The 72,089-nt window shown below is 41.3% G+C and overlaps 2 pseudogenes; one reads left to right on the top strand and one right to left on the bottom strand.

The window, feature by feature from the left end:
- Positions 1 to 30,045: 30,045 nt before the first annotated feature.
- LOC104653843 lies at positions 30,046 to 32,684 on the bottom strand (annotated as a pseudogene).
- Positions 32,685 to 46,511: 13,827 nt separating this feature from the next.
- Positions 46,512 to 56,624, top strand: LOC104653852 (annotated as a pseudogene).
- Positions 56,625 to 72,089: the final 15,465 nt, after the last annotated feature.

The following is a 72,089-nucleotide window of genomic DNA, read 5'->3' on the forward strand; positions in this document are numbered from 1 at the left end:
CTGCTTAATCTGTAGCTAGCAAACCTCTTACTCTTACTCTGTAAACAACCTTTCCCCGTGCCCAGACACGCCTTGTACTTCTTCTGTAAACACTTCCCCCCTTAGCAAAGTACAGCCTCTCCCTTCCCGCCTAATTAGCCATATTCAATTTCAAACAGTAGCCAATAGGTTAGCTTAGACTGCGGTCAGACTCCAGGTAATGGGGAAAGGACACAGAAACAGGAATAGGAATTGCCTTAGGGATAAAAACCCCTACCCTAACCCGCTAGATGTGTGTGCTCTTGCGATGGGCAGGAAGCAGGCAGCACACTTCTGCAGAAGTAAATGTGTCCTGCTGAGAAGTTGTCTGTCTAAGTACTGGTTTTCTTTGTGGCACCAAGCACTTGTTTCTAACATCAGTGAGGGCAAAGTAGTACTAGTGGATGAGGGTAAGAGCTGAGTGAGGAGCCACTGAAGAAAGGGACTCTTTTCACAGAAACAGTATCTTCCCCACTCTATCTCCACTGGATGTCAATCAACACATGCCACTGGTCATTTAGTAAAAACAAGCAAGCACACAGAAACTGCAGTATGCTTGTGCACCTACACCAGATACTTTCTGTACACTAAAGAAATGGGGGCCCGATGTGGTGGCTCACGCCTGCAACCCCAGCACTTTGGGAGGCCGAGGCGGGCAGATCACCAGAGGTCAGGAGTTTGAGACCAACCTGGCCAACATGGCGAAGCCCTGTCTCTACTAAAAATACAAAAATCAGTGGCCGGGCGCGGTGGCTCAAGCCTGTAATCCCAGCACTTTGGGAGGCCGAGACGGGCAGATCACGAGGTCAGGAGATTGAGACCATCCTGGCTAACCCGGTGAAACCCCGTCTCTACTAAAAATACAAAAACTAGCCGGGCGAGGTGGCGGGCGCCTGTAGTCCCAGCTACTCGGGAGGCTGAGGCAGGAGAATGGTGTAAACCCGGGAGGCGGAGCTTGCAGTGAGCTGAGATCTGGCCACTGCACTCCAGTCCGGGCAACAGAGCGAGACTCCACCTCAAAAAAAAAAAAAAAAAAAACGAAAAACAAAAATCAGCCGGGTGTGGTGGTGCAAACCTGTAATCCTAGCTACTCTAGAGGCTGAGGCAGGAGAATCTCTTGAACCCAGGAGGTGGAAATTGCAGTGAGCCAAGATGGTGCCACTGTACTCCAGCCTGGGCAACAGAGCCAGACTCCTCTGAAAAAAAAAAAAAAAATTAGAAGAATGGAAGAAAGAAAGAGAAATGGGGAAGGAGAAAATAAAGGATAGAGAGAAGGGAGAAGGATACTCTACCAGTCTCTACCAGTCAAGTTGTGATGGAACCATATGGTGATTTTCACATGAGAATGTCTGCTTGGTCTGTGGGAACAGAGTTATAAGGTAAAGTAGCATGTGTGTTCTTAGTAGACACCTTTTCTGCTGCTGGAACACATACATTCTATCTTTGTCCCCCATTTCTGGCTGTGCAGGTGTGTCTGTTTTACCGATTGCTGCCCATAAAACTGGAATCTGGTCTGTCTCATGAACAAACCCTGCCATTCGATGTAGGCTTCCACTCACTCACTAAGTGGTATGTGCCTCCTTCCTTTCTGCTGCAGTCCAGCACCATCCTACCTGCTACCTTCAAGTACACAGGATCATTGTCCTCAGTCTTGATTCAAACCTTTCCTTGGCCACAGTGGAGCCTGAAAGCTTTGGCTTCGCAAAATTTCCTGTGAGGCTCCCTGTAAGGGGCTCTTAAGCAGGCACGGGCTTCGGGAAGGATTAAACATTTTTCATGAACCTAAACCTCTCTTCTGTTGTCTTCCGTCAAACACACACACGGACGCTAGAAAAACTTGATTCTTTGTTTTCATTTTAAACAAGAAGTTGACTTAAAAAACAAGATGCTGGAATTGGAGGAAAAACTGATCAGGATTAAGTTCTGTTTCTTTACTTCCTTACTTTCCTTCCCTTCCTCCCTCCTTAGAGGTCCTAAGTCTGTGCCAGACTAGCAAACTAGCAAGCTAGCGGATGTGGCAGAGCTTTAGTAGTGTTTTTATTACCATTCCTACAACAGCAGCAGCAACAACAACTACTGCTTCTAATAGTGGTAATAACTATAATAATGATGAATAACAACAGTAATTGTAATTGTTGATGCTTAGTTTATATATTTATAATTGATAATGTTCTATAATTTACTTTTAGTGACTTTTATGGCATGTTACTTTTGGCATAAACCTCTGGACCCCTCCACATTCCACCTTAAGGATGAATTTCACATATGGCCTTATGGCTGCCCACCTGCTAGTGTGGACCCTCTCTCCACTCCACCCCTAGACCTAAAATCTGGTTGACTTTCTGAGAACACATAGTAGCCATGGCACTCATATAATCCATTTGATAACTTTCTGGAGTGGCCACATCCGCTGCCCGCCAGTGGTAGCCCACCACACCTCGTGTTGGTTGACCTGGACTGGGCAAAGAGGAGCATCTCTAGGGAGACTCAGGTCTGACCCTCTCTCCCCCATCATATGGGAGGGATCTAAGCATGGACAGTGGAAGCCTTCCAGCCCCACTCATACTCACTATTACCTGGCCTGTGGCAACCCCTGAAACAGGGGTGGAGGGGCAGCTCCAACCACTTCCAAAATCCATCCCAGCTAGTAAGCAAGCCCCAGGAAAGTGGAGTAGAGGCAGGATGACCCCTGTCCCTTAGCCTTGGGGTGCACTGGCCACCTCCAAAAGCCCACAGGGTAGGTGGGGCCTCCAGCCCTCTCTACTGGCACAGGTAAAAACAGCTGAAAAGACCAGCTATCACATCAATACTGCAGGGTTCACAGCAGGACAGTGATGAACACTGCTCCCTACAGGGTGGAGAAAAAAAGAAAGGATGAACCTTGGCCGGGTGCGGTGGCTTATGCCTGTAATCTCAGCACTTTGGGGGGGCCCAGGAGGGTGGATCACTTGAGGTCAGGAGTTTGAGACCAGCCTGGCCAACATGGTGAAACCCTATTTCTACTAAAAATGAAAAAAATTAGCCAGGCAAGGTGGTGCGTGCCTGTAATCCCAGCTACTTGGGAGGCTGAGGCAGGAGAACCGCTTGAACCGGGGAGGTGGAGGTTGCAGTGAGCCGAAATCACACCATTGTACTCCAGTCTGGGCGATAAGAGCGAAACTCTGTCCCCTCCCCCTGCAAAAGAAAGTATGAACCTTAGGAGCACCCTTGCATGCTGTGGGACTAACGCTCGTGACAATGATTTCAATAAATATATCAGAGTGAGGGAGCTGCTCTACTATGTAGGAAACCTCTACCCAGGAACAGTTTGTCTCTGAAGGATTAACACCAGGCTCTGCAAGAATGTGCGTTATCTGATGGAGTGCCAACAGGACCACACTTTTTTTTTTTTTTGTAGCAGTTCTGATGAGCAAACATGTATCATGTACATGGTTCCTTGGGTCTAGTGGGTAGACTTAGATTTCACAGTACAGCCAAAAGTTATAACTGTTTTTTCTCCATGGTCAGTAACTGCCCTGCAAGTGTGGAGAAAAATAGGTCTATTCTGCCATAGGTGGGGCAGGAGCTGGTAGTTTGAACCATGAAGTGCTCTTGTGAATCATGTGGCCTTGGGGTAGCTGGTAGAAGCCTAGGACATAAAGAGCCTTTTTCTCTTGGTTTGGGGTGTCAGGAGATGGGGTCTCAGTGCTTCAGTCATTTCAGGGTATGTGAGCCTCTAGGGCTCAGGGCTGGGATGTCAGTGACTAACCACGCAATACCAAGTACCCAGCATCTAAGGGGTATAGATTGTGTGTTGAGAGGAGAGTTGTAGCAAGTGTTTGGAAATAGCTATGCTCCTGCTGTTGTTGAAGTGACAGAGAAGTGGCTGTCTGTTTCTAGGTCAGGGACGAATGTCTAAAGCCCTGGGGACCCAGTATCATTGGAGGACTTCCATTCAAGTTCTATGTGCTCTTGCAATTGCTAAACTTCAGAAAATAGAGGAGATAAAACTTTTTGTAGCTGGTCTGGCCTTAGAGGTCCACAACCTCTCATCAATGATCCAAATTGCCCCATACTGCACCCTCATCTATTACCATATACAAAAATCAACTCAAGATGGATCAAAGACTCAAATCTAAGACCAGAAATCATAAAAATTCTGGAATATAACATCAGAAAAGCTCTTTTGGAAATTGGTTTAGGCAAATAATTTATGACTGAGACCCCAAAAGCAAATACAACAAAAACAAAAATGAGTAAATGGAACCTAATTAAACTAAAAACTTTCTGAATAGCAAAAAAAAAAAAAAAAAAAAAAAAAAAAAAAAAAAAAAAAAAAAAACAGCAGTCAACAGACAACAAACAAAAAATTTGCAAACTATACATCTGACAAAGAAGTAATATCCAGAATCTATAAGGAGCCCCCAAATATTAGCAAGAAAAAAAACAAATAATCTCATCAAAAAGTGGATGAATAGACAATTCTAAAAAGAAGATATACAAACAGCCAACAAACATATAAAAAACAGCTAAGCATTACTAATTATCAGGGAAATGCAAATTAAAACCACAATGAGATATCACTTTAGTCATGCAAGAATGGCCATAATTTAAAATTAAAAATAAATAAAAATAAATGTTGGCATGGATGTGATGAAAAGGGAACACTTTTACACTACTGGTGGGAATGTAAACTGGTACAACCACTATGAAAAATGGTATGAAACTTTCTTAAAGATCTAAAAATAGAACTACCATTTGATCCAGCAATCCTCCTATGGGCACCTACCCAAAAGAAAATAAGTCATTATATGAAAAAGACACATGTACACAAAGTATGAAAAACTTTATTAGTAAACAGTATTAGTAAAAAAAGTGTTTTGGCAGGAACTAAAAAAATGTTCAATTATTTATTAACTGAATGTCTATTTAATCTTGTTAATATACTGCATACATGACAAGCTGAACATCAAAACCAGATAGTTCAAAAAATTTGATAAAATAATATAATAATTTTAGCATTTTCTTGTCTCACTTCAAGGAGATATTGAACCCATTCTCACTGATTCATGCTCCTTACTTTAAACATGATGATTACATGCCAGAAAAAAACTAGATTTTCTGGATTATTGCTTTTGTATTTCTTCAGTGAAGCATTTTGAGGGAATCAGTACTGGGCCTGGACAGGAAGAAATCATGGGTCCCATGAATAAAGGTAAACAAATAAAATGGATTTAATTTTTTTCTGTATTTTTGGACATTTATCTCAACTATCTGGGCTAAACAACTCACTGTTTTCTTTTATATACCGAAAATAGGCATTTTGTATAGCAAAAGGTCAGTTTCCCTGGAGGGAGCCTTGGGAAAAGAGAAACAGAGGGAGGAAGGACCCTGCGGGCTGAAAGATGAGGGCAGTAATCTGGTCTTCTCTGAAAACGGTGCCCCAAAACATAGCACCTTTAAACAACCAATAATTAATATCTCACAATGTGTTGGAACCGGAATAGGGCACAGCTTGGTTGAGTGTCTCTGACTCAGGTTCTTTCAGGAGGCTGAAGCTGAACTGAGGGAGAATTTGTTTTCAAGCTATTGTGGCTATTGGCAGAATTCAGTGTAGACTGAGAGCCTGAGTTTTCCTTTGTCTATTGGCCTTGTCACTCCTTCAGTTCTCTGTCATGTGGACCCATACACAGAGCAACTCATAACATCAACATTGGAGCTTGCTTCTGCAATGTGAAGAATACAACAGAGAGACCCAGAGAGAGACAGAGACAGGAACAGAGATTGAGGGAGCAAACACAAGACAGAGTGAGTGGAAGGGAAATTACACCGTTTTTGTATATAATCCTGGGAGTCGTGATAGACTGATGGTCTATTTTCTCCCAAATTTATATCTTAAAGTTGTAACCTTTAATATAATGATATTAGGAGGTAGAAGATAATTAGACCCTGAGGATGAAGTCCTCATGAATAAGTTTACTGGCTTTATAAAAGGAATATCAGAGGGATTTCTCTTGTTCTCTCTACCAGGTGAGGATACAACCTGAAGTTTGCAGTCAGCAATTCGGAAGAGTTCTCACCAAAGGCTGACCATACTGGCATCCTGATATTCAACTTCCAGACTCTGCAACTATAAGAAATAAAATTTCACTGCTTATCAGCCATGCAGTCTATGGTTCTTTGCTATGGCAGCCTGAAGTCTGAGGTATTACCCTACCATTTTTGTTATATTCTGTTGGTCAGAAGTGAGTCACTAACCTCTTCATGCTGGGAGCTTTTATGCAACTGCTCACTTTATATATCAAGGTGAGGCACATGGGTCTGATTCTAAATATAATAAGAAAACACTGGAAGGCTTAATGTAAGAAAATGACAATATTTGAATTTCATTTAATTTCGACATCTCATGGCACAAAATTAAAAATAAGGCACACAGAGAAAATTACTCTCCCAAGATCACACTGCTAGACCCCAGGCCTGTTTCAATTATATATAGTGCCACCTCCCACCCCTTACGGTAATTTTTGCATCTTTAAGTTTGCACATTATCTACTTGTGATGCCATACCTTGGGTTTTATAAGTTTTACCTCATATACACCTGATGAACTTCCCATGAAGAAGATTCTAGCATTGTTACCACTGTGCATGTTCAGTGACAGAGAAGGTCCTGAAACACACTGACTTGTCTAAGGTCACAGAAATAGTAAGACAAGATATTCTGACCTATATCTGTCTCAAACCTGGGTCATAGACCACATCCAGCTCTTCTCAGGAAGCTGAGAAAGGGGCTAGGGGCTATGTTCTCATGATTGTGAACAGGTAAGGACTTTACATGGGAAAGGAGGGTTAGCAGTCAGGAGCCCAGCAGGGCCTGTGGGTCGGTCTTGTTAAAGGAAGGAGCCCAGGTGATGGAATCTTGAAGTGACCTCACTTTCTTAGTTACAGACGCCAAGAGAATTTAGAACTCCAGTAAACTGGGACCCTCATTTTAGAGATAGCCCTGTGTTTAGTTAGAAGATTCTGAAGACATCAAGATGTTTTCCTGCTGTGTCTTGGATTTCTGAGGCTGTAACCTCAGGAAGGCTTGAACTGAGAGCATTTCCTTATGATGTAGACATTGGCTCATTTCTCACCCTTGGCTCTTGTGGAAGGGGGCACCCATAGGTAACAGAAGGCCACGCAGGGCAGGCCCATCCAGGCCAGGCCTCACCTTTGATACCATCTGGGCAGCCCTACACCTCTCCTTGTCACCATGTCTTGTGGGAAAGAAAGAGATAATGGGTCCTTTTCTGACAGGAGCAGGTTTCCAGCTGTTGAGACGCTAACATGTCTGCCAAATTTATACCCCAGGTTATGGCTGGCAGGATAGAAAGTTGAGTGCTGGGGACCACCTTTATCTGTTCAGATGTTTATACAAAAATTTCAAGCTTTCATCTGATTTTCTCCCTGGCAGGAGGTCATGGCAAATGTTGCTTTGCGCTTGATCTAAGGGGCAGAATTTTTAATGGGGGTGTCCCCTGTGGTGAAACCCAGGCATGCCATTGACACCTCTTGGCCAGGCTTGCAGGCACTCTCTTTGCAGAGCTCCACGAGGAGCTGTTTGATGAGTTCAGCTACTTTGTCTCATTGGATAAAGAGCAGATACACCATGCCAACAACCATGGGCAGGGTTGGTCTGGGATGGAAGTGGGCACAGTGGGGTCTCCAAAGAGACCCAAAAGACTAGGGAAGGCCCAAGATCCAGACCCAAATATGAGGACTCCCTGGAAAACGTTTTAGAGCTTCCTCAATTAAGTGTCCCACAATCCCTTCCCAAAGGAATCTGGCATTCATTAGTCCATAATAGCAACTTAGGTGCACAGTCACCAGTCAGATACTTGTAGAAATATCAAAGAAAACACTTGTGTGCTGTTTTTACTTTACACTAGGCCATGAGTATCTTTGCAGGTTGCTACTATGTTTATTGCTTTAACTACCCACCCCAGATATCTCCTGCAACAGGCAGCTTCAATGTCCTCCCTGCCAGAACTTTTCTAAGATTTAAAAATTTACACTCTTACTAGAGAATGGTTTTATCCAAATAGTGGGGGTTACACAGAAAGGGTCATTAGTCATCTCACAGAACTCATCCCTATAGCCCCGTCAGGGTAGGCCCTCACATGTCTTCATAATATTTCATAAGGGAGAGCCTTTTTCTCAGTAATTCAGCCTTTTAGTGCTGATGGATCCTGACATAATAAATTCTATTTCCATTTCACTCATGCTTCAGGGAACATCTTACATGTGTCCTAATAGGCTATGACAGTTTGCTATAGCTTCTGTAATAACACAGGCTGAAGTGCTCTAACAACAAAAATTGAGTTCCTCACAGTTCTGGAGGCTAGAAATCCAATCTGAAAATGGTGGCTGGGTGTTTTCTCTGAGGTCCCTGCTTGGCTTGCAGATGATCATCTTCTATCTCTGTGTGCACAAGATCTTCTCTTGTGCTTTTCTGTGCCCTGACTGCCTCTTCCAATGAGGGCCCCAGTTATGTTGAATTAGGATGCGTCCCAATGAATTCACTTAACCTTAATTACCTTTGCAGAGACTTTATGTTCAAGTATAGTCAATTCTGAGGCACCAGGTGTTAAAACATGAACATATAAATTTTGGGAAGGGGAACACAATTTAGCTCATGACATGTACTAATCCCTGGTAGATGACAGTCTCCCAAGAAAGAAATGACTCAGTTTAAGAACAGGCATATGTAAAGTGTGAATAGCTAAAGCCAGATTGTGTTCCAGAAGGGCTGTGACAGGTACACTACCAACAGGAGTTTCTGAATGTATCTGCCATTTTGGATCCAGACTTCCCTGGATGTTAACCTTCTTTGAATTATTTGACAAACTGGTATCAATGTGGCAAAGAAAATTATGTTTCGGGGGCGTGCCCAAGATGGCCGAATAGGAAGAGCTCCAGCCTCCAGCCTCCAGCTCCCAGCGTGAGTGACACAGAAGACGGGTGATTTCTGCATTTTCAACTGAAGTACCAGGTTCATCTCACTGGGGAGTGCCGGACAATCAGTGCTGGTTAGCTGGTGGAGCCCAACCAGCGAGAGCTGAAGCAGGGCAAGGCATCGCCTCACCTGGGAAATGCAAGGGGGAAGGGAATCCCTTTTCCTAGCCAAGAGAAACTGAGACACACAACACCTGGAAAATCGGGTAACTCCCACCCTAATTCTGCACTTTACCAAGGGTCTTAGCAAACGGCACACCAGGAGATTACATCCTACACCTGGCTGGGAGGGTCCTATGCCCACGGAGCCTCCCTCATTGCTAGCACAGCAGTCTGAGATCTAACTGCAAGGCAGCAGCGAGGCTGGGGGTGGAGTGCCAGCCATTGCTGAGGCTTAAGTGGGTGAACAAAGCCATTGGGAAGCTCGAATTGGGTGGAGCCCACTGCAGCTCAAGGAGGCTGGCCGGCCTCTGTAGACTCCTCCTCTGGGGACAGGGCATAGCTAAACAAAAACCAGCAGAAACCTCGGCAGAGGTAAATGCCCCTGTCTGATAGCTTTGAAGAAGGCAGTGGATCTCCCAGCACGGAGGTTGAGATCTGAGAATGGACAGACTGCCTGCTCAAGTGGGTCCTTGACCCCTGAGTAGCCTAACTGGGAAACATCCCCCACAACTCACACCTCATATGGTGGGGTACACCCCTGAGACGAAGCTTCCAGAGCAAGAATCAGACAGCAACACTCGCTGTTCAGCAAAATTCTATCTTCTGCAGCCTCCGCTGCTGATACCCAGGCAAACAGGGTCTGGAGTAGACCTCAAGCAAACTCCAACAGATGTACAGCTGAGGGTCCTGACTGTTAGAAGGAAAACTATCAAACAGAAAGGACACCTACACCAAAACCCCATCAGTACGTCACCATCATCAAAGACCAGAGACAGATAAAACCACAAAGCTGGGGAAAAAGCAGGGCAGAAAAGCTGGAAATTCAAAAAATCAGAGCACATCTCTCCCTCCAATGGAACGCAGCTCATTGCCGGCAATGGAACAAAGCTGGATGCAGAATGACTTTGACGAGTTGAGAGAAGAAGGCTTCAGTCAATCAAACTTCTCAGAACTAGAGGACGAACTACGTAACCAGCGCAAAGAAACTAAAAACCTTGAAAAAGCAATGGATGAATGGATAACTAGAATAATCAATGCAGAGAAGACCTTAAAAGAACTGATAGAGATGAAAACCATAACATGAGAAATACGTGACAAATGCACAAGCTTCAGTAACTGACTTGATCAACTGGAAGAAAGAGTATCAGCGATTGAAGATCAAATGAATGAAATGAAGCGAGAAGAGAAGCGTGGAGGAAAAAGAGTGAAAAGAAATGAACAAAACCTCCAAGAAGTATGGGATTATGTGAAAAGACCAAAGCTACGTCTGATTGGTGTGCCTGAAAGTGATGGGGAAAACTGAAACAAGTTGGAAAATACTCTGCAGGATATCATCCAGGAGAACTTCCTCAACCTAGTAAGGCAGGCCAACATCCAAATTCAGGATACACAAAGAACGCCACAAAGATACTCCTCGAGAAGAGCAACTCCAAGACACATAATTGTCAGATTCACCAAAGTTGAAATGAGGGAAAAAAACATTAAGGGCAGCCAGAGAGAAAGGTCGGGTTACCCACAAAGGGAAGCCCATCAGACTAACAGCAGATCTCTCGGCAGAAACTCTCCAAGCCAGAAGAGAGTGGGGGCCAATATTCAACATTCTTAAAGAAAAGAATTTTCAACCCAGAATTTCATATCCAGCCAAACTAAGTGTCATAAGTGAAGGAGAAATAAAATCCTTTACAGACAAACAAATGCTTAGAGATTTTGTCACCACGAGGCTTGCCCTACAAGAGATCCTGAAGGAAGCACTGAACATGGAAAGGAACAACAGGTACCAGCCATTGCAAAAACATGACAAAATGTAAAGTCCATTGATGCTAGGAAGAAACTGCATCAACTAGCGAGCAAAATAACCAGCTAATATCACAATGACAGGATTAAGTTCACACATAACAATATTAACCTTAAATGTAAATGGACTAAGTGGTCCAATTAAAAGACACAGACTGGCAAATTAGATAGAGTTACGACCCATCAGTCTGCTGTATTCAGGAGACCCATCTCACATGCAGAGACACACATAGGCTCAAAGTAAAGGGATGGAGGAAGATCTACCAAGCAAATGGAAAACAAAAAAAAGCAGGGGTTGCAATCCTAGTCTCCGATTAAACAGACTTTAAACCATCAAAGGTCAAAAGAGACAAAGAAGGCCATTACATAATGGTAAAGGGATCAATTCATCTGGAAGAGTTAACTATCCTGGATATATATGCACCCAATACAGCAGCACCCAGATTCATAAAGCATGTCCTTAGAGACTTACAAAGAGACTTAGACTCCCATACAATAATAATGGGAGACTTCAACACCCCACTGTCCACATTAAACAGATCAACGAGACAGAAAGTTAACAAGGATATCCAGGAATTGAACTCAACTCTGCACCAAGCGGACCTAATAGACACCTACAGAACTCTCCAACCCAAATCAAAAGAATAGACATTCTTCTCAGCACCACATCGCACTTATTCCAAAATTGACCACATAGTTGAAAGTAAAGCACTCCTCAGCAAATGTAAAAGAACAGAAATTATAACAAACTGTCTCTCAGACCACAGTGTAATTAAACTAGAACTCAGGACTAAGAAGCTCAATCAAAATCACTCAACTGCATGGAAACTGAACCACCTGTTCCTGAATGACTACTGAGTACATAACGAAATGAAGGCAGAAATAAAGATGTTCTTTGAAATCAATGAGAACAAAGATACAACATACCAGAATCTCTGGGACACATTTAAAGCAGTGTGTAGAGGGAAATTTATAGCACTCAATGCCCACAAGAGAAAGCAGGAAAGATCTAAAATTGACACCCTAACATCACAATTAAAAGAACTAGAGAAGCAAGAGCAAACACATTCAAAAGCCAGCAGAAGGCAAGAAATGACTAAGATCAGAGCAGAACTGAAGGAGATAGAGACACAAAAAAACCCTCCAAAAAATCAGTGAATCCAGGAGCTGGTTTTTTGAAAAGATCAACAAAATTGATAGACCACTAGCAAGACTAATAAAGAAGAAAAGAGAGAAGAATCAAATAGATGCAATAAAAAATGATAAAGGGGATATCACCACCGACCCCACAGAAATACAAACTACCATCAGAGAATACTATAAACAACTCTACGCAAATAAACTAGAAAACCCACAAGAAATGGATAATTTCTTGGACACTTACACTCTCCCAAGACTAAACCAGGAAGAAGTTGAATCCCTGAATAGACCAATAGCAGCCTCTGAAATTGAGGCAATAATTAATAGCCAGCAACCAAAAAAAGTCCAGGACCACACGAATTCATAGCCGAATTCTACCAGAGGTACAAGGAGGAGCTGGTACCATTGCCTTCTGAAACTATTCCAATCAATAGAAAAAGAGGGAATCCTCCCTAACTCATTTTATGAGGCCAACATCATCCTGATACCAAAGCCTGACAGATACAACAAAAAAAGAGAATTTTAGACCAATATCCCTGATGAACATCGATCCAAAAATCCTCAAGATACTGGCAAATGGAATCCAGCAGCACATCAAAAAGCTTATCCACCATGATCAAGTGGGCTTCATCCCTGGGATGCAAGGCTGGTTCAACATATGCAAATCAATAAACATAATCCAATATATAAACAGAACCAAAGACAAAAACCACATGATTATCTCAATAGATGCAGAAAAGGTCTCTCACAAAATTCAACAGCCCTTCATGTTAAAAACTCTCAATAAATTCAGTATTGATGGAACGTATCTCAAAATAATAAGACCTATTTATGACAAACCCACAGCCAATATCATACTGAATGGGCAAAAACTGTAAGCATTCCCTTTGAAAACTGGCACAAGACAGGGATGCCTTCTCTCACCACTCCTATTCAACATAGTGTTGGAAGTTCTGGCTAGGGCAATCAGGCAAGGGAGAGAAATAGAGAGTAGTCAGTTAGGGAAAGAAGAAGTCAAATTGTCCCTGTTTGCAGATGACATGATTGCATATTTAGAAAACCCCATTGTCTCAGCCCCAAATCTCCTTAAGCTGATAAGCAACTTCAGCAAAGTCTCAGGATACAAAATCAATGTACAAAAATCACAAGCATTATTATACACCAGTAACAGACAAACAGAGAGCCAACCCATGAATGAACTCCCATTCACAATAGCTTCAAAGAGAATAAAATATCTAGGAATCCAACTTACAAGGGATGTAAAGGACCTCTTCAAGCAGAACTACAAACCACTGCTCAGTGAAATCAAAGAAGACACAAACAAATGGAAGCACATACCATGCTCATGGATAGGAAGAATCAATATTGTGAAAATGGCCATATGGTCCAAGGTAATTTATAGATTCAATGCCATCCCCATTAAGCTACCAATGACTTTCTTCACAGAATTGGAAAAAACTGCTTTGAAGTTCATATGGAACCAAAAAAGACCCCGCATTGCCAAGACAATCCTAAGCCAAGAGAAAAAAACTGGAGGCATCATGCTACCTGACTTCAAACTATACTACAAAGCTACTGTAACCAAAACAGCATGGTACTGATACCAAAATAGAGATAGAGACCAATGGAACAGAACAGAGCCCTCAGAAATAATACCACACATTTACAGCCATCTGATCTTTGACAAACCTGACAAAAACAAGAAATGGGGAAAAGATTCCCTGTTTAATAAATGGTGCTGGGAAAATTGGCTAGCCATAAGCAGAAAGCTGAAACTGGATCCTTTCCTTACTCCTTATACGAAAATTAATTCAAGATGGATTAGAGACTTAAATGTTAGACCTAAAACCATAAAAACCCTAGAAGAAAACCTAGGCATTCAGGACATAGGCATGGGCAAGGACTTCATGTCTAAAACACCAAAAGCAATGGCAACAAAAGCCAAAATTGACAAATGGTTTCTAATTAAACTAAAGAGCAACTGCACAGCAAGGGAAACTACCATCAGAGTGAACAGGCAACCTACACAATGGGAGAAAATTTTTGCAATCTACTCATATGACAAAGGGCTAATATCCAGAACCTATAAAGAATTCAATCAAATTTACAAGAAAAAAACAAACAACCCCATCAAAAAGTGAGCAAAGGATATGAACAGACACTTCTCAAAAGGAGACATTCATACAGCCAACAAATGAAAAAATGCTCATCATCACTGGTCATCAGAGAAATGCAAATCAAAACCACAATGAGATACCATCTCACACCAGTTAGAATGGCGATCATTAAAAAATCAGGAAACAACAGGTCCTGGAGAGGATGTGGAGAAATAGGAACACTTTTACACTGTTGGTGGGACTGTAAACTAGTTCAGCCATCGTGGAAAACAGCGTGGCGATTCCTCAAGGATCTAGAACTAGAAATACCATTTGACCCAGCCATCCCATTACTGTGGATATACCCAAAGGATTATAAATCATGCTGCTATAAAGGCACATGCACACGTATGTTTATTGCGGCACTATTCACCATAGCAGAGACTTGGAATCAACCCAAATGTCTATCAGTGACAGACTGGATTAAGAAAATGTGGCACATATACACCGTGGAATACTATGTAGCCATAAAAAAGGATGAGTTCGTGTCCTTTGTAGGGACATGGATGCAGCTGGAAACCATCATTCTCAGCAAACTACTGCAAGAACAGAAAACCAAATATCGCATGTTCTCACTCATAGGTGGGAATTGAATAATGACATCACTTGGACACAAGAAGGGGATCATCACACACCAGGTCCTATTGTGGGGAGGGAGTAGGGGCGAGGGATAGCATTAGGAGATATACCTAGTGTAAATGACAAGTTAATGGGTGCAGTACACCAACATGGCACATGTATACATATGTAACAAACCTGCACGTTGTGCACATGTACCCTAAAACTTAAAGTACAATAAAGAAAAAAATAAAGAAAGAAAATTATGTTTCTATTTCCACTTTTCCAACTGGTATGTTTGAGTTACCTTTCTGTTGTTTTATGCTTATTTGGGTTTTCTGTTCACTGAGTTATGTCCTCAGATCCTTGGCCCTCTGACGGGCTTTCTCCCACCCTGGAGTTTCCTAGCATGGACACTTTTGCCAGGTGTGAGGTTGCTGCAGCTGTTTCTCTCCCTTTGAGGTTAGAAAACCCAGTTATGTTGCTTTAAGTCAAAAGAGTTGTGCTAGGGTTTCTTGCCCTATACCCTGTCTTTAAAACGAGAAAATGCAGCTTCCCCATACCCTTTCCCTCTATGTCATGAACAGACCAAGCACCAGGTAGCTTAGAGGAAATGTCATGCAACCCTCACCGTGGAAGATTCTCATTCTGACCCGTGTGTTTTGGAACAGCCATTTGACATCACAAAGCCTGTGTTTTCTCATTTCTACATTGAGAATGATTTTTGGGAACTCTCTGGGATAGTGCTCTTCATAAAGCTTATTAACACAACAGGTGAGTGCTGTTGTTCTACAGCTGATACAGTATGATGAAGATGCCTTGAAGTTATTAATGGACTAATTATTCTTTACCTCCACATCAAATTCATCATTGGAAGCCTAAAAAATTCTTCACCATGAACATGTATGTCCTCCCCATGCACAGGTCTCCAAAGGATGGGGACCTCCTGATCTGAGCCACACATTCCAGTCCTCTGGTGTTTCATGGTCTCATCACTGACTGTGTGTTCCTTCTTTCCCCCACCCACACACACATGCCCACGTACAAATATGAGTCTATCCTGAACCTAGAGATTTGAATGAAGCCAACCCCCCAGCCAGGGACAAGGGAGAAGCTGATGCAGTCCCTGGCAGCAGCCTTCAGGGGTCAAACTATCTTCTTCTTTACCATTTTCCTGAACTTATACCAGGACTTCACCACCACTCCATTGTTCCCAGACCAGATGTTCAGTAGGCAAGCTTCTGTTTTTTCCAAGGCACACGGGTGACTCTGCCAGCTACGGTGTTTCAGAATAACAATGCATCTATATTAGCCTCAGTTTCCATCTCTGAAGAGAATTGTACCACGAACCTCATACAGTTTTTGTGAGGAATGAATGACATAAAACATGAAAAGTGGATCCCTAGTGCCTGGCTCGGTGGAAAGGCTGTTGGGCATGCTCTGGTTGTTCATATTTACATATTTTTTCTGTTCTTTCACCCAAGAAGCTTTTTCTCATGTCTCAGTGACTCATGTCCTTCTATAATTGGAAAAACATATAGAAGACATACCTGTTCTTACATTTGTAAAGGACAGTTTAGCTTCATTTTAGCTGGACTTTGTCCTTGACCCAGAGAGAATGGATATCCCTGGGTGCTGAGAAAAGTACAGTCAGATATATCTAAAGAGGTGGGAGTTAGGGCTAATGTATTCATCACGTATATATTAAGCACTTTTTCAGACACTTGGCATAATTCAATGAAGAAAGCAGATGACAGTTCCTCGGCCTCAATTTATTTTATGGAGTCAGACACTGACAGTAGACTTCATAAGCAGGTCATTTTGACAGAATGTGAGACGTGATGCCCTTATACCCTCCTGTAGGTAGGTATGGATACATGTCTCAGCTTCTGATCAGAAAGAAACACTGCAGGACCAAGTATAACCATTTAAATATTTGAATAAATTTGTTTCAAAGTAACATCCCTTCATGATAAAAACTCTCAACAAATTAGGTATAGAATAAATTCACCTGAACCAATTAAAGGCCATGTATTACAAATAAACAGCTAATAATATATTAAATGACACAAAGTTGCAAGCTTTTTCTATAAGACCTGGAACAAACAAGAATACTCACTTTCATCGATCTTATTCAATACAATACTCTATATCCAAGCCAGAGAAATTAGAGAACAAAATCAAAGGCATACAGATTAGAAAGGAATTTAACTTCTCACTGTTTGCAGACCACATAATTTTATATATGAAACCTTTAGAACTCTACTGAAAAACTGCTAGATCTAATGTAGAAATGTAGTAAACTTGTGAGAGATAAAATCAACATATAAAAGTCAATAGGGTTTTTACACACTAACAAGAAACTACGTAAAAGTATTTGAAAAAGAAATCAAGAAAAACAATTCTATCTATAATACATATAAATGTCCCGACCTGCAGGACAGTCGAACGGGCCCTGGAAGGGGGAGTGGGAATGGAGGAGACAAGAAAACACAAGAAATGGAGACAAGACAAATAGCCTGATCAAGTCTCGTTTATTGAGTGTAGGGTCATGCCTTATATAGGCTGGCAGGGGAAGAGGTTGGGCCAGGGCGGTGACGGGGGGCCGGGTCTTCTCAAATTACAATCGCGCATGCGCCATGGGTTTGTACTTTTCCCGGGCACGGGATCGCGCCTGCGCCCTGGGCTGCATATCTTCCTGGGTGGGAAAATGTTTGCGCGCGCGCGGGAAAGGTTGGCGCGCGCGGGAACAGTTTTGGCGCGCGCGGGAGAAACTTAGGCGCGCGCGAGAAAAGCTTTGGGTGCGCGCGGGAAGGGTTTGTAAATAAAGAACCCGGGAATGTGCCCTCTTGTCTCCGCTTTGCGGAGATCAAGCAACAGAGGTCGGCTAATTCCGGGCCTCATGGCTCCGGACAGTTCCCCCTTTTTTATATATAATTATGGCTAGAAGATTGTCCCTCGGGAACTGCGCCTGTCTTAGGTTGGAGTAATGCATCTCGTCACTGGTACCCATCATGGGATTAGGCAGTAGCTTATGACGGCCCTCCTGTCTTAGGTTAGTGAGAGATGATACTCTCTTACCCGTCATTGGCTGTCCAGTTCAGCGCATAGGGAAGGTGGTCATAATGGGTGTGAGTATGAACCACCGTGATCTTCTTGTTCTAGGCGATGATAATGGACCTGTATAGGCTTCGCTTGGATAGCCTCGACCTGTTGCTTAATGAATGTCATGAGCTTATTGAAAACCAAAGGTCCTACAGAGAGTAAAAGCAATAGGCAAAGCAGGGGGCCCAGGAATGGCATAAGATAGGGAAGGAGTCCATGGAACCCAGTCCAAAATGGGTTATCGGTTATTTCTTTTCGTCGTTTTTCTAGGTCTTCTTGTAGACGCCTGATTTTGTCCCTGACAATCCCGGATTTGTTGGCATAGAAACAGCACTTCTCCTGTAAAGTCAAGAAGATGCCTCCCTGTTCTGCAGTTAGTAAATCTAGGCCTCTTCTATTTTGGAGCACTACTTCTGCCAGAGAATCTACCTGATCTTGTAAATCTTGCATAGTACTTGAAATGGCCTGCATATCTGAGATCAGTTGGCGAGACAATTTGGTGTATTGAGTAACAGAAACCCCTAGGCCTGTAGCCCCAGTTGCTACGGCAGTAGTTATGCCTAATCCTGCAAGTAAGGGGATAAATTGTATTGCCCTTTTGTTTCTTCCTAAAAAGTGATCTATAGCTGGGATAGGTACAGGTTCATCTCCAGGGATAATGTCTATGTCTGGCAAAAGTGTGGCTAAGACACAGCGTCCTGTCCAGTTAGTAGGTAAATAGGTATAAGCCCTATTATTGCCACATATAAAAACTGAGCTGTTTGGGGCACACAACGGCTGGGAAATATTTACTATGGTGGAACAATTATTGAATTGATTGAATCCTACATCAAAGTCGTAAGTGTTATTAAGGGGAGGGGAGTAGATGCAAGAGGAACTAGGAAATTCTAAAGGCTGTACTTTAAGGGGAGGAATTATGGTGCAAGGGGTATTGGATGTATAATTTAAGTTATTACTGGGTATGGCAAGAGGAACGGGATCTCCTGATTGCAGACACAGCCAGCAGTCATTAGCCAGACTAGAGTTGGAATTGTTAAGCAAGTTATGAGTAGCCGTGAGGAGGGCAAAGTTCTGGGCATCAATTTTCTCTTTCCCTCGGGCTTTGGGCAAGGCCAAGGGGTGGTAGTGAATTTCTGGGTACAGGGACCTTTGCAACTCTTCAAGTTTTTTGTATACCCTAATTTCTCGGACCTTGTCTTGTGGTCCTCCTCCGTCAGAGATATGAAGAGGGGGGTGAATATTCCAGCAGACAGGCTGTCCTACAATGCCAGTACAGCCAGCTGATATAAGGTTATTGGTACTTCCTACAACTGTAGGGACACTACTGGCCCCTATAGTGGGGGTTCTAGATCTTGTTAAGATAGCAGTATAGTATGTTTTACCACCAGAGGTACATTCTAAATAAGTAGTGTAGCAGGAACTATGCATAGCAGTCTCAAATGTGTCACAAGGGCAGGTTGTGGTATCCCCTCCACTAAATATCCTTGGGGTTGACACACACCTCCACTTAAGAGAGTCACTAGACAGGTATGCTGTGTAAGCGGAGCAGGACACAGCTGAGATGTATGTATTTGGAAGGGAGGTCACATATCCCCCCAAACAATCACAGGGCTTACCGTATCGTTGTCGTATATATTTACGGGCCTCATGGGGATTACCAAAGCCGGCATATACCTGGAGTGCTTGGCAAATCAGCACCATGGTCCAGAGGGGCTTGTAGTTGAAGTTCATCTCTGCAATAGAGGAAAAGAGCACTCTCAGGGAGAAAATCACTCCCTGGATTGGTTATTGTTAGGTACCTGTCTTACCAGTTGCTCTGGTAGCCATTTGGCTGCATCATGAGTTTGAGAAAAACACAAACTGAGCCTCTTCCCCAGATTAACACTGGGTCTGGACCATGCCATGTGTTGTCTAAGGGGTCTTTCCATTTAACCGTGGCAAATTGTTTTTTGGACTCGGAATGCCAAAATCGATCGGCTGCTGATCTGTTCAGGTTATCCAAATTTAAAAAATTTAAAATAAAAAGTGTGTGATTAAGGATATTTCTAGGGGTGCCCTTAGTAGGGTACCATTCTCCCTTTTTTATTTTGTCAATGGTGGTTTTTAAGGATAGGTGTGCTCTTTCAACTATTCCTTGTCCTTGAGGGTTATAGGGAATTCCAGTAATGTGTTTTATTTGTAATTTAAGACAAAAGTCTTGGAAGGCTTTGGATGTATAGCCAGGACCACTGTCTGTTTTTAGTTGTTTAGGCTTTCCAACTATGGAAAAACAGTGTAGTAAATGAGCTATGACATGTTTGGTAGCTTCACCTGTTTGTAGGGTGGCCAGTATAAATCCACTAAATGTATCTATACATACATGGATGTTTTTTTTTTTTTTTTTTTTTTATACTTTAAGTTCTAGGGTACATGTGCATAACGTGCAGGTTTGTTACATATGTATACTTATGCCATGTTGGTGTGCTGCACCCATCAACTCGTCAGCACCCATCAATTCATCATTTATATCTTGTATAACTCCCCAATGCAAGCCCTCCCCCCTCCCCATGATAGGCCCCAGTGCGTGATGTTCCCCTTCCCGAGTCCAAGTGATCTCATTGTTCAGTTCCCACCTATGAGTGAGAACATGCGGTGTTTGGTTTTCTGTTCTTGTGATAGTTTGGATGTATTTTAAGTTACCGAATTCTGAATAATGAGTGACATCCATTTGCCAAATCATGTTGGGAACTAGTCCTCTTGGGTTAATTCCTAAGTGAGGGACTGGCAGGTATGTTATACAGGTCTGACATTGTTTAACTATTTGTCTTGCTTGTTCTCTAGTTATTTTAAACATCAGTCTCAAAGTTTGAGCATTAAGATGGTGTAAGGCATGAATAGCCTGTGCTTGGGCTAGGTTTGTATTTGTAGCTATGGCTACCGTCTTGGTTGCCATATCAGCCAGTTGGTTGCCCTGGGATAGAGGTCCTGGTAATCCTGAATGAGCTCTAATATGTCCAAGAAAGAAGGGTGTTGTTCTATTATGTATTAATCATTGGCATTGTAAAAATAACTTGGCTGTGTCCGACACATGTTTGATTTGTGCTACGGTCTCAAGTAAAGGTATTGAGTGAGCTAAATATGCACTGTCAGTATAAATATTAAGAGCCTGATTAGGGAAGGCTAACAGCACTGCGATTAGGGCCTGCAATTCTACTAGCTGAGCTGAAGTATGGCTGGTTTTGAATTTAACAGTGGTGTCTGCAAAGGTATATGCAGCAGTTCCTGTGGATGACCCATCAGTGAATACTAATAAGGCATTGTCTAAAGGTGTTTTACTAGTGACATGAGGGAAGACAAAAGCATGTAGCTTACAAAATTGAATAAGCTTGTTTGGCGGGTAATGGTTTTCTAAGTTACCAGCATAAGAGGCGCAAGCAATCGGCCACGTTTCAGTGTTTTGCATTAGCCAATGGATTTGTGGCTTAGAATAAGGTTGTATGATCGTAGAGGGTTCAATTCCAAAATATTTTTTGCTATTGTCTCTCCCTAGAATAATTAAATCTGCTATGGCATCATAGGGGAGTAATACCTTTTTGGGTGATGAAGGCAAGTGGACCCACTTAATAGGTTATTTTGCCAGAATAAACCAGTAGGTGTCAGTGTTGTATTAAAGATTAAAAAGATTAATGACTGTGAATAGTCTATGTTAGTAACAAATTGCTCAGCAATGGCCGCCTCTACTTTATTAAGTGATAAAAGAGCTTCTTTTGATAACGACCTAAGGGACTTAGGGTTGGGGTCACCTCTCAGGGTGTCGAATAAGGGTTTTAAGTCTCCTGTGGTGAGTTTTAAGTAGGGCCGAAGCCAATTTATGTCTCCAAGGAGCTTTTGGAAATCATTGAGGGTTTGTAACTTATCTTTACGGATAACGGCCTTTTGATTTGTAATTTTAGGTCCATTTATTTGAAAACCTAAATATGTATAAGGGTCTTGTAGTTGTATTTTTTCTGGAGCTATTTGTAAACCCGCTGTGGTTAGTTCTTGCTTGAGTTGAGCAAAACACTGTAAAACTTGTTCTCCCATTTTTCCCGCTATAAGAATGTCATCCATATAGTGTATAATATACATTTGTTTACATGTCTCTCTAACTGAGTGTATGGCTGTAGCCACATATTTTTGACACAAGGTGGGACTGTTGGCCATACCTTGAGGTAACACTTTCCATTGGTATCGTTTCATTGGTTCTTTGAAATTTACAGATGGTAAGCTAAAGGCGAATCGTTTTTGGTCAGTAGGATGAAGGGGAATTGTAAAAAAGCAATCCTTAAGGTCTATAATAATTTGAAAATATCCTTGAGGGATTGCTACCGGAGAAGGTAGCCCTGGCTGTAAGGCGCCCATAAGGACCATAGTAGCATTTACTGCTCTTAAATCTTGTAAGAGTCTCCACTTTCCAGATTTCTTTTTTATGACAAATATGGGGGTGTTCCAAGGAGAGTTGCTTTCTGTAATGTGTCCTGCCTCCAATTGTTCCTGCACTAACTGTTGGGCAGCGGCAAGCTTCTCATTGGTTAGTGGCCATTGATCAACCCAAACGGGTTCATCTGACTTCCAAGTGATTGGATCAGCAAATTTTTGGGGTGCAGGCATGTCAATGGCCATAGTTAAAAATTTCCAAGCCCCCTTTTATCCAATTTTCCTATGACTGGGATTAGGCTGTAAAATGCCATCTTCTCTTTTTCCTAACCCTTTTCCAGGGCGGTAGCCCTGAGCCAACATTTGTACAGTGACTATATCATTTGGGCTATGCATCATGACCCTCATTTGGGAGAGAAGATCTCTACCCCAAAGGTTAACAGGCAAATCAGGGATAACAAATGGCTTAATGAGACCGGAATTACTTTCTTGATCTCTCCGGGTGAGGTATTTGGAACTTTGTCTAGGGTTATTACTTTGCCCGATTCCTCGTAAATTTGTTAAGGTCTCTGAAGTGGGCCAACTGGAGGGCCAATCTTGTTGTTTAATAATTGTTACATCGGCCCCTGTGTCTATCAGTCCTGTAAATAACTTTCCATCTAGCCACAAGGTGAGAGAGGGTTTTTGATTAGTAATGGGCTGTACCCAGTAGATGTCTGAGGATCCGAATCCTCCCTTTCCCCTTAGGGGCGGCTGGACTTTATTAGCTGTTTTTAGCGATGGTAACAGGAGTAACTGTGCTATTCTATCCCCTTGAGGAATGATAATGATGTTGTCAATAGCCTTGGCCATGATTTTGATTTCTCCTATATAATCACTATCAACTATTCCTGGAAAGACCTGTAGGCCTTTCATGGTGATGCTGCTTTTCCCCAGGATTAATCCAAACAGGTTTGAGGGTAGGGGCCCATATATACCTGTACTTAGGGCCTGGGGTCCCATTCCAGGGGTTAATACTGTCTGGGAGGTGGAACAGAGGTCCAATCCTGCGCTTCCTGGGGTTGCTCTACTAAGCTGTGAAACGGATTGTTGTTGGTTGGTACAAAACTGACCGCCCCATAAGCTTGTTTCGGGGCCTGGGGTCGGCCCCTCAATCCATTTCCCTGCTGAGGTGTTAGGGGATTTCCTTGATTGTCAATTTTAGATTTACATTCGTTGGACCAATGTTTTCCTCTTTTACACCTAGGGCAGAGGCCTGGAGCTTTTGCCTCTAAGGTCTTAGCTAGCTCTCCCTTACAATCCCTAGTGAAGTGTCCCATTTTTCCACACTTGAAGCACCCCTTGCTATTCTTATTTTTACTGGCGAGGAAGTCTTTTACGGTTTGTCCACTAAAGGCAGCAGCCATAGCCAAACCCTGTTGATATGAGGGCCCTATGTCTGAACAGAGGCGGATGTAACCTGTTAAGTCTGTTTTCTTTCTATAAGGTCTGATTGCTGCCTGACAAGCTGGGTTAGCATTTTTGTAAGCTAGCTGTTTTACATAATCCACCCCTGCCTCGGCATTTCCAAATATTCTGCTGGCCGTCGTTAAAAGTCTATGTACAAAGTCTGCAAAGGGCTCATCAGGTCCTTGTTTGACCCCCGTGAGCGAGGCTCCTGGATCCCCCTTAACAGGAAGTTTTCTCCAGGCTTTGGTAGCCGCTGCTTGGATTTGAGAAAACAGTCCAGGATCGTACTGCATCTGAGCATCGGTTTCTGTGTAATTACCCGAGCCAGTTAGCATATCAAAATCCCAACCATTTCTGGCTTGTTGGTTTCTCTTGGCCGTATCTCTACAATTCTCATAAAATTCTGACTTCCAAATCAGATGGTCGCCTCCGGAAAGAACTGCTCTAACTAAGGTATTCCAATCTATGGGAGTGAGCCAATTTTCGGCCACAGATTCGACTATGGCCAGGGTATACGGGGCAGTAGCTCCGTATTGCGAGACAGCAGTTTTTAGTTCTTTTATTACAGTAAATTCAAACCCATTGTGGTGTCTCCAGGCTCGGCCCTGCGCATCTGTAGTTTCCGTTACTGGAAAAACATCTCGAGGAGAGGAATCCTCCCTATCCCTACTACCAAGCGACCTTCCTTTTGGGACATGCTGTCCGGGTCTCTGAGGGTGAGAGGGTTTCTCTATTCCTTTAGGGTATTGAACACTCTCACTTCCTGTCCTTAATTTCTGCAATCTAGTGATTAAAGACTGATGTAGTTCTTCGAGCTTTATTTGCTCTTCAAGTTGTGCAATTTTTTCCTCTAAGCTCCTCTTTTGGGTCTATTACTGCCATAACTGCAGGGGCAGAAGCCTTATTATAGGGAGGGGGATAAGTAAGAGTTTGTGGCCAGTCAGAATTATGATATTTTGCTGCCCCTTCCTCTAAATTATCCCAGTTTACTTCTGAAGGGTTAAGGTTATTTTTACTTTTGCTTTCATTAGTTGTGGGTAAAACTGGGTATTTTTTAGCCTTTTCCTTATTTGATGTTTCTATATTTGTTATTGAGGGGACCTCAGCCTCTTCCTTGTCACTTTGTAGCGATATAAGTTCTATTTCTTTATTAGGTATGGATTTTTCGAGGTCGGTTTGGGAGCTGCCTCTTAATATTTCCTCAGTCTGAGTAACCACCACCATTACCTCAGGATCTTTTTCTTTTTCCTTTTTATCTATTATATCTCTGATTAGATTCCAATAAGAAAAAGCTGTCACCGGAACCTTTTCTGGTCCAAAAGTACTATAGTAATCTTGAAAACAGTCTCCCACTCTACGCCACCTCTTTACGTCAATGGTCCCCTCTTGTGGAAACCAAGGGCAGGTTTCTTTACAAAATCAAAAAATTTAAACAAATCATTACTTTTAACCTTTACTCCTTGTGTTTTTAAAGCCTCTTTTAATTGCCTTACATAAATTTGATGCTGGCTTAATTCTTGTCCCATAATCAGACACTATTACTCACCTCCGGCTCCAATGCAGCAGGCTCCCGCGACGTCCGGAGGAATTTCTTCCACTTTCACTTTTGGCCGACTTTAGTGCCTTCTTCCTCACTTTTTCCCCCGTGTCCAGGTCCCTGTTCAGGCGCCAAGTGTCCCGACCTGCAGGACAGTCGAACGGGCCCTGGAAGGGGGAGTGGGAATGGAGGAGACAAGAAAACACAAGAAATGGAGACAAGACAAATAGCCTGATCAAGTCTCGTTTATTGAGTGTAGGGTCATGCCTTATATAGGCTGGCAGGGGAAGAGGTTGGGCCAGGGCGGTGACGGGGGCCGGGTCTTCTCAAATTACAATCGCGCATGCGCCATGGGTTTGTACTTTTCCCGGGCACGGGATCGCGCCTGCGCCCTGGGCTGCATATCTTCCTGGGTGGGAAAATGTTTGCGCGCGCGCGGGAAAGGTTGGTGCGCGCGGGAAAGGTTGGTGCGCGCGGGAACAGTTTTGGCACGCGCGGGAAAAGCTTTGGGTGCGCGCGGGAAGGGTTTGTAAATAAAGAACCCGGGAATGTGCCCTCTTGTCTCCGCTTTGCGGAGATCAAGCAACAGAGGTCGGCTAATTCCGGGCCTCATGGCTCCGGACATATAAAAAGTATATGCAGAAATAAATTGAATCAAAAAGGTAAAATCTGTATGTTAAAAGCTAAAAAAAGCTTTAAAAATTGAGGTCAAAAATTAAATAAAAACAAATGGAAAGATGTCCCTTATTCATGAATTTCTAGAATCAATATTGTTTCAATGTCTATATTACACAAGATAATCTACAGATTTAATATAATTCTTATCAAGATACCAGTGACATACTTTACAGACATAAGATAAAAATTCTATAATTTATATGATGCAAAAAAGGCCTTGAAGAGTCAGGGCAATATCAGCTAAAAAAGAAAAATGTGCAAACATTACATTACTTGACAACAAAACATGGTACAAAGCTATAGTAACCAAAACAGCATGGTATGGGCATAAAAGCAGACACATAGGTTAATGGAGCAAAATAAAAAACTCAGAAATTCATGCATTTACAGCTAATTGATTTTAGATAAAGGTAACAAAAATACACAATAAAGAATGACAGTCTCTTCAATAAATAATGTTGGGAAAACCGGGTATTCACACAGAGAACAATAAAATAACACCTTCATTTTACACCATATATAAAAATTAACTCATAATTTATTAAAAACTTACATGTAAGACCTGACACTCTGAAACTGCCATTAAAAAAAAAAAAAAAAAACCATAGGGTAGAAGTCCCATGACATTGATCTGAGCAATGAGATTTTGAATTTAACCTCAAAATTCCAGGAAGCAAACCTAAAAATAAACAAATAAGATTACTTCTAGGTAACTAGGTCAGGCATGATAGCTCACACCTGTAATCTCAGCACTTTGGGAGGAGGAGGCAGGTGGATCACCTGAGTTCAGAAGTTTGAAACCAGCCTGGCCAACATGGCAAAACCCTGTCTCTACTAAAAAAAATACAAAAATTAACCAGGCATGGTGGTGCATGCCTGTAATCCCAACTATTGGGGAGGCTAAGGCAGGAGAGTTGCTTGAACCTGGGAGGCAGAGGTTGCAGTGAGCCAAGATCGCACCACTGCACTCCAGTCTGGACAACAGAGTGAGACTCCATCTCAAAAAATAAATAAATAAGTAAATAGAGAGATAAAGACACACAAATATAAAAAATACTGAAGAATAATTAGCATAGGTAGTTGTAGAGAAATACTAAAAGTATGACAGAAAAGAAATGTATTTAAAAATATCCACTTCTGAGTTGTTTGTAGATGTAGACACCTGACAAAGAGTTGCTCCTACATTACACAAACAAAAAAGCTAGAAAAACTGCAAATGAATGAATGGCTTGCTCTGAACCATTTGGAGACCTGAAGTCACAGGGAAGACAACAAATCCAACAACAGGGGATGCAGAAGCCTGCAGGTAATGGAGGCCCCAGGCTTTTATGTGCACCTGAAAGACCATGTACACTGGTAAAATTAAACCAAAACTTTTGAAGTAGTACCTGGTGGCTGTCTGTAGGTGGGTGAAGGAGAAGGTGAAACCCTGGAGTCTACAGACATAAGGTTTACACCTGTATTAGAGTATTTCTAGCAACCCTACAAGGCCTGTCAGGGAGGACGGGGTAGAATCCTGAGAATGCTTCCCCAACAGTGCTGATGGGGAGGGACCACTATCCCACCCACTGCTACAATTCTGGAGACATAGCTTTCCTGTCTCTCCCATAGAATACAAGGCCCAATGTGCAGAGTAAGAGCATCTAAACATGAGCCAGAGGGAACCATGAAAAAACTCACAGCAGCTGATGGTGGAGAAACAAGGCCGACATCCACATCTCTGCACAGATGCATCTCCCATAAAGAAACTGAAGCCTAGCCAGGAGCAGGGCTTGTGCTTATAATTCTAGCACTCTGAGAGGCCGAGGCAGGCAGATTAATTGAGCCCAGGGGTTCAAGACCAGCAACATGGTGAAACCTTGTCTCTACAAAAAATACAAAAAATAACTGGGCATGGTGGCACATGTCTGTAGTTGCAGCTACTTGGGGGGCTGAGGCGTCAGGATCGCTTAAGCCCAGAAGGTGGAGACTGCAGTAAGCAGAGATTGCGCCGCTGCACTCCAGCCTGGGCGACAAAGTGAGACCCTGTCTCAAAACAACAAAAACAACAAATAAACTAAACTGTTAATTTACAGGGCACTGTTGCAGACCTACTTCCACTGGGATCTAAAAACATGGACTAGGAGCCTCTCTACTACAGGGGGAGAAACAGAAATGCACCCTTGTCCCTGCATTGCATCTACAGGAGGGGCAGGAACATCTTTAAATGTCAGTCACCACACACCCCAGTTGACAGTGCTGTCTGAGGCTTCCTCAGAACATCAGAGATATCCTCACTCCTTCACCTCCTGTCACCAAGTTAAAAAACATGGAGTTGGCCGGGCACAGTGGCTCATACCTGTAATCCCAGCACTTTGGTAGGCCTAGGCAGGTGAATCACCTGAGGTCAGGAGTTCAAGACCAGCCTGGCCAATGTGGTGAAACTCTATCTCTACCAAAAATACAAAAATTAGCCGGGTGTGGTGACACCTGACTGTAATCCCAGCTACTCAGGAGGCTGAGGCAGGAGAATCGCTTGAACCTGGGAGGTGGAGGTTGCAGTGAGCCGAGATTATGCCATTGCACTCCAGCCTGGATAACAAGAGCAAGACTCCATCTCAAAAAAAAAAAAAAAAAAAAAAAAGAAAAAGAAAAAATAAGCAGTAAAAATCAGAGTAAAATACAGCTGTGCACAAGACCATCTCTGATAAAAGGCACCAAGGGAAGGCATAGCAAACCTGGGAGATATCAGCAAAGTATCCTGAAAAGGATTTCAATTCCTTGGTGCTCAGAAGGTTATTGCTGCTATAACAAATTTCAATCCCAACCTACTTCTCATCTACATGACCACAGATGCCTACACTAAGGCCTATCTGAGGGAAAACTGCTCATCAATAACCTAAAAACTATTTATACTGTTTCATACAACATATACTACTGCTTTTAACAAAAATTACAAGCCAAGCCATACTATTTTGTTTTAATGTGAGATCTTTAATTGTGTGAGAAGCAAATAAAAAACTGTGAAGGACAGAAGAAAATAAGCCATCAGGTAAAGGGGTCAGAAGAAATTAGGCATCACAAAACCTAGGCATATTGGAAATATGTCTAAATTTGTAAGCAAATGGGGAAAAGGGGGTAACAAAATAATCAGAAAATTATAAACTAAACAAGGAAATTTGTAAAAGAGTCAAATAGAAATGGAATAATTTCAATATATATTAATATACAATGTACGAGTTAAATATTAAATTAGACTGAGTTGATGACAAGAGGATTAATGAACTGGATTAGTGAATTGGACTATTGAAAAGAATGAATGTAGCCAAATACAGTAAGAGAAACAAAATAGTAGCAATCTGAATGTAATTATACATGTATAAGTACAGAATGAGAAGGAACAAAGCAAAATTATTTTACTTAAGTCCATACAAATAATAAATCACACTAATAAAATAATTATTTTCAAATTTTGAAAATTAAAAATCAGACATAAACTCATAAATGCAGAAGTGTGCTGTGTCTAAAAGAAAGCAATAAATAAGGATATTTAACAAAATAACAGGCAAACTGCATAACACCAAATAGAATGAAGACAATTAAAAGCCATGAGAAGGAGAGAGAACCTACAAGGTGAGAGTAAAATCTCCACAGCCTCTGCAGACCCAGAAAACTGAGAAATAAATATTAAGAGTTCCGAAAAAAAGTTATTGTTCAACCTATAATTGGATACATAGCTAGCATATTTTTAATAAATAAGGGTAAACTAAATTACCTTAAAAAGTAAAAAAGAGAGAGAGAGAAAGAAAGGGAGAGAGATTGTATTTACCAACAGGAACTTCTTGAGTGTACACTTCAAGAAGATAGAAAAGTTGTCTTATAGAAAAATTAGGGAATCAAAATTAAAGATAAAGAACCTGTAGACACAGGAGACTGTAGGGGTGGACATTGGATTCAAGAAACCACTAAGTCTTTGGCAGCATAGGTTTCAAAAGAATTTAGATAGATTAAAAGTGTCATTAAATTATATATCAAATCATCTACTTCTTGTATAATTTAACTAATGTCAAAATAATCTATTTTTCAGACTATTTTTATAATTAATTTATTAAAAATTTATATTTATATTGCACATTATGCAAAATTTTGATTATTCTTTCATCAGAACTAGTAAGTGTGAAAGGGCTGACAGTGGAATAGAAACTGCCTGCAAGCCTCTGGACACTCACAATGACTGAGTCATAAGCCAATAATAGAGATGAGGAGGATGAGATAATCAGGTCCACCCACTATGTGACCACAAAGCAACTCACCAGCAGCAGGATGGTCTGGGTGGCCCTTTTCTCTGGGGAGGTTCTTGGAGAGAGGTTGGTTCTATGAAGGTATTGGGATGGTCTCTGATGCCTGGACAAGAGAATTACCATGTATGCACTTGAGAGCAGCATGATTGCTACAAAGAAGACATTCATAAACAGTGGCAGCATGAAAGACAGGCTCTTGATAATGTAGCTTATGGAAGAAAGTGAGCTGTATTTACTGATACTTAGCATATCCATGTTGGACCCATTAGAAGAAACCACAGTGGAGGAGAGCAGGTTACTACTGAGAGACAAACTGAGAACCCATAGGAAGAAGGAGTGAAAGATGTAACCTGTGAACTTCTGTTCACTCCTTGCAGACCAGGAGGTGCCAGGGCTGATGGCGACGGCATGGCTCATGCTCAGGAGGCAGGTGGTGCAGATGGAGAGGCTCCCCATCACCCTGTGCATGTAGAAGAATGCCTTCCACTTGAAGTCTGTCTGAAAATACAGTGACTCAAACAGGTCTGGAGATGCCAAGAAGATCACAATGAGGAGCAACACTAAGTGGACAAGGGCCAGGTAACAGGTGATGAGGTCAGTGGGCTTACGCCTCTGATCCTGAAGGAGGGAGAAGATTCGGAAGAATGGGAGGAAGTTGTTGGCTGTGAATCCAACACCAGCTTGAAAAAGAAGGGCAATTGTTAGTCGTACCTTAACTAGAACATGGTCATCTTAATGAAGAAGAGGAATTATATTTTATGTATCTGAAAAAAAGCAATAGACCTCTTATCATCAATGTGAGTTATTGTATAGTCAAAACTATTAGCAACCTTATCATTTTAATTTTACCCATTTATCTTGATTAACCCTGACTATCTCATATAAAATTTTTAAATGCAGCCTGAGTATTATATTTTACAACAAATAATTCATATATATATCAAATATCAACACATCTACAATCACACCTATGTACGGTGCACATTATCTATACTCATATAGTACCTGTGGCTCACTCCTCAAAAAGCATTTCTTTCTGTATTTTTTGTTTAATTTTAACCACCCACAATAACATGCATATAAAATAAATCATGGATGCTTTTACCACTGAAATGAGGTAAACTTTATGCTAATGGAAAAAGAATCACCAAAAATTTTTTTGAAAAAAGTTGCATTGAATTGATCCAATATCCCATCACTCTAATGCTTTTCTTATTGCCTCCCTCTTTCATATTTAAGTACCCTTCTAATTACATAGGGCTTCTGCTAATGATGAAATAATCTATCATGAAGTCAGATGCTTATTAACCTTGACACCATCTGTACTTAATTTTCCTTTGTCTTATTAGCTAAGATATTCACAGGATCTGGGGTTTAGGATGTGAACATTGCTGTACTAACTGTATCTTTTCAAAATGGTCCTGGTTTTCTTGAAGCTTAGTTTTAACATGGTACTCCTTATCTAAACCCTCATCATCTCAGAAAGGAATTACTAAAACCCTGCTTTCAATTTTCAAGAGAACGAACAAAACATTTCTCAAGTTTATGGCATCCATAATTTCACATTAAAATGCTTATGTGAAGATCTTTTACTTGAGCCTTCACTTAATACAGGAATACCCTCCCATGCCTTCAAAAACACTTTGCTCTTCAATAATAAAGGCAATTTTCTTCATATGTTAATTGAAAGATCTCTGTATCAAAGTAATTTTCTGAAATTTTACTGAATAATTTAAAAATTGTTCTCATGTTATTTGCTCTGGATGCTGGCATTATTATTTTATTAAATCAATTCAGTACTGGCATAGAACAATTCAGCTGTTTAATACTGAAACAAAATCTATAGGCACTCTGTTTTTCTTCTGAGATGTAAAAGTGTTCAATTGTTTTCAAAGTCACTTAAAACTACACTAGTCCCTAAGTGTAAATATGTAAGGCAATGCAGATTATGTGATAGTTTGTGTTTTTGGCTCAAACTCAGAAAATAATGGCTGAGGTAGGCATTGCTCTAAGACCACTTAGAAAACTGCAGCAAATAATTTTTACTTTTTATCCAAGCACTTAATCTATTAAAGGGACGTATTTATTTCGACTTACAGATCCAACCAATTGATAGTTCTCAACAATATACATTTGCACACTCAGCTCAGTTGGAATCTGTTGCCATATTGCACTCAGGAGAAACACCAGAAGAATATCGACAGAAAGTCTTAATGATCTTCACATTATAAGGTTTGCAATCCAGTACAAGTAAAGCAAAATTTGGGTATGAATCACTAACATATATGGAATTATTTAATAACTATGTACCAGAATCTTTTTATTATTATTCTTCAGGAATTGTAGGTTATCTAACAAAGAGAGAGAATAAATGTAATAGAAAAAGTACCATAACTAATAATTTTAATATTTTCTCTTTTTACCCCAAAGACATCCATCTTACCATTTTTCATTCATGCCCCCACTCTGTAAATGACTCTCACACTCTTATGTGACCTTCACTCAATGGGACTCTAGGTCATTGGTGCTGAGCCTGGACACTGAGGAGGGCTACAGTTCTTGTGGATTGAGATCAACAGATAAAGTACAAGAGTATTAAATATGAATTTCACATAAGTAAAAATAGTGAGTATATATATATGTGATATATAATAATAGTTATGCATAGAAATGCTACATGCAAATGTTTAACTATTTTATAGTTATATTAAAAAGTTATTTGTTTTCTTTCTGAATATTAAACTTAACTGTATGCTCTGTATTTTTTTTGCTGACTCTGGCAATTCCAACATAAAATAATCATGAGACCTGAAAACATGGTGTACCACTGAGAGAAATTAAATAGAAGAAAACAATCCATGAGGTCATATAGGTTGATCTGAGTGTAAGAATTGGGTCCTATTTGCTACAGCACACACTTAGAAATCCAAATGCAAATCTCAGCACTCACTATGAGATCTGGCAACTAGCTTGCCTTTGGGTTGAGGGTGAAGCCCCTGAGCACTCTCAGAAGACAGGTAATACAGATAAAGTTCATCTTCATTATTCTCACTTTCATCTCAGGATATTCTTAATACTGTAAGCCCCAAAGGATATGCACAATCATGGATGTTAGGGAAAACATCCATCCTTTCAATGGACCAGTAACCAAAGGTTGATTATGAAGTCAATGGGCTTGATCAGACATCAGAAAAAAAGATTGTCATGAGAGAAAGAGTTATTCACAAACTTGTCACTATTTTGCATTACAGAATATGCTATTTTGGACAAGATAAAGTTTTATTAAATCGATTTTTTCATTATTATAATAATATTTACTATTTAGAATTATATTTTTTATATGTTTTAATAGTTTTTTTACATTCTTCCTGACATACATTTTTGCATAAAAATCCATATCAGAAAATAAATAACACCTTGTTTTATTTTTACCAGTTTAATAATCAAAAACATCATATTCTCATCAATTTCACCATATTCTATGAACAGTGTCCTAAAACATATTACTAGCCATCAACTATGATTATAAAGAATGAAGAAATTATGAGAATTGTACATGACTTAGTTGGTAGGGCAGTAGGTCTTTTTATTCACTGGCAATAGCTGGTAAACTGACAAACACAGCTGGCAACATCAGAAAAGGGAGTCACCTTGTCCAGCTAAAACAATTTTATAAAATCATTTGTGTAACGTACAAATGACAAAAGAATAATTTTGGCAAGTTCCAGATACCACTGAGAAATGAAACTGGAATGCATCTACTATTCCAATGTAATTTAACTTAGCAAGAGTGCAGATGGTAGCACAGGGCGCACTAAGTGCAGATATTCATGATCTCAAGACATTTTATTTTCACCTCGTCTGAGAAAAAAACATGGGAAAAGAAAGTGTCACTGCAGAGGTAGGAAACAAAAACAAACAAACAAAAAAAAAAACCACCCTGGCAGGGCATGATCACTAATTCTGAACTTTAACGTTTTGGAAATCATAAAATTATGTGTGCCAGTGCATTTGTTTCTGATTACCAAACTCTAAAATTTTGAGCAAAATATAGGACTTTTTATCCTAAATGCTTTCAAGGTATTTTACCATCATATCCCTGTGTATCAGAGTAACAGAAAAATTATACTCATATTAACTGTGTCAAATATTGTATTAAGAAGGAAATAGAGGGCATGCCTTTCTGCTCAGGTACCCTAATCAGGAACAATTAGGATCGATTAAGACTCATCTTTTCAGACATCTTCCCTCTTCTACATGAGTACAGCGCTTCTAACATGAACACATTTAAGAAAAACTTAAAATTCTCTTATGGTACAGATATAGAAAAGTTTGCTACTGATCAAATTTCTTAAGGCTTTCATGCCTTTGTGAGTAAAAAATGGACAGTTTCTGTCATTGTCGTTTTATTTCTTCTGTTTGCAACAGTGTCTTGGTTTCATTCTCTTTCATTTTAAAGATACATAGACACTAAAAGGCATTAATCTTATTAAATACAGAAAAGGTTAACTTGTGAATTTCAACAATTGAGTTAAAAATTACTTGTCACTTTTTGTGACCATATGTCTAATAGGGTTAACTGCAATTTAAACTTTTCAGAAGAATAAAAAGAGATACTAAATTCAGAAGATTTTCTAGTAAGAGAATGCTAAGTTATTCACTTCCCAAATTATTATTCTCTCCTAACGAAACAATCTTATACAAGTGAATACACACATCTTATATGTTTTAGATCATTTAGAAAATCTAAATATCAAACTGAATTTAAAGAAATATTTGAAATTGTACTGGATATTACCAGCCTCTATTCATGTAAGTTGGTCACTCACACTATTGAGTTTTAATTTATAACAAAAAAATGATGGTGCCAGATAGTTTGTGTTATCAAGAAAAAAATCCTTCTAGTAGCAATTACTGTAATCCAATAAAACATAATGTTTTTTATGGTCATCTGCTAAATTATTGGTATTGTGAAATGTTGAAAATATTTTATGTTATGACATCATTATTTAAATAGTGCTAAAGTATTAAAATATATTGAAGTATCTCTAAACTTTAAAAAAGATATATGATTAAATTATTCTAAATTAGTTCCACTTGTTGTGTGTTGAAAGATAGAATTCTTCATAAGTACATAAAACACTTTGTCATGCTAATTTATTGTAATCAAAAATAGTCTAGTAAAGTTTCAATTCAAATATGATACTATAAAATCACAAATTTCATTACATGAGTATGTAAATTTGTGTGTTCATAATATTAATAACATTTATATTTTACCTGGAAATTCTTACTAATTCAGTGAGAAGTAAAAATAAAATTATGAGAGAATCACAGACACAATGAAGAAAATCCTACCTCTTCCCACCATTCACCTGAGTCTTGAGCACTCACTAGTAGTGAAGGAGAAAGCAGAGTCTTGGAGTGATTCTGTGCATGTGGATTGTGGTCGCTGAGACACGGTTCTAAGAAAGAAATGCTGCCAGTTCGTTTCCCTTCAGGCCCATAACTGTGTTCTCTCAGCAGCTGCAATTGAAACGTTCTGAGCAAGGACCTATCCTAATTGAGAAAAACACTGTGATTAGCCAGATTGAGGTTGAAGCTGAGCTTCAATTATCTGTGTACCTTCTGGTCTCTGAGTAAGAGGAAAGACAGCAAATCACAAAGGGGACATTTACTTACTGGAAGTGGGGAAGTGGAAGAAATTGGAGAGGCTGTGTGGTCAGAGGTGGAGCAGTGGAAGATATGGAAAGAGTCGGCCTTCTGCATTTGTAGAAATCACAGGGAGTTATTGAGACAGTACAGACTAGGACATTGCCTTTGAAAGAATTTTATTTGGCTCTGCAAGGCACACGGAAGTTGCTGGCATCATGAGACAAAAGTTAGGTTATTTTAAGAAAAGTTAAGAAAAATACAAAAACACAACAAAACAAAGATGTCTACTAAAATGATGTTGGCCTACAAGAAGAATAACTCCATTGTTTAAAATGTTTTTATATACATAGGTCAAGTTAGATATAAATATTATGATCTTCTAAATATTTTCCTTTAACTCTTGACTTATAAATTCTATTGTCAAAAGTACCAGCAAAATAATTACAGAGATTTAGAAAACACTGGTTATGTTTTATTTATTGCAATTTCTGTTGTATCATTAACTAAAACTAGAAATATCCTAAATTCCCAACAAAAAAAGACAGATTAATTGTGGCAGAGTTACAAAATAGAAAACTCTTCAGCCAGAAAAAGCATTCTGAAGAATGTTTATTAATGTAGAAAAGAAATTCAGAATATGTAAAATGAAAAAAGCGAACAAAAACAGTGATATAGTATTTTGTCATATTTGAATAAAAATTACATTCACATGTATGTAGAAAAAGAAAGGTGATATGCTGAGATGTTAACTGTAATTTTTTTGAGTTATAGAAATAGACTATAGTAAGCATATTAAAATATAGATGTTAAAATATATTCCATATTTTTATTTGCATTTTCCAACCTTTTCTGTGCATGTATTGCTTTGTAATAAGAAATTACCATAAAATCTATTTTAATTCAACATTAAGAACTTTGTTTGAAAATAAGGAAACATTGCACCTATTAAGATAATAATCATTTCCTTTCGAATTGTAAATAAAAATTTGGTGGTTTCATCCTTGGCATTCCAAGGGAAAGGACCATCCATAATGCACGAGTTTGTTTCCCTGATCCTCAATAGAACGGGAACCACTAAAAATGAGTAACTTTCTTAGTTCCCGCCAAAGATGTACCTTCTTTTTTTTTTTTTTTCCTTTTTCCTTTTTTTTTTTCTTTTTTTTAGATGGAGTCTCACTCTGTTGCCCAGGCAGGAGTGCAGTGGTGCGATCTCAGCTCACTGTAACCTCTGCCTCCCAGGTTTAAGTGATTCTCTTATCTCACCCTCCTGAGTAACTGGGATTACAGGCGCCCATCACCACACCTGGCTAATTTTTATGTTTTTAGTAGAGACAGGGCTTCACAATGTTGGCCAGGCTGGTCTCGAACTCCCGACCACAGGTCATCCGCCCTCCTTGGCCTCCCAAAGTGCTGAGATAGCAGGCAGAGCCACTGTGCCTGGCCAGCACTCCTAAACAGTGCTTTCGACTTGGCATTAGCACTTCCTCTGAGGCTGGAGGGGATGTCTTCCATGGATAACCACCAGGTACATCCATTCTTCCTCACTGATCCAGCCTTGCCTTCCTTCCTCTGCCTCTTCCCACGGACTGACTTCATTCCTCTCTGGCTTAATTTGGGGCATACATGCTTGTGCCCATTGCTCTGATGCGTAGGCTTGGGTAAGGCTGATACCAAAAAATATTTAACCTCCACAATTATGCATCATTCTCGCCATAACTATCTCCAAATTCAAGGGCCAGACATGCATTTTTGAAACATCTCAGCAGCTCTCTCCTGCCACTTTTTGTGCTTCTTAAGAGTCAACACGGCTTTTCTTTTGTGAAGTGGAAGTGGAGAGTCCAGCCCTTGTTATGGCAATGAAATTTCCAGGAAGGAATAAATCATAGGAATTTAAGGTTGTGGGGTGACATTGTCCTGGGGTGCAACTTCAGCGCAAGAGGCACATGTGATAGCCTGCACTCTTCACAAATATTCATGCTGGGAAAGATAAAGAAGAAAGAAGTAACATCCCAGATCAAAGAAGACCAGGGTGGCAGAACCACCCAATGTCATGTGTGAGCCTGGGATGGATCCTTTGCCAGGAGAAAAATAAATATGGCATAGAGAGAAATATCACATAAAGAGAAACATAGCATAGAGAGAAATATAGCATAAAGAAAAATATAACATAGAGATATAGCATAAAAAGAAATGTAGCATCAAGAAAAGTATAGCATAGAGAGGAATGCAGCATAAAGAGAAATTCAGCATGTTGGAACCTCTGGCAACATTTCAAATGTGGTAGGCTGCCATGTGATTAAGGCATTAAACCAAATTTTGTGAATTCGAAAGTTGTAGTACAGTTATCGTAAGATATTGATTTTCTTTTGAGAAAATAACATTGAAGTATTGGTTGGGGAGAGACAGAGAGAGGGAGACAGAAAGGAATAGAGAGAGCGTGAGAGAGAGAAAGAGTGAGACACAGAGAGAGAAAGAAGGACACACACACAGATTGGAAGAGTAAATATGGCAAAATGTATAATGTTGGTGAATCTAATAAAGGTCCTTTGTATATTTTGTAACTATCCTTGTAACTATTCCATAAGTTTGGAATTACTTCAAAACAAATTATCGTTTGTTTTGTTTGAAAGAAGCATGTGTCACTTCATAAAGCACTGACACCTGCTGTAAACAGCATGAATTGCTGATGAGGCAGATCAGATTCTTATTTGTTGTGCAGTCAATCAAAGAACCAGGCATACCTGCATGGTTGGAGATGGAGGACAGATGGACTGATATATTCCAGCTACAGGCAGGAGGTGTCTCCTAAGAACAGAACCTGCCACTTTACTATGCTCCCAGATTAAATTAGACACTTCTCCACATATATTAGAGGCATGTATGTGTATATATGATTCTTCTCATCATGCATTAAAGAAATGATTTTACTTTTACTTTGCCATCCCCTGAATTATTTTTCTCTTTTCTCTAGAGTAATATATTTCAAATGTGTCCTGTAAATTGCCTTTCTGAAATAATAGTTGTTGCGATGTTAAACAATATTGTGGTTATGACAAAGACATTTTCAAATTAAGATTTTATGACACTGACTGATGCACTGCCTTCTGCACTGAGGAAGCAACTCAGATTCTGATTTTAATACCTGAATACCTACCATTGTGAGGGACAAGATGGCCTTAACACAGTGCAGTGACTACTGAGAGTTTGGAGCTACTGAAAAGTTGTTGCATGATTTACTTGGCTTTTAGTTTCAGAGCATGGAAAATTATTTTGGAAGTTTGTTTTGATTTTAGAAAAGATTTTAATGACTTTTCCCTAGAACAAGTTTCTTTAGATCTAAGACAAATTGACTTTACTTAGAAACATATGGCTATAACAAATGCTATGGGAAAATGGTGTAAAAAATGGTTGATCATTTACAGAAGTTACATGGTTCATGTCTGTGCACCCAAGACATAATGTGACCAGTATGCATCATATTTAAAATCTGTCTTTATGTGGCACCTCTCTTAGAACATGACATTTCTATTTATTGTCTCATGTTGTTACCATGTGTGAGTCAATTCGGCAGTTTCTGTTACCTGGTGCTTTCAATTTAAATGAACAACTGTAATAACAGCTTTTCTTTTCTTTTCTTTTTATTTTATTTTATTTTTTTGTGAGACGAAGTCTCACTCCATTGCCCAGGCTGGAGTGCAATGGTACAATCTCGGCTCACTACAACCTCCGCCTCCCAGATTCAACCAATTCTCCTGCCTCAGCCTCCTAAGTAGCTGAGATTACAGGCATGCATCACCATGCCTGGCTAATTTTTGTATTTTTAGTAGAGACAAGGTTTCGCCATGTTGGTCAGGCTTGTCTTGAATGCCTGACGTTAGGTGATCCACCCGCCTCAGCCTCCCAAATTACTGGGATTATAGGCATGAGCCACCTGGCCCGACAATAATAGCTATTTTTTTAATAGAGCCCATAATGTACTCAGCCCTGTGCATGATGTTTGAGATTCTTTATGTACAGCTTTTGAGGTATAAGATGTCCAAGGTCATAGAGTTTGTCAATGGAAGGACAACTTTTAAAACCCAGGTTTGTTTTTTTTTTTCTGGTTTCCCTCTAGTACCCTGCCTTGCTCAGTGATTCAACAGGAATACTGTAACTTTCAGTTTACAATGCAGCCTTTAGTCTACACAAGCACATTTTGGGCAATGGCATATTTGTGTTGATACCATAAGTCTTTGAGTATTTCCCTTGCTTTGTATATTCTTCTGCAACATAAAGCTGAACCTGGAACTTAATTTTAATCTTGGAGTACCAAGAAAAAAACATAAAACTGTTACAAATCTACTTGCATGTAATTGACTATTAGAGAAAATCAAAATGTCCACTTATTACACAGATTTTAAAATCTGTCTTTATTAGTTCATTTTCATACTGCTATAAAGAACTGTCAGAGACTGGGTAATTTATAAAGAGGTTTAATTGACTCACAGTTCAGCATGGTTGGGAAGGCCTCAGGAAACTTATGGTCATGGCAGAAGATGAAGGGGAATCAAGGCACCTTCTTTACAAGGCAGCAGAAAGGAGAAGTGCTGAATGAAGTGGGGACAGCCTTTTATAAAATCATCAGATCTCGTGAGAAGTAACTCACTATCACAAGAACAGCATGAGGGAAACCGCCCACATGGTTCAATTACCTCCACATGTCTCTCCCTTGGCATGTGGGGATTGTGGGGATTATAGGGATTAGAATTCAAGATGAGATTTGGGTAGGGACACAGAGCCAACCATATCACCATCCATAATATTAAAATCACTAATACTAAATTGTGTTCTTATCACACACTGTATGAGTTGTCAGATTTTGGAATATCTTGCTAGACGTTTTCTCAGTTTTTAACCTATATGCACATTTTGTTGAATACCATCTAACCAGGTGCTTTGTGCATGGCATATGTAGCTTAATATCATATTTTCTTATTTTTAAGAAATAATCTTAAATGCTAAGCAAGGTTAAAAAAGAATAAACACATTTCAAGTTGAATTAGGAATACGAGTATACCTTTATTTACAAGTGTTACCATGCTTTAATTGAGGCAAATTATGACATGCCAAAAAGAACAAACAAAAAAAGTATAAACAGGAAAATTCATCAAAGAACTGACTGTGCATTTGGACTAAATCAAGCTTAGCTAGTGGGAACAGGGGCTAATGACTCTTCACTCTCTACTCAGGCCCCTTTCCTCAATTCTGTTCCATTATTACAGATTGTATACTGCTAGTTATTCTAAGTACATGTGATGCTTGCCTTGAATGGATTGAGTTCCTGACAGCAGACAGTTAAGAGCACACTACCATCACTCTACTAGAACCGTTTGAAGTGGTAAATTCTCAGTGTTGGCTTTACATAGAAAGGGCATCAAAGACTCTGAAGACCGTGTCATTTCTAACACATAAATGTGGTTTTTTTCTAAAGAGGTCCCTCCCCATTATTCCTTTCTCATGGCTTCAAACATTAGTTATACCATCCCCAATTCTAACATCTCCCCTGTATGTGAAACTCCTATATCCCACTGACTATGTAACATCTCTTTCCGAATATCTAACAGCTTCTCAGACTTCTGGTCTCCCTCACTTTGATCTTGCAAGCATGCTTCACCCACCGTATTTCTCTATAGCAAACAGGTTTGTCCTTTTCTTCCTCAGACCAAAATCCTTGAAGTCAACCTTGACTCTTTTCATCCTACAGCTTACCCATCAGAATATCCCATGAGTTCCACATTCAAGATATGTGCATACAACAGCCATGTATCACCATCTTTCTCTGCTTTTATTAGAGCAGTAGCTTTCTTGCTGGTATTTCTATAACATTTTCCCCTTGTCCCTGTTGCCTAGAGTGTATTCTCAACACAGCCAGCATAATCCTTTAAAGACATAAGACAGATCATATCACTCCTTGGTTCCAAACACCTCAAATGATTCCATTTCACTTTGTGTAAAAGCCCAAATCCTTACATTCATTCATAAGACAATACAAGATCTAGTCCCCAACTCCACACACTTCACCTCTGTCTTCTGTCTCCCCTTCATTCACAACGCTGAAGCTATGGCCCTTCATGGGGTACCTTGAATTTGCTGAGCACATAATGCCTCAGGGCCTGTGCAGGTTCTGACTTCCCTTTCTGGAACACTCTTCCTCAACTTATCTGCATAGCTGGCTCTCAGTTTTTCCAGGTCTCTCCTCCAATGTCATGGTATTAATGAGGTCTTTGCTGGGCACCATATATAGAATACTAGAATGGCCACTCCTACCCTGGCACTCATTGTCCTCTTCATCCGCTCTATTTTACTTCAGAGCATTTACTAGCATCACATGTACGTTGACTTGTTTGTTCCTGTCTTCTTCCCAAACACACCAGAATATAAAGTCCCTGAGGGCAAGACTTTGTTTTGCTCACTACTGTATTCCCAGAACCTAGAAGAGAGCCTGTGCATAGCTGGCACTCAGTACATACTTAATGATGAATAAATGAACCACTGAAGATTGAAGGTCCCTATCCTTTTGTGACTGCTTGAAAGTATAATTAGCATCTGAAGGGGTGGCCTGCCCCTCCACACCTGTGGGTGTTTCTTGTTAGGTGGAACATGAGACTTGAGAAAAGAAACGAGACACAGAGACAAAGTATAGAGAAAGAAAAAGTGGGCCCATGGGACTGGCGCTTAGCTTACAGAGGACCCGCTCCGGCACCGGTCTCTGAGTTCCCTCGGTATTTATTGATCGTTATCTTTTCGGAAAAGGGGAAGTGGCAGGACAACAGGATCATAGTAGGGAGAAGGTCAGCAGAAAGACACATGAATAAAGATCTCTGTGACATGAATAAGTTTAAGGAAAAGTGCTGTGCCTTGATATGCATATGTAAACATCTCCATAAACCTTTTTAGTGCATAAAGAGCAGCATTGCAGCTAGCACGTCCCACCTTCAAGCCTAAGGCGGTTTTCTCCTATCTCAGTAAATAGAACATACAATCGGGTTTTACACGGAGACGGAGACGTTGAATTGCCCAGGGAGGGGCAGGAGACAGATGCTTTTCTCTATCTCAACTGCCCAGAGGCCTTCTTTCCTCTTACACTAATCCTCCTCAGCACAGACCTTTCACAGGTGTCAGGCTGGGGGATGGTCAAGTCTTTCCCTTCCCACAAGGCCATATTTCAGACTATCGCATAGGGAGAAACCTTGGACAATACCTAGCTTTCCTAGGCGGAGGTCCCTGCAACCTTCCGCAGTGTATGTGTCCCTGGGTACTTGAGATTAAGAGAATGGTGATGACTTTTAACCAGCAAGCTGCTTTCAGGCACTTGTTTAACAAAGCACATCCTGCACAGTCCCAAATCCATTAAACTTTGAGTCACCACAGCACATGTCTCTTGCAAGGACAGGGTTGGGGGCAGGGTTACAGATTAACAGCATCTCAAATACAGAACAAAATGGAGTCTCTTATGTCTACTTCTTTCTATATAAACACAGTAACAGTCTGATCTTTCTTTTCCCTGTGGCATCCTTGGAACTATTAATAACACTCAAATTATATTAAAACCCAATAAAAGACACAAATGTTTTCTATCAGAAAACAGCACTCAGTAAAGACTCATTCATCAATGTCATGCTTCACTCCTCCATACATATACTTTATTAATTGAAAACCCTGGCCGAACGCGGTGGCTCACACCTGTAATCCCAGCACTTTGGGAGGCTGAGGTGGGTGGATCACGAGGTCAGGAGTTTGAGACCAGTCTGACCAACATGGTGAAACCCCATCTGTACTAAACATACAAAAATTAGCCAGGCATGGTGGTGCGTGCCTGTAATCCCAGCTACACAGGAGGCTGAGGCAGGAGAATCGTTTGAACCCAACAGGAGGAGGTTACAGTGAACTGAGTTCACACCATTGCACTCCAGTCTGGGCGACAGAGCAAGACTCCATATCAAAAAAAAAAAAAAAAAAAAAAGTAAGGACAAATTTAAACCCTGTAAATTCAGAATTTGCAAAGTTGCATATATTTTAAAATATATAAATTAAATATACATATTTAAAATTTGTTATTTCCATATGTTTAAATTTTTATATTGTCTCATATATATCAAGTAGATAAGTTAGGGATGGCTTGAAAAAAATAAAGTTATGAGGACTCTAAATCATTCCTCCTTTAGATCACAAAGCTTGGTAAGAGTCAGCTTTTTACAGCCTAAGTCCCAGCCACTGTGGAAGCCTCTTTTGAGGAAGGAGAACTCCAGCGAAGGATCGGCCACCTCTCATTGCTGTTACACACTAGTGTCCCAAAAATAACGTATCTCTAACTGATCACACAAGTTTAATAACCAACACATATTTGATAGATTTAATTATATATTTATTTTCATTCTCATTCCCAGAAATGGCAGTCTTAATTCCGACAGTGTCAGTGTTAAAAATCAGCACTTGTTCTTGTGTCTGAAACTGACAAGTTTCATTTCACCCATGACAGCCTACTGTTGTCACATAGAAAATATGATTTGAACTTGGATCATTGATGTGAAAAGCAAATGTCACTGCTTGGAGGGGCCAAGTATATAACATCCAGTTAGGCAGAAATCACTGTAATAATGTCTCCTTTTTATTAGAGTAGTGAGTGTTGTCAGGAAATAATATTACCACCCCTCATCTTCAAAGGCCCCCAACACTGATACGTACATCACTGAACACATCCTTCCCAATGGTATTGTAGCATTTACCTGCAGTTTGACTGAATTGTATGAAAACTATGGTTTGCAGGGACTTATTTAAAGTTATATCGTTAGCCAGAATGTATGTATAACAGAAACATATTTATAAAATTGTGTAATAATTCATAGTACAGCTTGAAACATTTGGTGTCAGGTTAAAATCAGTTAGTTTTAGACTGAGTATAACTGGAAGACATGTAAAGTGCATGTTGGTGTACACATGCCGGCATTCATAGGGACAAATGGTATAGGAAATGGGTGTATGGGAGCTTTTAAAAATCAAAAGGAGACAAAACTAAATTCGCACTGTTAGGAGAACTTACAAATAGGAAATGTTCATAATTACACGGAGAGTTTCGGAGAAGAAAAATTTGTTTACAAACTAAAAGCCCTTTCATATCTTTTTCAAAACAGGTCAGCATTTGATTTGCTGGGTGAGGGAGCTCCATTTGTGAAATCCTAAGCCTAAGCAGGACTGCTGAGTTTCTGGTCAGAGCAAGCATGGGGACACACTGGCATCTCTGCAGGTGATGAAGTGCTCCAGGCCTTGAACTGAACGAGTAGGACTGGGTGTTCCTGCTGGGCTTACCAGTTGACCCAGGCTTGCCATGGTATCCAGGATCCATAGAACACATCACCTGCTCCCGCCCACACCTGGACCTGCCTTCTCTGCAATGGACTGGAAGACAGGGGCTGGTCTCCACACAGTTCAGCCATGGAGCATCTTGTCTAGCATTTGCTGCCAGATCCCAAGGCATCTCAAACAGAAAAATGCCGGGTATAAAGAAAGGGACACAGCAAAAACTCTCAACTTTAAAAATTTAATTTAAAAATATCAGTTAAAGAGGAAAACAGTTCAAAAAGTGCTTTTTAACCAGTTTATTTTAATTCAAAAAAAATGGAAATATATATTAATTTCCAAGTTTTAGCTGTAGAGCTAAAACTCTTGCTTTTGAGTCTAGTTCTACAGGCAACAGAGACTTTTTTTTTGGGGGGGGGCAAAAAACAACTCTTAACGATCATCCTAAAACTTCAAGGTTTTGGTTACTACAGAATAAGGCAAGAACTTAAGACCCATGAAAGCTATCTTTGTGCATGATCCTTCTACTCCAAAAACAAAACAAAACAAAACAAAAAAAACCCCCACACTATTTACAGTTGTCTTGCTTATAGCTAATTTGGCCGTGATTTTCATTTTTTGCTATTGTTCTATAGTCACACTAACTCCTTTAAAATATTTCATTCATTTTTAGAATATTTCATTATACTACATAATTATAATGACAAACGACAGTACCATAAATAAGTTTGGCATAAAAACAGCTGGCTCAGGAGGAATGCACAGCACACCTGTTGGAAAATTCAACCTTGCAAGATGAGACACCAGGAGAGAAGCCCCAGTGGTGAGTGCTGTCCCACCAGGTGCCTCAGGCAGGGGCACAAGCCACCTGAGCCTGCAAGGTGATTAAGTGGAGCTTGCATTTTTAAAAAAATCTTCCACTACTCTGTATTTATCTATTCTAAATGATTTATAATTCAGCACAAACTTGCTCACTGGGAAACTAGCTATGGTTATACGAGGCAAGAAAGGTAGAGTCTAATAGCAAGAAAGAAGTCTTCCAACATTTTGAAGACTGATCCAGAGACTAGTTGACGAAGACTCACCAGACTTCATCTCTGGAGGGAACATAACAGGCATAATCTTATTCCCTGTGATGCCATGAATGAGGAGAAGGACTGGAGCCCCCAGAGACCTCCTGTCTCTCCCAGCCCAGAACCCCTTTCTCTGAAAGGACTGGTGAAATAGTTTTATTCTACACAAATGAATATCTCTCTGGGGAAATGATATGAGACATGCTTCAACTAATGTCCAGTGCCCCTGCCACCCACAGATGCTACCAGAAGGTAATGTGCATGTGCAGTGTACTCAGTGGGGGAAAGCCTCTTTAGGAAGGGCTGTGTCTACAACTCAAGTGAGAGTGTGTCCTACCAGAGCTATTCAGAGGCCACTGCTAGACAGAACAGTATGGGGCACCCAGGTAAACAGGAAGGAAAGGAGAAAAGCAAATGTGAGTTTACTCAACACGGAACATACTCTCTCAGAAGCATAGGCACAAAGTTATACCACTACTTTCCTAGAAATGCTTTCTAGCATGCTGGTGTTCATTTTATAAATGACACATGCTTTTTCTCATTTTTCTCTCAGTACATCACTTATATGCAGCATTTCTTATCTCTGTGAGAGTAAAAAGATGCTCTTTGATGGAGAGAAATCTGCATTTGAACCATTGATTATGCAATAGTGCATAATCACTCTCCTAATCCCAAAAATAACGTGGTCTAATGAGACCACGAGATGGGAGAGTGGGTTTCTTATGAAGCCCTTTCCTGTCCTTTCTTCCTTACTGGTGCAGCTGTCTTTCTATTACAAAAGTTTTAAGCAACAGAGACTCACTTTGCAAGCCAACCAGTAACTGTTAGGGCATGGGCATGTGACCCAATCACGGCCAATGAGATACACAGGAAAGTGTCTGCCAGGGCATTTTTAGGATAAACTCTTCTTCTGGATAAATCTTCACTCCACTGTTGCTGCATTGGACATTGTCATTGGGAATCCAGTATCAAAGTTCTCAGGCACCAGGTATACGCTAAGAAAATCCTTATAAAATTGGCCCCAGAAGCTTGACATTGTTGAGCCATTAAAACAACACTGGACTCCTTGATGTTGAAAAAAACAAACTTCTATTATCTTGGACACTGCAGGTCAAATATTCTGTTACTTGTGGCAAGAAAATCCTAATTCCATAAGCAAAAATAAAGAAGAAATGGAGCACAAATGCTTTCCTAAAACTTAGGAGTTCTAGGAACCACAGACTTTCAGAAAATACACACTTAGCAATATAGGCCTATACATGGAAGTACAGAAGCCGTATAACACACCTCACACCATTTTCCCCAAGAAAATGTTTGGAGCAATTGTAATATGTAGAATTGATCCTAAAAATGCAATTTATAAGGAAATACTAAAATGCAGTCTAGCTCTTTTCAATGGCTGCAGTGAAGGGGCATAATCTCGGCTCACTGTAGACTCAACCTCCCTGGCTCAAGTGATTCTCCCAGCTCAGCCTCCTGAGTAGCTGGAACTACAGGCATGGACCACCACACCTGACTAATTTTTATATTTTTAGTAGAGATGGGGTTTCACCATGTTGCCCAGGCTGGTCTCAAACTCCTAGGCTCAAGCGATCCACCAGCCTCGGCCTCAAAAAGTGCTGAAATTATAGGTGTGAGCCACTATGCCTGGCCAAATCATTTTAATATACTGTACTACTTAATGAAATCTAAATGTTCAGAAGTCCAGCCTAAACATTTACAAAAATGTTGCAACTGCACTCTCATGCTAATAATGTAAATCATATTCACTGCAGATTTGATTAACGCCCGGAAGATGAGGGTTGTAATCCCGCAGGTGTCCGTCTGCTTTCCTGACTTTCCTTAGTGGCCTCTCTCTCAACATCTCTGAGAGCAGCCGGTCTTGGCATTTCACAGAAAGTCATTCAATCTCTCTCTAAAATTCTTTCAAAATTGGCCAGGCGCGGTGGCTCAAGCCTGTAATCCCAGCACTCTGGGAGGCCGAGACGGGCGGATCACAAGGTCAGGAGATCGAGACCATCCTGGCTAACACGGTGAAACCCCGTCTCTACTAAAAAAATATAAAAAACTAGCCAGGCGAGGTGGCGGGCGCTTGTAGTCCCAGCTACTCGGGAGGCTGAGGCAGGAGAATGGCGTAAACCCGGGAGGCGGAGCTTGCAGTGAGCTGAGATAAGGCCACTGCACTCCAGCCTGGGCGACAGAGCAAGACTCCGTCTCAAAAAAAAAAAAAAAAAAAAAAAAAGAAAAGAAACAAAAATTTTCACAAAGTTATCCAACTCATCTTTTAATGTTTTCCTTGAAGAAGACGAAAATGCCACCATCAGTCATGGTGGCTTACACTTATAATCCCAGCGTTTTGAGAGGCCAAGGCTGAAGGATCACTTGAGGCCAGGAGTTCAAGACCAGGTTGGGCAATGTAGAGGGACCATCTTTCTAGTATAATATTATTAAATTTTTTAAATGCAACTATTTCACATATTTAGACACCTTTGTCACTATTGCTCAGTGGAAAGGCCTGTCTTGGTTTAGCAGAATTCCACAGGATGCCCTTTTATTTGATAAAGTGGGAAATACTGGGATCTGGTAGCTCATTCATCTAACTGCTAAAATAATACCACTCATGCGACACTTGGATTATTAACTTTTCAAAGAATTTGAAAGCCAAAAAAATCCATTTAACACTAAAGTTGAAAGTAATTTAAACTGTTTCACATTAAGAAAGCCTGTCAAGGCAGGGTGCAATGGCTCACGCCTATAATTCCAGCACTTTGGGAGACCTAGATGGGTGGATTACCTGAGGTCAGGAGTTTGAGACCTGCCTGGCCAACATGGTGAAACCCTGTCTATGTTAAAAATACAAAAATTAGCTGGTTGTGGTGACACACACCTTCAGTCTCAGCTACTCTGAAGGCTGAGGCAGGAGAACTGTTTGAACCCGGGAACGGAGGTTGCAGTGAGCTGAGACCATGCCCCTGCACTCCAGCCTGGGGGCGGAGGGGAGAAGAGAGAAAGAGAAAGGGAGAGGAAGGAGGGAAGGAGGGAAGGAGGGAAAGAGGGAAGGAAGGGAGGAAGAGAGGGAGGGAGGGAGGGAGGGAAGGAGGGAAGGAAGGTCATAATCCTGTAGTGCTGTAGGTGTTCATGTTCCAGCTTTTTGCCAAAAAACAAAGACATCCTTTCCGTATTACAAACTATTCCCTGACCATGTCACAATCTCTGTTGCATGCATTAAAGCTTTTCGGGTGATGATAGAAAAGGGTGTGTTTTGTTTTATTATTATGGCCTTCAAAAGAGTAGCAAGTTATTCTGCTGTACTTCCAAAAACTGTAGCTGGGAAGAACAATATAGCAGAAAATTATTTTCAAGGACTCAGAAAACAAATGTATGGTACGTACTACACGTTGTCTGTTAAAATAGCCAACCATGGTGAAATCCCTTTGTGGGGAAAAGTAGGAATTTTTACAAATGCAAACGTAATGCTACTTCTCTGGGTATAACCACAGTAACAATGGCACAGAAAAAATATGTCAGAACCAGAGGAAAAATGGGGTTATATGCTCTGAAAATCAAAGCCTCCTATGGATTCTTACTCTGAGAGTGCCTAGAAATAAGAAGGTGAGTTTCATCAATAGCAGCACGAAATGTAGAGTGGGAAAAGTAGGAGGAAAGTTCTAGTAGTGCCCCAAGCTCAGTGGCCCACACTGGTAACCCTAGAACTTTGGGAGGCCAAGGTAGGTGGATTTCAGGAGTTCAAGAGTTTGAGACAAGCCTGGGCAACATGATGAAACCCTGCCTTACCAAAAAAAAAAAAAAAAAAGAAAAAAGAAAAAGAAAAAGAGAGAAGAAAATAAAAAGAAAGAAAAGAAAAGAAAAAAAAAAAGAAACTTCTAGTAGCCACAGAAGTCAGTTGCTTTGACGATGGGATATGATGTCAGAATTTCAGGAGTAACAGAAACAGCAGGAAAGCAGGCAGACAGATGGCAGAGATGTTTGCTGGAACCCTCAAGCCCTAAGAAAGAGTCTTGAATATGTTAACATCACTTTTGAACACTTTAGCGACCACAGCTCTCAGTCTGTGAGGAAAAGTCCTGCTGGCCATTGAGACTGGTGTGACAGACTGTCCTGCTCTGGGAAATGTGGAAGGGCTAAAATGGAAAAGCCTAGGTAGGGATGGTTTGGCTTCCCTGGGCCACATTGGAAGAATTGTCTTGGGCCACACATGAAATACACTAACACTAATGATAGCTGATGAGCTTAAAAAATGCAAACAATCTCATAATGTTTTAAGAAAGTTTACACATTTGTATTGGGCTGCACTTAAAGCTGTCCTGGGTCACATGCAGCCTGCTGGCCGAGGGTTGCACAAGCTTGGCCTAGGGTTTCTTGATGACATGAAAATTGTGATAGAGCATTCAAGCCCAAAGCATTGTTTTTTCACAATAGTTTTGGAGAGTAACCAATTCGCATTTTCTGCGTGGTTGTTCAGGTATCACAAGAAAAGAACCCCTGCGAAGGCGCCAGCTTCTGGGACAACAGCATAAGTCATGCCTTCAACTTCCAGTCCTCTGCAATGAACAAGGAGAAAACAATCGTGCTTCCTGTGGCCACCATGATACCTTTATCACAGCCCATGGGCCACGGAGTGACTTGGGCCTTGTCTGGCTCTTTCTTAAAATGTGCATTTTCACAGCACATGGGGGCAGTTGCCAGTGATGCTTGCTACTTCCCAAGGGAGCACTGATGCATTTCTAATACCAGGATGAAAACCAATACGAGACCATGGAGAGAAGTGACTTCTCAAATGCTAGTGCCTTGCAGATGTTGTGGCTTAATCTGTTTTTTTAAGAGACAGAGTCCTGCTCTGTCACCCAGGCTGGAGTGCAGTGGTGCAACTTTGTCTCCTGCAGTCTTAACCCCCTGGGCTCAAGCACTAATTCTCCCACCTCAGCCTCCTGAGTAGCTGGGACCGCAGGCAAGTGTCACCACACCTGGCTAATTTTTAAAACCATTATTTGTAGAGATGGAGTCTTGCTAACATAGCAAGGCTGTTCTTGAACTCCCAGCCTCAAGCGATCCACCCACCTTGGTCTCCCAAATCGTCAGGATTACAGTCATGAGTCATGGCACCCAGCCATAGACTAAATCACTGTCCTAGTTGTGACCTCAGGACACCTCAGATTTGCCATGTCAGAGTTTGCATGGTCATCTGGTTTAATGATGATTAAACTGCTGTTGAAGATGCTTCATAGCAGTTCTTAAATTACCATGATGAGACATTAGCAATCGAGGCCCTCAAAGAGTTGCCCCAAATAAGTATAAGACAACAGAGCCTCTCACCAAAAAGATTCCCTCAGACTCATTTAAATACAGAAGGTGGTCGGGTGCAGTGGCTCATGCCTGCAATCCTAGCATTTTGGGAGGTGAAAGTGGGAAAATTGAGCCCAAGAGTTCAAGACCAGCCTGGGCAAAGTAGTGAGACTCTGTCTCTACAAAATGTTCTAAAATTGCCCAGGGAAGGTGGTGCATGCTTGTAGTCCCAGCTACTCAGGAGGTGGAGGTGGGAGGATCCTTTAAGCCTGGGAGATGGAACACAGGAGGCTGAGGTGGGAGGATCCTTTAAGCCTGGGAGATGGAGGCTGCAGTGAGCTGTGATTGTGCCCCTGTGCTCCCACCTGGGTGACAGAACAGAAGTGCCAGCCTAATGTCAGTTCTTAAAGGACAGGGCCAACTCAGGTATTTCTACATCACCATGAAGAACTCACGGGGGTGGTGGGAGGAAGTAGATACTCAAGTCATCTTTTTCAGAAGTTATCACCTGTTTGTTCCAGAAAAGATTAAAATGAGGCATCCCTCTCCTGGTGTCTTCTCCCCCAAACTCCTCCACAGTTTTTTTTTTTTAAGATTCCAGAGCAAAAACAATAGCAGAGTTGTCATGGTCACAAATAACTGATGGCCACAAATGCATGATTATCAACATAAGATCATTTATATTTTAAAGTGGGGTGTACCAAATTAGTAAAACATGCATACACAAGTCAACAGAGGTTGCTGTAGAGATGGTCAGCTATACTGCACCCAGTTTTATTGTTTGTCATTGCTTGGAAGTACATTCACTGTAATTCTTCTTCCCAGAGTGCTAAAACATGCATGCACACACACAGGCTAGACAACAGTTGAGTGTCATGTTCCTATAACATTTAGGTGATGCTCTTATTTCATCTGTGCTCTTGGAACCATGAAAACTCAGAGCTGCAGGAACTCTCTGTTCAGAGTATTATTCAACTCATTACTTTTATAGCTGTAGAGAATGAGGTCAAGGCCAGAATGGAGGCTAGGAGGAGGTTCCTTCCTGTTACGAAGCAGGCAACAGAGCAGGAGGTGAGCATTGGGTAAGCCGACATTACCACCTGAGCTCTGCCTCTTGTCAGATCGGTGGTGGCATTAGATTCTCATAGGAGCACCAACTCTATTGTGAACTGTGCAGGTTCTTCTTATGAGAATCTAATGGCTGATGATCTGTCACTGTCTCCCATCACCCCCAGATAGGACAGTCTAGTTGCAGGAAAACAAGCTCAGGGCTCTCACTGATTTTACTTTATGTTGAGTTGTACAATTATTTCATTACTTATTACAATGTGTTAATAATAATGAAAATAAAGCACATAATAAATGTAATGTGCTTGAATCATCCTGAAACCATCTTCCCCAGTCCCTGTCCATGGAAAAATTATCTTTCATAAAACTGGTCCCTGGTGCCAAAAAGGTTGGGGACTGCTGATCTAGAATAACTAACTGATTTCTAGAGTTTACCCTACCCACATAAGTCACTCCTTTGAATGATAGCAATACATTTCCTTTCTTCACTTTTAATTTACTTTATTTTTTGAGACAGGGTCTTAGTCACCCAGAATGGAGTGCAGTGGCACCATCTTAGCTTATGGCAGCCTAGAACCTACTGGGCTCAAGCAATCCTCCTGGCTCAGCCTCCCAAGTAGCTGGGACCAGAGATGCATGCCATCATGCCTAGCTAAAATTTTTTTTTTGTGGTAGAGATGAGCTCTCGCTATGTTGCCCAGGCTGATCTCCAACTCCTGGGCTCAAGCGATCCACCTGCCCCACCCAAAGTCCTGGGGTTCCAGACATGAGCCACCAGGCCTGGCTCACATTTCCTTTTCTTTTTTTTTAAAGCTTATGAATATGAATATAATCATATTCATTAGAACTGAAAAGTGAAATGTAGTTTTCTTTTCTGTAAACAGATAAAATTGCTTTTAGGTATATGTTTGAAGAAAGGGTGTGGCTCTGGAGAGAAGATCTAGCTAAAGGTACCCCTACTTCCTATAAGAACTTGGGTAGTATGTCCAGCCTCCTGAGCAGCTGCTCTATCATCTGTGACATAAGAGTGATCAATACCACATCCCAGAGCGTTATCACAGAGGACAAATGAGAATCTACCTGAAAGCCCTTTGTAATTTCTGAAGTCCCATATACATTATTGCTTTGATGAGATTAGAGCAGTGTACATTTTAAAATAATTATTAAAGTATTTTGGTGACTTATGCTTGTAATCTCAGCACTTTGGGAGACCAAGGTGGGAGGATGGCTTAAGCCCAAGAGTTCCAGACCAGCCTGGGCAACATGGTTAGACCCTGTCTCTACAAAAAATACAAAAATTAGCCAGGCATAGTGGTGGATGCCTGTAGTCCCAGCTACTCAGGAGGCTGAGATGGATGGGTCACCTGATCCTGGGAGACTGAAGCTGCAGTGAACCATGCTCATGCCACTGCACTCCAATCTGGACCACAGAGTGAGACCCTGTTACCAAAAAAAAAAAAAAAAGAGTCAAAGTCAAAGGGAAGGGAAGGGAAGGGAAGGGAAGGGAAGGGAAGGGAAGGGAAGGGAAGGGAAGGGAAGGGAAGGGAAGGGAAGGGAAGGGAAAGGAAGGGAAAGGAAGGAAGGGAAGGAAGGGAAGGGAAGGGAAGGGAAGGGAAGGGAAGGGAAGGGAAGGGAAGGAAGGGAAGGAAGGGAAAGGAAGGGAGGAAGGGAAGGAAGGGAAGGGAAGGGAAGGAAGGGAAGGAAGGGAAAGGAAGGGAAAGGAAGGGAAGGAAGGGAAAGGAAGGGAAAGGAAGGGAAAGGAAGGGAAAGGAAGGGAAAGGAAGGGAAAGGAAGGGAAAGGAAGGGGAAAAATGAGGTTAAAGCTGGAGAGAGGGGCAGGAAAGGCAGTAGTGTTACCAAAATAACACAAAATTTGCTGGCTTCAGAACAATTTCCTTTTGGGAAGAGAACAATCCTCTCTACCTCTGCCCCATTACCAGCTGGGCACAGAGAAGCCTACTGCCTGGGAAAGAGAGAAGCAGAAAATAACCTCAGCCAGATTAGTGCTATAGAAAACCAAGACCAAAATGTTGTCAGGTTCTAGGGTAAGAAGAAGCAAGATTCCAGAGCTCTTCAGAAGTTAGGACGTAGATTTTCTATGGCAATGGGAGAAAAACTGGATGGTCCCTTGAAACCCTGGTTTCAAACATTGTTCATTTTTAACAATACCAAAAAGCTATATTTACACTTAAGTTTTCTTCTATGGTGTTGTTACATATTGTTTTTACCATTTCCTAGAGTAACTAACACAGGCAGTGATCAGATCAGTGGGGTGGCTGGTGAATGCATGTGGACCATGACCAGCCATGCATTGCATTCTATGGAAACTTTAACTGAAGATCCAGAAATAGTGAGGGGTTACATGCCATTTCTGTAAAGGTCACCCATGTGCTACTCATTTTCCCTGCTTTTCTACTCCCCCTTCTTGTTTTCATCTACCTTTCTCTCTTTATAATTTCTGTATCTCTCTCCCCATCACCTTATTACACTGAAAGAATGAGCAATTTTTAAAAGGTGCAAGAAGAAAAAGTTTAAAAACATAAATATGCATGCTGACATCCATTTTTGTCCAGTTAAAGGAAACTTTTTTTTTTTTTTGTAAGATGGAGTCTCGCTCTGTTGCCCAGGCTGGAGTGCAGTGGTGCGGCCTTGGCTCACTACAAGCTCTACCTCCCCAGTTCATGCCATTCTCCTGCCTCAGCCTCCTGAGTAGCTGGGACTACAGGCGCCCACCACCATGCCCGGCTAATTTTTTGTAGTTTTAGTAGAGACGGGGTTTCACCGTGTTAGCCAGGATTATCTCTATCTCTGACCTGTGATCCACCCGCCTCAGCTTCCCAAAGCGCTGGGATTACAGGCGTGAGCCACTGCACCCGGCCCAGTTAAGGAAACTTTTTAAATGATGAGGTTTATGTTGGCACACACGCAAACAAACAAACAACAACAACTACGAAAAACTTATAAGGATTTCACATGATGGATTATCTATTTTTTGGATTTAAAGAATTATACAAATCCAATAGTGTTAAAAGTAATAAGTGTATGTATGTGGATTTTTTACAATCCATGTTCCTGTCGCTTAGTACCTAGGATTAGAAACTTATCAAGGCGGCTTACCAATTCGCCTTTCCCGCAGTTCCTGTAGCGGTGCCTGGGCCACAGGCCTGGCACTTCTGGCTGCTAAGAGTGTGCGCAGGGTGTGCAGGGCGGTCCCATCTCCTGCGGCCTGGAGGCTGTGGCTGCAGCATGGCTGCGCACAAAAAGAGACAAAGCTTTTGTTGATTTCCTAAGTGATGAAATTAAGAAGGAAAGGAAAATGCAGAAGCATAAGACCCTTCCTAAGATGTTTGGAGGTTGGGAGCTGGAATTGAATGGGACAGAAGCTAAATTAACGTGGAAAGTTGCCAGGGAAAAGATTACTGTCACTTTCAACATTAACACGGCATTCCATCAACATTTGACAATGAAAAGGAACTCTCGCAAGGACAGGAGGTTGAAGAACAGGAGCCTCAATTGACATCCACTCCCAATTTTGTGGTTGAAGTTATAGAGAATGATGGCAAGAAGGCCCTTGTGCTGGACTATTACTATCCAGAGGATGAGGTTGGACAAGAAGAGAAGGCTGAGAGTGACATTTTTTCTATCAGAGAAGTTAGCTTTCAGTCCACTGGCGAGTCTGAATGGAAGGACGCTAATAATACACTCAACACAGATTTCCTGGACTGAGCCTTATATGACCATCTAGTGGATTTCCTTGTGGACCAGGGGGTGGACAACACTTTTGCAGATGAGTTGGTGGAGCTCAGCACAGTCCTGGAGCAACAGGAGTACATTACTTTTCTTGAAGACCTCAAAAGTTTTGCCAAGAACCAGGAAAGTAGACAAACACTGAAAGCTGTAGTATTATGGCAGGTGTTAGCCAGTGAACCAATCCTACTCTGAAGCCAGACACATGTACTTTGAAATGATTATCCTAATATCATGGGGAAAAATGGCAAATTTAAATAATTTCTTTTGCACTGTCATTTATTAGCATTTGTTTTTTTCTGTAAAAATCCATTATTTCTAGATTTCGGTATAACATAATAGAAAATAAAATTGGTTTATCTCCTCCCCAAAAAAAGTTAAGGCAAAAGTTTGAATAATTACTGAGTCAACTAAGCTTCTATCTCAAGAAATGAGAAAAAGAAGAGTAAAGTACTTGTGTAAAAGTTGGGGGAAAGCACTTCTGCTTGCGGCCAAGGTGGAGCAACAAGGACAAGACTTACCTCCTGCTTGAAACAATAGAGCCAGATAAAATACATGCAATGACAGTTTTCAAAACAGTGAACATCAGAAAATGAAGGGCAGTGGATACAAATGAGGTGAGCCTGTTAGCAGTGGCTACTCCATCCAGGTCTGCAGCAACCTCAATTCTTGCCTCCTCAGAATAAAGAATTTGACTGATGAGCATAAGGCAGAGAAAGAAACCGAGACAAGTTTGAGATTAGGAGTGAAAGAAAATAAAGTACACTTGGAAGAAAGCCAGCTGGGCAACTTGAGAGATCAAATGCACCATTCACCCTTTCACTTGGGCTTTTATACATTGTCATGCTTCTGGGGGATTGTGTCTCTTCTCCCCTGATTCTACCATTTTCCATTACTCTGCATGTATACTCTGCCCATTTGCCCAACTCCTGAGATCTTATTGGGAAGCTGCTGATCACTGTCTTCACATGTTTCTAACTATCAAGAGACTGCCTTTCCCGTGGGCCCACTGAGACCCATTAATTTTTACTTTATTTTTATTTTATTTGTTTTTGTTTTGAGACAGAGTCTTGCTCTGTCACCCAGGCTGGAGTGCAGTGGCGCGATTTCGGCTCACTGCAACCTCCGTCTCCCAGGTTCAAGAGATTCTCCTACCTCAGCCTCCTGAGTAGCTGAGATTATAGGTGTGCACAACCAGACCCAGCTAATTTTTGTATATTTAGTATGGATGGGGTTTCGCCATGTTGGCCAGGCTGGTCTCGAACTCCTGACCTGAGGTAATCTGCCTGTCTCGGCCTCCCAGAGTGCTGGGATTACAGGAGTGAGCCACCACACCTAGCCCAATTGCTACGATGTAACAATGGACTGACCATCACCTGATGGTCACCTGACATTCCTGGGGGTGGGGAGTCTCTCTCATGTCTGCCTGACTACTTATTGCTCATGTCTGCCTGACTACCTACTATAACAAGTCCTAGGAATTTCCAGGTTCCGTGCCTTAACCTATTTTCCAGCCCCACTGCTCAGGGAGGAGAACCCAGGCAGAGCCTGGCAGACTCCCCAAATTGAGGAGACAGAGCTGAGAGTCCAGAGAGACCAGCACAGCTAGAGTTCATAAGACAGAGAATCAGAGACGAGAGAGCTGCTGACAGAGAACCCTAGAGACTGGCAGAGGGTCCTCCCAGCATCTTCAGCAGAGTATCAATCACTGCATGTGTATGAAGACACTACTTGAGGCTGGGGCAAGAGCCATCCAAAAGGATTGTAGGAAACGGTGCTGAGCACTCACTCACACAGGGTGGGTAACAGTGGCTGATCTCGCCAGCCAAATTAGAAATGCTCATAATTCACAGGTCATTGGATACAGAACTCAACAAATCATGAAAACAAGATCTGAAAGGATCAAACTGTTTCTGAGAAAATAAAATGTGTCACACAACCAAAGCAATCTGCAGGTTCAGTGTAATCCCTATCAAAATACCAGTGATGGCTGGGTGCAGTGGCTCAGGCCTGTAATCCCAGCACTTTGGGAGGCCGAGGAGGAATGATCTCTTGATCCCAAGAGTTCAAGACCACCCGGGGCAATATAGTAAGACATTATGTCTATGAAAAAATCAAAAAAATAGTTGGGTGTGGTGGTGCACAACTGTGGTCCCAGCTACTTGAGAGGCACTTACAGGAAGATCACTTGAGCCAGGGAGATTGAGGCTGCAGTGAGCCGTGATCATGACACTGCACTCCAACCTGGGCAACAGAGTTAGACTGTGTCTCAAAAAACAAAAAATACCAAGGAGGCCAGGTGGCTCATGCCTGTAATCCCAGCATTTTGGGAGGTTGAGGTGGGTGGATCACTTGAGGCCAGGAGTTTGAGACCAGCCCGGCCATCATGGTTAAACCCCATCTCTACTAAAAATACAAAAGTTATCTGGGTGTTGTGGTGCACATCTATAGTCCCAGCTTGTCAGAGGCTGAGGCACAAGAATCACTTCGACCCAGGGGGCAGAGATTGCAGTGAGGCGAGATTGTGCCACCGTGTTCCAGCCTGTGCAACAGAGTGAGACTCTGTCTTTAAAATAAAAAAATATGGCCGAGGGTGGTGGCTTATGCCTGTAATCCCAGCAATTTGGGAGACCGAGGCGAGTTGATGGTGAGGTCAGGAGATCAAGATCATCCTGGTTAACACGGTGAAACCCTGTCTCTACTAAAAATACAAAAATAAATTAGCTGGGCGTGGTGGCACGTGCCTGTAATCCCAGCTACTCGAGAGGCTGAGGCAGGAGAATTGCTGGGACCCATGAGGCACAAGTTGCAGTGAGCTGAGATGGCGCCACTGAACCCTACTCTGGGCGACAGAGCGAGACTCTGTCCTCAAAAAAATAATAATAATAATAAAATAACAGAAATAGAAAAAACAATCCTAAAATTTATATGGAATCACAAAAGATCCAGAATATCCAGTCTGTCCCTGGATCTAAGGAACAAGACAATAAAAAAAGAGACTCCTAAAATCCAAGAAATCTTGAGCAAAAAGAAGAAAGCTGGAGGTATCACATTAAACCACATCAAAATTTATCATAAATCTATAGTAACCCAAGCAGCATGGTACTGGCATAAAAACAGACACATAGGCAAATGCAACACAGAATAGAGAACCAACAAATGCATCCATGTATTTACAGCCAACTGATTTTCTACAAAGGTGCCAGAAACACACAACAGGGAAAGGACAGTTGCTTCAAAACAATGGTCTTGGGGAAAGTGGATATTCACATAAAGAAGAATGAAATCAGACCTTTGTCTCACATGAGACACAAAGGTCAAATCAAAATAGATTAAAGGCTTACATGAATGTCCTGAAACTACGAAACTACTAGAAGAAAACATAGGGAATAAGTTTCATGACGCTGTTCTGGACACTGAATTTTTGAATAGGATCTCAAAGGCAGAAGCAATGAAAGCAAAAATAAAATGGGATGACGTGAAACTAAAAAGCTTCTGCACAGCAATGGAAATAATCCACAGAATGAAGAGACAACCTACAGAATGAGAGAAAATATTTGCAATCCATGCATCTCTGAGGAGTTAATATTCCAAATATGTAGGGAACTCGACTCAATAGCAAATCCAATTCAAAAATGGGGCCATGGTGGTTCTTGCCTGTAATCCCAGCACTTTGGAAGGTAGACGCAGGATAATTGCTTGAACCCAGGAGTTCTAGACCAGTCTGGGCAACATGGTGAAATCCTGTCTCTACAAAACAATACAAAAAATTAGCTAGGCATAGTGGTTCATGCCTGTAGTCCCAGCTACTTGGGAGGCTGCCGTGGAAGGACCACTTGAGCTCAGGGGGTCAAGACTTCAGTGAGCCATGATGTAATCATGTCACTGGCATTCCAGCCTGGGTGACAGAGTGAAACTTTATCTCAAAAGGTGGGGGGCAAAGAACCAAATAGACTTTGCTCAGAAGAAGACATATAAATGGCCAATATGTCTATGAGAAAAATGCTCAACATCACTAATCATCAGCGAAATACAAATCAAAACTGCGATGAGATATCACCTTGCACCTGATGGAATGGCTATTATTGGAAAGGCAAAAGACAACAAGTGTTGGTGAAGACGTGTTGAAAAGGGAACCCTTGCAGGCTGTTGGTGGGAATGTAAACTAGAGTAGCCATAATGGAGGCTACATATGGAAGAACGTATATAGAGGTTCCTAAAAAAGTTAACAAAAAAACCACCACATGATCCAGCAGTCCCACTACTGGGTATGTATCTAAATGATATAAAATCAATATGTTGAAGCAATATCTGCACTCCCATGTTTATTACACCACTATTCACAATAGCCAAGAAATAGAGAAACAAATGCATCCCAGAACAAAAGCTCCAGGTTACCTACAGGAATACAAAAATATCCACCAATCAATAAAGTAAAATGCACAATGTGTGAGATCCAATCCAAAGTTACCAGAAATGCCTTTGCAGGGAAAAAGGACCCAGAATAAGGAACATAATCAATCAATCAAAACTGACAAGGATGTTAGAATTAGCAATGAAGGATATTAACACTCTCATTATAACTTTATGTGTGATACTGTGATAGAAGAAGTATATATTTGGTCTTAGTTCCTGGTTCCTGGCACAAAACTCTTGTAATTTCCTGAATGACGAGGTGAGAGGATGATCCTGTTATTCATAATATGCCTCTTTCAACCATTCCTGAGTTTATGCTAATGAGATGACGCTCAGTGGGCCCCTAGATATCTTCAGATGAGGGCTGTTTGCTAGCCCCACCCTGGGCCTCTGGAAAGGGGAGAGGGTTTGGAGATTGAGGTAATCATCAATTTCCAGCCAATGACTTAATCAGTCATGCCTACATAATGAAAATCTATAAAAATCCCTGAATGAAGGGTTTGGAGGGCTTCTGGGCTGGTAAACACAGCAGTGTGCTAGGAGGGTGCCCCTTCCATATCTAGTCCTATACATCTCTTCCATTTAGCTGTGCCTGAGTTGTATCCTTTATAATAAATCAGTAATGCTAAATAAAGTGTCTTCCTGAGTTCTGTGAGCCATTCTAACAAATTACGAAACCTGAGGAAGGGGTTGTGGGAACCCCTGATTTATAGCCTATTGGTCAGAATTATGGGAGGTCTGGGGTTTTCTTTTTATTTTATTTTATTTTATTTTTATTTTTATTTTTTACTTTTTATTTTTTCTTATTATACTTTAAGTTCTAGGGTACATGTGCATAACGTGCAGGTTTGTTACATATGTATATTTGTGCCATGTTGGTGTGCTGCACCCATCAACTCGTCAGCACCCATCAATTCATCATTTATATCATGTATAACTCCCCAAGGCAATCCCTCCCCCCTCCCCCATGATAGGCCCCAGTGTGTGATGTTCCCCGTCCCGAGTCCAAGTGATCTCATTGTTCAGTTCCCACCTATGAGTGAGAACATGCGGTGTTTGGTTTTCTGTTCTTGTGATAGTTTGCTAAGAATGATGGTTTCCAGCTGCATCCATGTCCCTACAAAGGACGCAAACTCATCCTTTTTTATGGCTGCATAGTATTCCATGGTGTATATGTGCCACATTTTCTTAATCCAGTCTGTCACAGACGGACATTTGGGTTGATTCCAAGTCTTTGCTATTGTGAATAGTGCCGCAATAAACATACGTGTGCATGTGTCTTTGTAGTAGAATAATTTATAATCCTTTGGGTATATACCCAGTAGTGGGATGGCTGGGTCATATGGTACATCTAGTTCTAGATCCTTGAGGAATTGCCATACTGTTTTCCATAATGGTTGAACTAGTTTACAATCCCACCAACAGTGTAAAAGTGTTCCTATTTCTCCACATCCTCTCCAACAACTGTTGTTTCCTGATTTTTTAATGATTGCCATTCTAACTGGTGTGAGATGGTATCTCATTGTGGTTTTGATTTGCATTTCTCTGATGGCGAGTGATGATGAGCATTTTTTCATGTGTCTGTTGGCTGTATGAATGTCTTCTTTTGAGAAATGTCTCTTCATATCCTTTGCCCACTTTTTCATGGGGTTGTTTGTTTTTTTCTTGTATATTTGTTTGAGTTCTTTGTAGACTCTGGATATTAGCCCTTTGTCAGATGAGTAGATTGCAAAAATTTTCTCCCATTCTGTAGGTTGCCTGTTCACTCTGATGGTAGTTTCTTTTGCTGTGCAAAAGCTCTTTAGTTTAATTAGATCCCATTTGTCAATTTTGGCTTTTGCTGCCGTTGCTTTTGGTGTTTTAGACATGAAGTCCTTGCCCATGCCTATGTCCTGAATGGTACTACCTAGATTTTCTTCTAGGGTTTTTATGGTATTAGGTCTAACATTTAAGTCTCTAATCCATCTTGAATTAATCTTCGTATAAGGAGTAAGGAAAGGATCCAGTTTCAGCTTTCTACTTATGGCTAGCCAATTTTCCCAGCACCATTTATTAAATAGGGAATCCTTTCCCCATTTCTTGTTTCTCTCAGGTTTGTCAAAGATCAGATGGCTGTAGACGTGTGGTATTATTTCTGAGGACTCTGTTCTGTTCCTTTGGTCTATATCTCTGTTTTGGTACCAGTACCATGCTGTTTTGGTTACTGTAGCCTTGTAGTATAGTTTGAAGTCAGGTAGCGTGATGCCTCCAGCTTTGTTCTTTTGACTTAGGATTGTCTTGGCAATGCGGGCTCTTTTTTGGTTCCATATGAACTTTAAAGCAGTGTTTTCCAATTCTGTGAAGAAACTCATTGGTAGCTTGATGGGGATGGCATTGAATCTATAAATAACCTTGGGCAGTATGGTCATTTTCACGATATTGATTCTTCCTATCCATGAGCATGGTATGTTCTTCCATTTGTTTGTGTCCTCTTTGATTTCACTGAGCAGTGGTTTGTAGTTCTCCTTGAAGAGGTCCTTTACATCCCTTGTAAGTTGGATTCCTAGGTATTTTATTTTCTTTGAAGCAATTGTGAATGGAAGTTCATTCCTGATTTGGCTCTCTGCTTGTCTGTTACTGGTGTATAAGAATGCTTGTGATTTTTGCACATTAATTTTGTATCCTGAGACTTTGCTGAAGCTGCTTATCAGCTTAAGGAGATTTTGGGCTGAGACGATGGGGTTTTCTAAATATACAATCATGTCATCTGCAAACAGGGACAATTTGACTTCTTCTTTTCCAAACTGAATACCCTTGATTTCCTTCTCTTGCCTGATTGCCCTAGCCAGAACTTCCAACACTATGTTGAATAGGAGTGGTGAGAGAGGGCATCCCTGTCTTGCACCAGTTTTCAAAGGGAATTTTTCCAGTTCTTGCCCATTCAGTATGATATTAGCTGTGAGTTTGTCATAAATAGCTCTTATTATTTTGAGGTACGTTCCATCAATACCGAATTTATTGAGCGTTTTTAGCATGAAGGGCTGTTGAATTTTGTCAAAAGCCTTTTCTGCATCTATTGAGATAATCATGTGGTTCTTGACTTTGGTTCTGTTTATATGCTGGATTATGTTTATTGATTTGCAAATGTTGAACCAGCCTTGCATCCCAGGGATGAAGCCAACTTGATCATGGTGGATAAGCTTTTTGATGTGCTGCTGAATCCGGTTTGCCAGTATTTTATTGAGGATTTTTGCATCGATGTTCATCAGGGATATTGGTCTAAAATTCTCTTTTTTTGTTGTGTCTCTGCCAGGCTTTGGTATCAGGATGATGTTGGCCTCATAAAATGAGTTAGGGAGGATTCCCTCTTTTTCTATTGATTGGAATAGTTTCAGAAGGAATGGTACCAGCTCCTCCTTGTACCTCTGGTAGAATTCAGCTGTGAATCCATCTGGTCCTGGACTTTTTTTGGTGGGTAGGCTATTAATTGTTGCCTCAATTTCAGAGCCTGCTATTGGTCTATTCAGGGATTCAACTTCTTCCTGGTTTAGTCTTGGGAGAGTGTAAGTGTCCAGGAAATTATCCATTTCTTCTAGGTTTTCTAGTTGATTTGCATAGAGGCGTTTATAGTATTCTCTGATGGTAGTTTGTATTTCTGTGGGGTCAGTGGTGATATCCCCTTTATCATTTTTTATTGCATCTATTTGATTCCTCTCTCTTTTCTTCTTTATTAGTCTTGCTAGCGGTCTGTCAATTTTGTTGATCTTTTCAAAAAACTAACTCCTGGATTCATTGAGTTTTTGGAGGGTTTTTTGTGTCTCTATCTCCTTCAGTTCTGCTCTGATCTTAGTTATTTCTTGCCTTCTGCTAGCTTTTGAATGTGTTTGCTCTTGCCTCTCTAGTTCTTTTAATTGTGATGTTAGGGTGTCAATTTTAGAGCTTTCCTGCTTTCTCTTGTGGGCATTTAGTGCTATAAATTTCCCTCTACACACTGCTTTAAATGTGTCCCAGAGGTTCTGGTATGTTGTATCTTTGTTCTCATTGGTTTCAAAGAACATCTTTATTTCTGCCTCCATTTCATTATGTACCCAGTAGTCATTCAGGAGCAGGTTGTTCAGTTTCCATGTAGTTGAGCGGTTTTGATGGAGTTTCTTAGTCCTGAGTTCTAGTTTGATTGCACTGTGGTCTGAGAGACAGTTTGTTATAATTTCTGTTCTTTTACATTTGCTGAGTAGTGCTTTACTTCCAATTATGTGGTCAATTTTGGAATAAGTGTGATGTGGTGCTGAGAAGAATGTATATTCTGTTGATTTGGGGTGGAGAGTTCTATAGATGTCTATTAGGTCCGCTTGGTGCAGAGATGAGTTCAATTCCTGGATATCTTTGTTAACTTTCTGTCTCGTTGATCTGTCTAATGTTGACAGTGGAGTATTGAAGTCTCCCATTATTATTGTATGGGAGTCTAAGTCTCTTTGTAAGTCTCTAAGGACTTGCTTTATGAATCTGGGTGCTCCTGTATTGGGTGCATATATATTTAGGAGAGTTAGCTCTTCCTGTTGAATTGATCCCTTTACCATTATGTAATGGCCTTCTTTGTCTCTTTTGATCTTTGATGGTTTAAAGTCTGTTTTATCAGAGACTAGGATTGCAACCCCTGCTTTTTTTTGTTCTCCATTTGCTTGGTAGATCTTCCTCCATCCCTTTATTTTGAGCCTATGTATGTCTCTGCATGTGAGATGGGTCTCCTGAATACAGCAGACTGATGGGTCTTGACTCTTTATCCAGTTTGCCAGTCTGTGTCTTTTAATTGGAGCATTTAGTCCATTAACATTTAAGGTTAATATTGTTATGTGTGAACTTGATCCTGCCATTATGATATTAACTGGTTATTTTGCTCGTTAGTTGATGCAGTTTCTTCCTAGCCTCGATGGTCTTTACATTTTGGCATGTTTTTGCAATGGCTGGTACCAGTTGTTCCTTTCCAAGTTTAGGGCTTCCTTCAGGGTTTCTTGTAAGGCAGGCCTGGTGGTGACAAAATCTCTAAGCATTTGCTTATCTGTAAAGGATTTTATTTCTCCCTCACTTATGAAACTTAGTTTGGCTGGATATGAAATTCTGGGTTTAAAAATCTTTTCTTTAAGAACGTTGAATATTGGCCCCCACTCTTTTCTGGCTTGTAGAGTTTCTGCCAAGAGATCTGCTGTTAGTCTGTTGGGCTTCCCTTTGTGGGTAACCCAACCTTTCTCTCTGGCTGCCCTTAAGATTTTTTCCTTCATTTCAACTTTGGTGAATCTGGCAATTATGTGTCTTGGAGTTGCTCTTCTCGAGGAGTATCTTTGTGGCGTTCTCTGTATTTCCTGAATTTGAATGTTGGCCTGTCCTACTCGGTTGGGGAAGTTCTCCTGGATGATATCCTGAAGAGTGTTTTCCAACTTGGTTCCATTTTCCCCCTCACTTTCAGGCACCCCAATCAGACGTAGATTTGGTCTTTTTACATAATCCCATACTTCTTGCAGGCTTTGTTCATTTCTTTTTCTTCTTTTTTCTTTTGGTTTCTCTTCTCACTTCATTTCATTCATTTGATCCTCAATCGCTGATACTCTTTCTTCCAGTTGATCGAGTCGGTTACTGAAGCTTGTGCATTTGTCACGTATTTCTCGTGTCATCGTTTTCATCTCTGTCATTTCGTTTATGACCTTCTCTGCATTAGTTAGTCTAGCTGTCAATTCTTCCACTCTTTTTTGAAGATTTTTAGTTTCTTTGCGCTGGGTACGTAATTCCTCCTTCAGCTCTGAGAAGTTTGATGGGCTGAAGCCTTCTTCTCTCATCTCGTCAAAGTCATTCTCTGACCAGCTTCGATCCGTTGCTGGTGATGGGCTGCGCTCCTTTGCAGGGGGAGATGCGCTCTTATTTTTTGAATTTCCAGCTTTTCTGCCCTGCTTTTTCCCCATCTTTGTGGTTTTATCTGTCTCTGGTCTTTGATGATGGTGTCGTACTGATGGGGTTTTGGTATAGGTGTCCTTCCTGTTTGATAGTTTTCCTTCTGACAGTCAGGACCCTCAGCTATAGGTCTGTTGGAGATTGCTTGAGGTCCACTCCAGAACCTGTTTGCCTGGGTATCAGCAGCAGAGGTTGCAGAAGATAGAATATTGCTGAACAGCGAGTGTACCTGTCTGATTCTTCCTTTGGAAGCTTCCTCTCAGGGGTGTACTCCACCCTGTGAGGTGTGGGGTGTCAGACTGCCCCTAGCGGGGGATGTCTCCCAGTTAGGCTGCTCAGTGGTCAGTGACCCACTTGAGCAGGCAGTCTGTCCGTTCTCAGATCTCAACCTCCGTGTTGGGAGATCCACTGCTCTCTTCAAAGCTGTCAGACAGAGTCGTTTGCGTCTGCTCAGGCCTCTGCTGTTTCCCCTGTTGTTTTATAGCTGAGCCCTGCCCCCAGAGGTGGAGTCTATAGAGATAGGCAGGTTTCCTTGAGCTGCTGTGAGCTCCACCCAGTTCGAGCTTCCCAGCGGCTTTGTTTACCTACTTAAGCCTCAGCAATGGTGGGCACCCCTCCCCCAGCCTCGCTGCTGCCTTGCGGTTAGATCGCGGCAGACTGCTGTTTTAACAATGAGGGAGGCTCCGTGGGCGTGGGACCCTCCTGGCCAGGTGAGGGATATATTCTTCTGGTGTGCCCGTTGCTTAAAGCGTGGTATTGGGGTGGGAGTTACCCGATTTTCCAGGTGTTGTGTATCTCAGTTCCCCTGGCTAGGAAAAGGGATTCCCTTCCCCCTTGCACTTCCCAGGTGAGGCGATGCCTTGCCCTGCTTCAGCTCTCGCTGGTCAGGCTGCAGCAGCTGACCAGCACCGATTGTCTGGCACTCCCTAGTGAGATGTCCCCAGTACCTCAGTTGAAAATGCAGAAATCACCGGTCTTCTGTGTCGCTCGCGCTGGGAGTTGGAGACTGGAGCTGTTCCTATTTGGCCATCTTAAAGTAGCTCTGGGGTTTTCAATTGGTGTCTCAAGTGGAGGCAGTTTTGTGTGACCAAGTCCTTAACTTGTGGGTTCTGACACCAATGCCAGGTAGTTAGTGTCCAAATTGAATTGAACTGTTGGATGCCCAGTTGGTGTCTGGAGAGTTGGAGAACTTGTTGTTGATGTGGAAAAATCCCACACATTTGATGTCAGAAGTGTTCTGATGAGAAACAGTTCAGAGTATGCCATATATTAAAAAAGTTAAATAGAGACGTTGAGGATATAAAAAATACATTGAATGGAATTAATAGCACATTAGACATTGCAGAAGAAAATATTAGTCAACTTGAAGACATAGCAATAGAAACGATTGAAAACAAAACACAAGGAGAAAAAAAACTCCACAAAAATGAAAACAGCATCAATGAGCCATGGGACTTCAAGCAGCCTAATTTGTGAATAATTTGTATCCATGAAGGAAAACAGAGGAGAGAGTCAGAAAAAAAAAAAAAAAAAAAAAAAACCACACATGTGAAGAAATACTCACCAAAATTTTTCCATGTTTGGTGAACACCAGAAACCTACAGAGCCAGAAGGCTTGAAGGACCCCAAGCACATGAAGAAAATTACACCAAGGCATACCGTAATCGAATTGCTCAAAACCAGTGCTAAAGATAAAATTTTAAAAGCAGACAGTGGGAAAAATGGAACATGCTATGTACACAGAACAAAGAGAAGGATGACATCATATTTCTCACCTGAAACAATGCAAACAAGAAGACTGGGAAGCAACATCTTCAAAGTATTAAAAAGAAATAAAAAAACTGTCAACCTACAATTCTATACCCATGACAATATCTTTCAAAAAATAAGGTGAGTCTGGGCATGATGGCTCATACCTATAATCCTAGTGCTTTGGGAGGCTGAGGTGAAAGGATTGTTTGAACCCAGGAGTTCAAGGCTGTAGTGAGCTATGATTGTGCCATTGAACTCCAGTCTGGGTGACAGAGAGAGGCTCTATCTCTTAAAACCAAACAAACGAAAAAGATGAAAGAAAGACATTTTCAGACATACAAAAACAGAAAGAATCACCAGTAGATCTGTACTACAAGATATGTTCAAGGACATCTGTCAGACAGAAAGAAAATGATACCAGATAGAATCAGGAATGAAAAGCGCTGGAAATGGTAACTGCATGAGTAAATACATATTATTATTTTTCTTATTATTTGAGTCTTTTTAAAAGCTAATTGACTGCTTAGGCCAGGTGAAGCGGTTCACGCCTATAATTCCAGCACTTTGGGAGGCAGAGGCAGTCAGATCACTTGAGCCCAGGAGGTTGAGACCAGCCTGGGCAACATGGCAAAACCCTGTCTCCCCCCAAAACACAAAAATTAGCCAAGCATGGTGCCATGTATCTGTAGTCCCAGCTACTCAGTAGGCTGAGGTGGGGGGATCACCTGAGCATAGAGAGGTCAAGGCTCAGTGAGCCACAATCACACCACAACACTCCAGCCTGGGTGACAGACTGAGACCCCCTCTCAGAAAAAAAAAAAAAAAAAAAAAAAAAAAGATAGCTATTTAAATAAAAATCGCAATGAATTTTCAGGTTTGTAACACATGAAAAAGTAAAATGCATGATACAATAGCATAAAGGCTGAGCAAAGATCAATGGAAGCACACTAAAGGTCTTATACTATATGCAAAGTGGTATATATCACTTGAAGGTAGACTATGATAACTTAAAGGTAAATACTATAAACACTAAAACAATCAATAAAATAAAACCAACAGTTGGCTGGGTGTGGTGGCTCATGCCTGTAATACCAGCACATTGGGACGCTGAGGTGAGAGAATCACTTCAGCCCAGAAGTCTGAGACCAGCCCTGGCAACATGGCGAGACAGCATCTCTACAAAAACTTCAAAAAAATTAGCTGGGCATGGTAATAAATGCCTGTAGTTCCAGCTACTTTGGAGGATGAGGTGGAAGACTCACTTGAGCCCAGGAGGTCAAGGCTGCAGTGAGCCATGATTGCACCACTGGACTCCAGCCTGGGAAACAGAGCAGGACCCCATCTCTAAAAATTAAAAAAAACTGTGTCAGACCTCTGGAAAACAGTTGATATGGTTTAGACTTGGGTCCTCACTCAACTCTCATGTCGAATTGTAATCCCCGATGTTGGAGGAGGGGCCTGGTAGAAGGTCGTTGGATCATGGGGGCAGATTTCTTCCTTGCTATTCTCCTGATAGTGAGTTCTCATGAGATCTGGTTGTTTAGAAGTGTGTGGACATGTAAGACGTGCCATGTAAGATGTGCCTGCTTCCCCTTCACTTTCCTCCATGATTGTAGGTTTCCTAAGGCCATCCCAGCCATGCTTTCTGTACAGCCTGCAAAACTATGAGCTAATTAAATCTCTTTCCTTTATGAATTACCCAGACTCAGGTATTTCTCTACATCAGTGTGAGAACAGACTAACACACTGGTTAAAAGTTTACAGGAACTGATTGCCCAATCAAGAAAAAGTCATCTTCAAACTGGGAGTATTGTGGCATTTTCACTTGATCTTCCCCCACTGTCTGCCTGGCACAGTGGCAGTCTTGGTCTGCCTGAAAGCAGCCACCTAGTTTCCAGTCCCCTCCCTTGAACTGCAGGGAGCAGAGATTTTATTCACAAATTGCTGTGTACCTGCTTTCTTTCTCTTGTTTTGTTTTGTTTTTTAAGACAGAGTTTCACTCTTGTTGCCCAGGCTGGAGTGCAATGGCATGACCTTGGTTCACTGCAACCTCTGCCTCCCAGGTTCAAGTGATTCTCCTGCCTCAGCCTCCCCAGTAGCTGGGATTACAGGTGCCCGCCACCACGCCAGGCTAATTTTTTGTATTTTTAGTTGAGATGAAGTTTCTCCATGTTGGTTAGCCTAGTCTTGAACTCCTGATCTCTACTGATCCACCCACCTCAGCCTCCCATAGTGCTGGGATTACAGGCATGAGCCACCACACCTGACCAGTGTACATGCTTTCTATTTGTCCACCTGTTCTATGTTCCTTTATTCTCACCTACTTCTGGATTAGTATTCTTCATTCTCCTCTCCCCATTTGTCTGAAACATACTTTTTCTGTTCTTTAGTTTGCTATCAAACTATTGATTTATCAAAATATTGGTCTAGGCCAGGCACAGTGTCCCACACCTATAATCCCAGCACTTTGGGAGGTTGAGGTGGGTGATCACTTAAAGCCAGGAGTTTTACACCAGTCTGGCCAACATGGTGAAGTCCCATCTCTACTAAAAATACAAAAATTAGCCAGGTGTCGTAGCACACACCTGTAATCCCAGCTACTTGGAAGGCTGAGCTGGGAGAATCACTTGAACCCAGGAGGCAGAGGTTGCAGTGAGTCGAGATCCTGCCACTACACTCCAGCCTGAGCAATAAAGCAAGACTGTCTCAAATTAAAAAAAGAGCTGGGCACAGTGGCTCACACCTGTAATCCCAGCACTTTTGGGAGGCCAAGGCAGGTGAATAATGAGGTCAGGAGTTTGAGACCAGCCTGGCCAACATGGAGAAACCCCATCTCTACTAAAAGTACAAAAAATTAGCTGGACATAGTGGTGGGCACCTGTAATCCCAGCTATTTGGGAGCCTGAGGCAGGAGAATCGCTTGAACCCAGGAGGCAGAGGTTGCAGTGAGCCGAGATTGTGCCACAACACTCCAGCCTGGGGGACAGAGTGAGACTGTCCCCCAGGGAAAAAAAAAAAAAGAAAAAGAAGGAAGGAAAGAAGGAAAAAAAGAAAAAGAAGGAAGGAAAGAAGGAAAGAAGAAAAGAAAGAAAGAAAGAGAAAGAAAAAGAGAGAGAGAGGAAAGAAAGAGAAAAAATAAAGAAACGAGAAATGAAAAAAACAAAATATTAGTCTAATGTAAAATATTTTAGAGGATGCATAGTGTGACTAGGTGCTGTGGCTCACACCTGTAATCCTAGCACTATGGGAGGCCAAGGTGGGAGCATCACTTGAGTCCAGGAGGTCAAGACCAGCCTGGGCAAAATGGTGAAACCCTACCTCTACAAAAGTACAAAAAATTAGCTGACTGTTGTAGCATGTACCTGTAGTCTCAGCTACTCATGAGGTCGAGGTGGGAGGATTGCTTGAGCCTTGGGAGGTCAAGGCTGCAGTGAGCCATGATAGCACCACTGTACTCCAGCCTGGGTGACCGAGCCAGACCCTGCCTTAAAAAAAAAAAAAAAAAAGATGCATAGTGTGTTTGTCTGTTCTGCATTGCTATAAGGGAATACCTAAGGCTGGGTAATTTATAAA

Source organism: Rhinopithecus roxellana, chromosome 20 (genome assembly GCF_007565055.1).
Source record: "Rhinopithecus roxellana isolate Shanxi Qingling chromosome 20, ASM756505v1, whole genome shotgun sequence".
Classification (NCBI taxonomy): Eukaryota; Metazoa; Chordata; class Mammalia; order Primates; family Cercopithecidae; genus Rhinopithecus; species Rhinopithecus roxellana.